General features: G+C 38.1%; 1 protein-coding gene across 3 annotated transcripts; it reads left to right on the top strand.

Moving 5' to 3' along the window:
* Nucleotides 1–11478: 11478 nt before the first annotated feature.
* On the top strand, nt 11479–49586 carry DSC3 (desmocollin 3). 3 transcript variants are annotated; one of them, XM_065890112.1, is made up of 16 exons: nt 11479–11544; nt 17743–17827; nt 19658–19863; nt 21183–21302; nt 25808–25963; nt 27665–27809; nt 30345–30511; nt 33078–33212; nt 33600–33785; nt 36784–37043; nt 37156–37298; nt 38210–38434; nt 40568–40783; nt 43147–43268; nt 47230–47472; nt 49389–49586. In XM_065890112.1, the coding sequence occupies exons 1-16, from the start codon at nt 11479–11481 to the stop codon at nt 49584–49586; spliced, it is 2673 nt and encodes an 890-aa protein (XP_065746184.1). The 3 variants fall into 3 exon arrangements, with proteins under 3 accessions (XP_065746184.1, XP_065746185.1, XP_065746186.1); XM_065890113.1 differs by lacking the exon at nt 49389–49586 and adding an exon at nt 49267–49293; XM_065890114.1 differs by having other exon boundaries at nt 11518–11544; nt 19658–19854.
* Nucleotides 49587–72089: the final 22503 nt, after the last annotated feature.

Here is a 72089-nt window from a genome sequence, read left to right on the forward strand (position 1 = left end):
GATAAGACAAATGGGGAGAGGCAGTGGGCTCCAGTCTTTGCTTGGACCTTTGGAACAGTACGGCAGTTGAGATCAGATAACTCATCATTAGATGGTTGAGAAGCTGTTCCAGATAATATCTGATCACTACTTAACATTGTTTTGTGTTTTTTTCTTTCCTTTTCTTTAAATTATTTTTTATACAGCAGGTTCTTATTAGTCATCAATTTTATACACATCAGTGTATGCATGTCAATCCCAATCACTCAATTCATCACACCACCACCCCACTCTCCCATCGCTTTCCCCCCTTGGTGTCCATACGTTTGTTCTCTACATGTGTGTCTCAATTTCTGCCCTGCAAACCAGTTCATCTGTACCATTTTTCTAGGTTCCACATATGTGTGTTAATATACGATATTTGTTTTTCTCTTTCTGACTTACTTCACTCTGCATGACAGTCTCTAAATCCATCCACGTCTCAACAAATGACCCAATTTCGTTCCTTTTTATGGCTGAGTAATATTCCATTCTATATATGTACCACATCTTCTTTATCCATTCGTCTGTCGATGGGCATTTAGATTGCTTCCAAGACCTGGCTATTGAAAATAGTGCTACAATGAACATTGGGGAGCATGTGTCTTTTGGAGTTATGGTTTTCTCTGAGTATATGCCCAGTAGTGGGATTTCAGGATCATATGGTAATTTTATTTTTAGTTTTTTAAGGAACCTCCATACTGTTCTCCATAGTGGCTATATCAAGTAACATTCCCACCAACAGTGCAAGAGGGTTCCCTTTTCTCCAGACCCTCTCCAGCATTTGTTGCTTGTAGATTTTCTGATGATGCCCATTCTAACTGGTATGAGGTGATACCTCACTGTAGTTTTGATTTGCATTTCTCTAATAATTAGTGATGGTGAGCAGCTTTTCACATGCTTCTTGGCCATCTGTATGTCTTCTTTGGAGAAATGTCTATTTAGGTCTTCTGCCCATTTTTGGATTGGGTTGTTTGTTTTTTTAATATTGAGCTGCATGAGCTGTCTGTATATTTTGGAGAATAATCCTTTGTCCATTGATTCGTTTGCAAATATTTCCTCCCATTCTGAGGGTTGTCTTCTTGTCTTGTTTATGATTTCCTTTGCTGTGCAAAAGCTCTGAAGTTTCATTAGGTCCCATTTGTTTATTTTTGTTTTGATTTCCATTACTCTAGGAGGTGGATCAAAAAAGATCTTGCTGTGATTTATGTCAAAGAGTGTTCTTCCTATGTTTTCCTCTAAGAGTTTTATAGTGTCCAGACTTACATTTAGGTCTTTTACGTGTAGCTGTCCAGTTTTCTCAGCACCATTTATTGAAGAGACTGTCTTTTCTCTATTGTATATCCTTGCCTCCTTTGTCATAGATTAGTTGACCATAGGTACGTGGGTTTATCTTTGGGCTTTCTATCTTGTTCCATTGACCTATGTTTCTCTTTTTGTGCCAGTACCACATTGTCTTGATTACTGTAGCTTTGTAGTATAGTCTGAAGTCAGGGAGTCTGATTCCTCCAGCTCCGTTTTTATCCCACAAGATTGCTTTGGCTATTCGGAGTCTTTTGTGTCTCCATACAAATTTGAAGATGTTTTGTTCTACTTCCATAAAAAATGTCATTGGCAATTTGATAGGGATTGCATTGAATCTGTAGATTGCTTTGGGTAGTATAGTCATTTTCACAATATTGATTCTTCCAAAAAAAATGTCATTGGCAATTTGATAGGGATTGCATTGAATCTGTAGATTGCTTTGGGTAGTATAGTCATTTTCACAATATTGATTCTTCCAATCCAAAAACATGGTATATCTCTCCATCTGTTGGTATCATCTTTAATTTCTTTCATCAGTGTCTTATAGTTTTCTGCATACAGGTCTTTTGTCTCCCTAGGTAAGTTTATTCCTAAGTATTTTATTCTTTTTGTTGCAGTGGTAAATGGGAGTGTTTCCTTAATTTCTCTTTCAGATTTTTCATCATTAGTGTATAGGAATGCCAGAGATTTCTGTGCATTAATTTTGTATCCTGCAGCTTTACCAAATTCATTGATTAGCTGTAGTAGTTTTCTGGTAGCATCTTGAGGATTCTCTATGTATATTATCATGTCATCTGCAAACACTGAGTTTTACTTCTTCTTTTCCAGTTTGGATTCCTTTTATTTCTTTTTCTTCTCTGATTGCTGTGGTTAGGACTTCCAAAACTATGTTGAATAAGAGTGGTGAGAGTGGACATCCTTGTCTCATTCCTGATCCTAGAGGAAATGCTTTCAGTTTTTCACCATTGAGAATGATGTTTGCTGAAGGTTTGTCGTATATGACCTTTATTATGTTGAGGTAGGTTCCCTCTATGCCCACTTTCTGGAGAGTTTTTATCATAAATGGGTGTTGAATTTTGTCAAAAGCTTTTTCTGCATTTATTCAGATGATCATATGGTTTTTATTCTTCAATTTGTTAATATGGTGTATCACATTGATTGATTTGCATATATTGAAGAATCCTTGCAACCCTGGGATAAAGCTCACTTGATCATGGTGTATGATCCTTTTAATGTGTTGTTGGATTCTGTTTGCTAGTATTTTGTTGAGGATTTTTGCATCTATATTCATCAGAGATTTGGTCTGTAATTTTCTTTTTTTGTAGTATCTTGGTCTGGTTTTTGTATCAGGGTGATGGTGGCCTCATAGAATGAGCTTGGGAGTAATCCTTCCTCCGCAATTTTTTGGAAGAGTTTGAGAAGGATAGGTGTTAGCTCTTCTCTAAATGTTTGATAGAATTCACCTGTGAAGCCATCTGGTCCTGGACTTTTGATTGTTGGAAGATTTTTAATCACAGTTTCAATTTCATTACTTGTGATTGTTCTGTTCATATTTTCTGTTTATTCCTGGTTCAGTCTTGGAAGGTTCTACCTTTCTAAGATATGTCCATTCCTTCCAGGTTGTCCATTTCATTGGCATAGAGTTGCTTGTAGTAGTCTCTTAGGATGCTTTGTATTTCTGCGGTGTCTGTTGTAACTTCTCTTTTTTCATTTCTAATTTTAATGATTTGAGTCCTCTCCCTCTTTTTCTTGATGAGTCTGACTAATGGTTTATCAATTTTGTTTATCTTCTCAAAGAACCAGCTTTTAGTTTTATTGATCTTTGCTATTGTTTTGTTTCTATTTCATTTATTTCTGCCCTGATCTTCATTATTTCTTTCCTTCTGCTAACTCTGGGTTTTGTTTGTTCTTCTTTCTCTAGTTCTTTTAGGTGTAAGGTTCGATTGTTTATTTGAGATTTTTCTTGTGTGTTGAGGTAGGGTTGTATAGCTATAAACTGTTTTTATTGTCATTTGTCTCTAGGTATGTTTTGATTTCCTCTTTGATTTCTTCAGTGATTGATCTCTTGGTTATTTAGTAACGTATTGTTTAGCCTCCATGTCTTTGTGTTTTTTACGGTTTTTTCCCCTGTAATTGATTTCTAATCTCATAGCATTGTGGTCAGAAAAGAAGCTTGATGTGATTCCAATTTTCTTAAATTTATTGAGGCTTGATTTGTGACCCACGATGTGATCTATCCCAGGGAATATTCCGTGCGCACTTGAGAAGAAAGTGTAATCTGCTGTTTCTGGATGGAATGTCCTATAAATATCAGTTAAATCTATCTCGTCTATTGTGTCATTTAAAGCTTCTGCATCCTTATTTATTTTCATTTTGGATGATCTGTCCATTGGTGTGAGGTGTTAAAGAAGATTTCCTGTTTTATAGCTGTTAACAGATGCCCTATGTATTGAGGTGCGCCTATATTGGGTGCATATATATTTATAATTGTTATATCTTCTTCTTGGATTGATCCCTCAATCATTATGTAGTGTCCTTCCTTGTCTCTTGTAACATTCTTTATTTTAAAGTCTATTTTATCTGATATCAGTTTTGCTACTCCAGCTTTCTTCTGATTTCCATTTGCATGGAATATCTTTTTTCCATCCCCTCACTTTCAGTCTGTATGTGTCCCTAGGTCTGAAGTTGGTCTCTTGTAGACAGCATATATATGGGTCTTGTTTTTGTATCCACTCAGCAAGCCTGTGTCTTTTGGTTGGAGCATTTAATCCATTTACATTTAAGGTAATTATCAATATGTATGTTCCTATGAACATTTTCTTAATTGTTTTGGGTTTGTTTTTTTAGGTCATTTTCTTCTCTTGTGTTTCCCACTAAGAGAAGTTCCTTTAGCATTTGTTGTAAAGCTGTTTTGGTGGTGCTGAATTCTCTTAGCTTTTGCTTGTCTGTAAAGCTTTTGATTCCTCCATCGAATCTGAATGAGATCCTTGCTGGGTAGAGTACTCTTGGTTGTAGCTTCTTCCCTTTCATCACTTTAAGTATATCATTCCAGTCCCTTCTGTCTTGTAGAGTTTCTGCTGAGAAATCACCTGTTAACCTTATGGGAGCTCCCTTGTATGTTATATGTCATTTGTCCCTTGCTGCTTTCAATAATTTTTCTTTGTCTTTAATTTTTGCCAATTTGATTACTATGTGTCTTGGCATGTTTCTCCTTGGGTTTATCCTGTATGGGACTCTCTGTGCCTCCTGGACTTGGGTGGCTATTTCCTTTCACATGTTAGGGAAGTTTTCATCTATAATCTCGTCAAATATTTTCTCTGGTCCTTTCTCTCTCTCTTCTCCTTCTGGGACCCCTATAATGCGAATGTTGTTGCATTTAATGTTGTCCCAGAGGTCTCTTAGGCTGACTTCATTTCTTTTCATTCTTTTTTCTTTATTCTGTTCCACAGCAGTGAATTCCACCATTCTGTCTTCCAGGTCACTTATCCATTCTTCTGCCTTGGTTATTATGCTATTGATTCCTTCTAGTGTAGTTTTCATTTCAGTTATTGTATTTTCCATCTCTGTTTGTTTGTTCTTTAATTCTTCTAGGTCTTTGTTAAACATTTCTTCCATCTTCTCAACCTTTGCCTTCATTCTTTTTCTGAGGTCCTGGATCATATTCACTCTCAATATTCTGATTTTTTTTTCTGTAAGGTTGCCTATCTCCACTTTATTTAGTTGTTTTTCTGGGATTTTATCTTGTTCCTTCATCTGGTTCATAGCCCTCTGCTTTTTCATCTTGTCTATCTTTCTGTGAATATGGTTTTTGTTCCACAGGATGCAGGACTGTAGTTCTTCTTGCTTCTGCTGTCTGCCCTCTGGTGAATGCGGCGATCAAAGAAGCTTGGGCAAGTTTCCTGATGGGAGGGACTGGTGTTGGGTAGAGCTGACTGTTCCTCTGGTGGGCAGAGCTCAGTAAAACTTTAATCCACTTGAGTGCTGATGGGTGGGGCTGGGTTCCTTCCCTGTTGGTTGTTTGGCCTGAGGCAACCCAACACTGGAGCCTACCTGGGCTCTTTGGTGGGGTTAATGGTGGACTCTGGGAGGGCTCACGCCAAGGACTACTTCCTGGAAGTTCTGCTACCAGTGTTACGCCACCCCCCACCTCTGCGGGAGACCCTCCAACACTAGCAGGTAGATCTGGTTCAGTCTCCCCTGGGGTCACTGTTCCTTCCCCTGGGTCCCGATGCACACTCTACTTTGTGAGTGCCTTCCAAGAGTGGAGTCTATGTTTCCCCCAGTCCTGTTGAAGTCCTGCAATCAAATCCCACTAGCCTTCAAAGTCTGATTCTCTAGGATTCCTCCTCCCGTTGCTGGACCCCCAGCTTGGGAAGCCTGACGTGGGGCTCAGAACCTTCATTCCAGTGGGTGGACTTCTGTGGTATAAGTGTTCTCCAGTCTGTGAGTCACTCAGCCAGCAGTTATGGGATTTGATTTTACTGTGATTGCGCCACTCCTACAGTCTCATTGTGGCTTCTCCTTTGTCTTTGGATGTGGGGTATCTTTTTTGGTGAGTTCCAGTGTTCTCCTGTCGATGATTGTCCAGCAGCTAGCTGTGATTCTGGTGTTCTCACAAGAGGAAGTGAGAGCATATCCTTCTACTCCACCATCTTGGTTCAGGGCTCTACTTAACATTGTTTTGAGTAGGAAATAAAGTTCTTAAGGATGTTTCTGTGAGTTTGGAATAATTTATTTTGAGATGTCTAAAAGTACTATTTATTACTTTGCGGGCCTGAAAGGGTGATTTTGGTCAGAGATTCTCATTTTTAAAGTGAAATATTATAGTTAAGATCAAGTCTTTCTCGGACCACCATCCAAACAGAACTTGGAATCTGGGAGAAGCAGCCAATTTCATTGCACATGTCAAGAACATTGCAACCTTAGGAGAAAGGGACAACAAAATAGGCTTTCTGGGACATGCCCACATGCCTAATAGGAATATTTCTAGCTTCTCTCTCTCTTTTTCTTTTAACATTCAGGTAAGATCCCTGCATTAGGGTTGTTTAGAGGAATAGGGATCTGGTATAACCTTACATAGATGTGTGCAAGTTAAGACTAGAACTTATCAATTAGGGAAAAGTGCAGCTTATCATAATGTTGAAAGGCAAACACAAGTATGATGCTTGAAAGCAGTACAAGGAAAGAACCTTGGTGTTTGGCTTGTTCAGTGAACACTAAGTAGCTAATTGGTAGAAAGCTACTCCTTATCTAGTGACAGAAGGGCTTGGGAAACTGGGCAGGCTGAAAAGAAAAAAAATCAAGTTGAATAAATCTTAAGTAGATAAAATTAATGAGTAGATAATTAAAAATAAAATCAACAATTAAGAACAATAAATAATAACTGCTGAATTAAATAATTTACTGCCCATAGAGAACTGGTGGGAAAATCTGTTTCTCCACTCCTGAGCTAGCTGATAGGCATCTGAGCTGGGGGTCTGCCACTTCCCCAAGCTGATTTTGAGGGATGGTCCTCCTAAACTTCTGGGAAAAAAGAAGGCTGACGGGCCAATGAATCAGATGAATGACACATAGCATCTGGAAGTTGGCCCATTCACACCTGTAGCCTTCATCCGTGAGTAATGCTCTTTGAACAACAGATGCACACAATGCGCTCTCCTGGCGACATGAGAACATATAGGAGAAACTAAAGCCTCACCTGGTGGGAAGAACTTTTCACACTGACATGAAGTGAAGGATTATGGGATGATTCCAAGATAAGAGGGACTAAATTGACCCTGTAGCAGGGCTTTGTTACCCTGGGTTTGTGTAGTTAATGTACGAAGTTATCACTCACACAATGGAGGAGTTGTCTGTGTGGAAATCCGTCTTCCTTCCAGCCTGGTGAGAAGTCACCAGGAGACCATTCCTCTCTCCTTGAAAGGCCTGTTTGCAGAAGAGAGGCTATTTGTCAGGGCGTCTGAAGATTTCCGTGGAGAAAGAGTAAAACTATTGTAATAGTTCTTGAATCATTTATTAATAAGGAGAGACTGAAAGGGAGCCTTTCTGAGCCTGGCACACCCTATCTGGATTGGACTATTATCATGGTGTCACTTAAACTGGATATTTCTGAGTTTGAGAGATGTACAAATGTTCAATTTTTGAATGTTTGTTGCAAGGTTAGAGTGAAAGGTCACACCTCTGTGGCTGGGAGTGTTTTCTCCGGAAAGAAATGGGTAATCCTACTGTCAATCACTCTGGGTAGAAATTAATCCTCAGGAGTAAGGACACAGCACAGAAAAGGAGGAAAGGTAAACTTCTGTTCCCTGGGAGGCCAGGGTTCATTCTGGTCTAGGCTCGAGGTTCTGTTTGTTTCCCGGAGCATTTCCATGGGGGTGGAAATAGAGCTGGGAGGGGTGCTTGCCGTGAGGTTGATGGAGATGGTGGATGGCTCTCGTCCTGAGCATCAATGCAATATTATAGGTTACTCTTGACGTCGTCTCCAGCAGTCTTTTTAAATGACAAAAGAAAAAAAATCACGGCCGTTCTTAGCAGCGCTGTGGGAAATTTGTGGAGGACCTACCGCCACACTTTGGGAAAGGTGCTACAGGAAAAGCAGCATCCTCTCCTGGAGGCTGGAAGGGCAGTAGCAGAATTTAGTACTCTTAGAGGAAAACAGTAGTGGAGATGAGAGAATCCGACCGCCCAGTTGCCAAGCACCAGGGAAGAGCCTTCTCTAAAAGAGCAAGTGGATACACTAAGGGGAGCTAATTTCTAAAAATTAAGTCTGAGAACGCTCCTGGCACTTGAGTACATGTGTGTACAGTATTTCCCACTCTTGCTCCAGCAAGCAATTTGTTTGAGTACTGTTCATTACCTTGACTATTTACCCTAAATAATATTCTACAAATGCTTCGGAGCTAACGTCTCAGGGCAGAACTCATTCTGTGTCACTAGTAGGACTATTCAACATGAAACTTTTACTTGGTTTTAATTTAAGCTTTTCATAAATATCTCTTCCTTTACCAGCAAATTTGTTCCAAACATCATGCAGTTGTACTGGTTGTGTTTTATAGGCGTGTGTGAGGGGACCCACATTTGCGGTGTCACCGCCCATATAAACCACTGAGGTGAGTGGGTGTGTGAGACCAGCACCTGTGGGTGTTGTGCAAGGCAGCCTTCTCAGTGGGCTAGGAGTCGGCTCCCAGCTCCTAGGGTCTTTACCCTTCTGTGGCCAGAGATCCCTCCTAGCTACAGAGAACTCTTCCTGATGACCTTAAGTTTGCTTTCTACTGAAAATTTGACAATTCACCTGGATCCCTGAAGTTTTAGACGTTAGCTTAAGATCATCTTCCATTTTTGATCTTTTATTTATTGCTGCTCTTACCCTCAAACTAAGAAGATAACAAGGAAAAATCATATTTCTTTCCCATTTTTGTACATTATTCTTTTAGTCGTGACTTCCAACTGACTTCCAGTTTGGGGTACAGGGTATTAAAATAAAGACATTTCAGAATAACTCTTTATGCTTTATGATGTCTCATGATGATTTAAAATTAATTTTATTATAGAAGGCATCCAGTTCTAACTATATTCAAACTAAAGCTCAGGTTTTAAATAAATTTTCAACAATTTCACTTAAAATTATAATCTCCACAGCAGAAATAAAAGCAATTTTTAAATTTGTCTTCAAGTCATATTTATAATGATAACTGCCTATGAAGATTCTTTTCTAAATTATAAAAGCACATTGCTTTTTATTAGGACTTTAATATACTCATGGTGGACAAATACATGTCTTAGCAAAACAGGAAATTCCAAGATAGTTATACTCCATAATGTTATTATTCAGTATTCATATTGCACCTAGAATTTTACAATACAAATAGAAAATATCACCAATATGCTTTCTTACACTATTTCTGGAATAGATTCCTATAATTTTTATTTTGTAGAAGCTAAACACAGAAGCTCAGAGTAACTGTCATATATAGTCAGTAGGTTTAACAATCACCTTAATTATACAGCAAATGATAGCTATCTTATGGTTTTAGTCACATGCAAGACAGTAGTAATCAGGTCAGACTCTATTAGACAAAGTTGAAATCACTGAAAACTAGGGCTACTGAGCATAAAGAAAAACATTTCAAATCTTTTATTTCCTAAATATTAAGGAAAAACGATATCATGGCAGAAACAGGTTCATTAATGAAGTTAATGAGCCCATTAACTCACCCAAAGTGATCATCTTTCTTACAGATTGAGTGGATGATTCTCCATCTCCTCTAGGATGAAATTCAACTCCTCAGCCTGGTTTGTTAGAAGACTACCTTTCTAACCTGATTCTCAGCACAGGTCTTGAAGAAACTCCTTCCTATTTCCTTGATGTGGGAAACCCTTACAAGACTCCTGAGAGCTCCGCTAGGGCTATTACTATGGTCTTTGCCCAAAACATGTTCCCACCCTTCTGCTTGGTTCTTATCTCAAACATTATTTAGTTCTGGAGGCTGAGGGTCCAAAATCAAGTGCTAGCCAATTTGCCTTCTGATGAGAGCTATCATCCTGGCTTGTTTCTAAAGTCGGCCTGGGGCCAGAGGACACTTTGAGAGGCTCGGTCTTGAGGTCATGGGTCAAGGTGAGGGTCTGGAGGATGGGAGGTGAAAATGGTTGGAGTGAAGTATGGAGAGCATTCTCTGAGGTTGGAAGAGCTCTTGCATACGAGGCCTCCAGAGGTGAAACAGGATCTCTGATGGGTGCATAGGAGCCTTGCATGCCTCAGAGGTGGGACTGGGAAGCTCAGCTTAGGGTTTGAGACCTGAGAGCTTAGGCCTGTGAGTTTTAGGGAAACACGTGGCTTAGACAAGCAGCCTATTGGGGTGACCAGGGTGGGATGAATGAAGGCCTTAGTGCCTTCTCTGATTAATCTGCAGTGTCTGAGGGTCCTGACCTTGGAACTTGTGCACGGACTTTAAGAAGCAACAGCACATATGTAAGAGGGAGTTCATCCTGAGTCTACTAGGTGGGGCCTTAGAGGACACAAAACTCAGTCTAGAGAGAAACAAAGGAATGTGCCCTAGTGTTGTAAGCTTCCTTTCTATTAAGAGGTTTAGCATACTGGGCTATGATGAATGCCTTTATTCCCTCATAGACTTTGAATTGCTTTGGGCAGGAACTGGGTTTTGTGCATTTTCTTTCCTCCAGCCCCAGTGCCTGTGCAATTCTGGGCAGTGATAAACATTTGTCGAATGATACTGAATCTGTAAGCCTCATTTTAGACTAGAAGCTTTTGTGCGTTAGATTTTTCTTTTACCACAAACCAAAAAATTGCGTTTTAGTGTCATTACCAGGTAATTACTCAAATCGATAATTTCATGTAAGAAGAACAAATTCTTAGAAGACTCAGATGAGGCCACGAGATTGGCAGGAAATGAAAGCTTTGAGTGTAATCCCTCATATTTTGGGTGCGTGAAAATGGTAAGATATCAGAATTCCCTTTATTTGCTTTTAATTTCTGGTATAACAAGTGTCAGCTTATTCATGCCTCTTGGGATAATTTCCCCTCCCGTCCTTTATCTTATCGTGTGAGGCAAATTTGGGTAGAATACATATATTTTGCATTAACCAGGAGACTTTGCCCAGCATTTGATCAGATGTTGAAGGGAGTATCCGCTGGTCCAATGACAAGGGTGTTGCTGGCACCCAGGAGCGCCCGTGTTGGGGCAGGGATCCCTGCAGGCGGTTTTGGCTTCCGCAGTAGGAACGCGCCAAGCATTGTCTGCGAGGAAGACCCCACTGAGCTTTGGGCGAAAGGCGTGGCAGCCGGAGGCGGGGGAGGGGCGTGGGAGAGCTGGCAGAGAGGGGGTGGCCTGGACAGCTTTCCAGCGAGCGAGCACCCGGCGCGGCCTCCGAGAAGCCTAAGGGCAGTCTTGGGCAGCTCCCCAGAGGTTCTCGCGGTGATAAAACTTGAGAAAAAACGAGGAGGGGCGGCTCGGCGTCTCCCGAGTCCAATCCCGTCTCAGGAGTGAAAACGCCCTCCGGCACGCAAACCTGAAAAAGTCCCGGGCGGCGTAACGAGCAGCTGAAAGAAGTGCACCTCCGCGCCGCCGCACCTCAGCGGGCTCTGGTCTCTTACGTCCCGCCCGGTGCCTGCGTCCTCCTCTCCGGCCCCGCACCCCGATGGCTGCCGCCGGGCCCCAGAACTCCCTGCGCGGAGCTCTCTGCAGGCAGCTGCTAACCCTTGTGGTGAGTGGAGCCCGGGCGGGGTGGGGCGCGACCACCTTACCCGGAGCCGGGATGCGGCAGGGGGTCGAATGGGCACTGGTCCTGCAGGGGGAGCGGTGGGGGCGAAGCCGACCGAAAGGTGACATCCGCGGCTTAGCTCCATCTTGGGGGTGGGGGCGGGAGGGGCACAGAGGAGCCAGATTCGGGGTCTGAGGGATGAGGATGGGAAACCAGTCCTCAGTCAGTTCCGGACTGAGGGTTTTGTTTCGGACTTGTTCGATTGTTTGAATTACGGGATGGGCTCCCGCTTCGCTGAGCTCTCTCGTGCGCCGTGGCGAGTGGGCTGGCTTGGGGTTCGCGCTCCTTTCCTGGCTCCTAGGGCTGGTGATGATGGTTGGGGTGGGTTTGGGTAGAGAGCGAAGAAGAGTGTTGGGTTAGGTTTTGGAGGATCCCTGAGTGAGTTACAGGGGCTGACCCCCTACCCCAGGGTCCCCTGGGATGGGGACGCTGGTGAGAGGAGGGGTTGGAGCGGTGCCCCTGAGTCCCGGCGTTGAGTTACCTCTGAAAAATGGCTTCCAGGTTTGCCTCCGTTGAAGCAGCTCACCTGAGCGGTCCACCCGCGCTGGCCACCCGGAGTGTACCTGGGGCGCGAGGGCGTGCGCGGCTCCATTAGGGATGGGGGTTGGGTCGGCGGTGTGATGGGGGAGTTGGGTGGGGCTGAGGGGATAGAATCAGGCTGAGAGGAGTGTTGGGAGAGGCGTGGGACTGGGTGGTTCTTTGTCCGGCTCCAGGCAGGACTGCGCAAGCCCAGAGCCCAGCCTGGGGGTCTTCTGTGACCAGGAAACCTGAAACCCAAGATCAGATCCACCCCGAGAGGAAGGTACGGACAAGTCTCGGAGAACTCGCGATACACAAAACGAAAAATCGGGAACTCTGTGCGATTACGCGGAGCTGCGGCCGAGACCACGGCTGCGCTCAAGACATGCTCTGGAAAGAAGCTGCGAACTCCCGACTGCCCCGCGCTTGGTCCGGTGGCGAGAGGACCAGCCTGGCTCGGGAGCAGGTCGACTCTGCCTACTTGGATTCTTGCTGCTCTCAGCCCCCAAGCAGGGCGTGTGGGTGCCAGCTTTGACTTCTCTTTGAATCATCGAGTTATGAATAATGGTTTAGTAGTTATGATCTAAGATATATTTATGGACAAGAAATTGTACAGATGAGGGCGTCGACCTGTCAGGCAGCTGTTCCAACAAAATGAGCTGATGAAATGACTCTTTACAAGTGGGAACTGCTCTCAAAGTGCGCTCTTTTGTGATATCTTGGAAAGTGTTTCCAGCTAATATGTTTAAAAGCATGAATTTAGTGTTTTGTGTTTTCCCTGCGAAAGGAATCCCGGAATGGGGAGAAGAAAACAGCGGAGGTGCTGTGTTCTCAAGATTTCTCGTGTATTCGCTGGAGGGGAGGGCGTGGAATGCGAGTATCTGTCCGGGTGGCGGGGTGTGGTGGTGGGAGTACTGGGGCGCGGCAAGGCAGGAAGGTGCCTGTACATCTAAACAGGGATAACATCAGCTTTAGTGTATGACTTCCTTTAGGATTATTTTTTAAAAGAATTTCCTAAAGTTTAGATTAAATGGTCTGTCTGGAGACTTGTATACTAGAGAGTGTATATAGAATAATTTCTTTCACCTGCAATCCCCAGTTTACAGACAACTTCAATTTCTGTCCAGACGAGACGGATAAGACTTCTGTTGACCATCCTATATCTGTATTTCCTTTTGACTCCTAGGACTCTTTGGTATAATATTAAGGGCATAACATTTTAGAAACGCAGTTTTCATTTTATGGACCTCTTAATGGATTTCTCAAAGACAATTCCTTGTTTGAAGTGAGCTCTTCAACAGAAAACTGAGACTTTTAAGGTGTTGTTAGCTTTCCCACTGAGCTGCCCCATAGGTTGTGGAATCTTCCCTTCTGCACTTTTCTTCTGAATCTGCATCCCTTTCCCACCTTTCTATCCTCAGTATACTCCAAACTGCTACAATTAACTACAATTCCTAATCATCCTTCCATACACATATACAAAGAAAAGGAAGAAAGGAGAGGGGGAAACTAGAAAAGAAACGTGTCAGATCATCCCATTATTGTTGAAAGCACTGAGTATCTCTTAAAATGTTTCTCCTTTTAAAGTAGCAAAATTGTTAGGAATGGTGAAAACTAATTCACATTAGCTCAGTTGCTCAGATGTCTTCTGCCCTGTTATAAATAATGAGATCCTTTTATATGTGTGTTGAATATTGTTTGCCATATCAAATCCACTTTGGGAATTATATTTACTATTATATATTATAAATGGTATGTACTTGGACATGGTTAATCTATCACTTGCTAAAAGGGCTCTTCAAAAGGAATTAAAATAGTATTTTTCTTTATAACATAACATGCTTTTCCCCTTGGAGTATGTGAAATTCTGCCTGCAACCTATGTTGACAAACGGGCATTCTATCTTTTCAGACTTTATAGCATTTGAGAATAATGTGACTCCTTTAACAGACTTTTTTGTTACTATTGTTCTTGATAACATTTGACATATTCAATTTTTAAAATAAAAGTGAGTATAATACTTTCTATTACCTTTTGCATTAGTGGGGAAAAAAGCTTAGGACAAATAAAATAAGTAAATGCGAACTAGTTTATTTCAAAACCACGATCTTAAGGAAGTCAGAGTTGTAGTATATATTTATATCAGTTCATTATCACCTACCTTCTTTAATGGAGATTATTGGTGCTCATATTGAGATACAGCTAAATGGTGCAGCACTCTCTGAGTCACTAAATACATGTAAGCTGTGCACATTTTTTGGCCCTGTTGTAATCCTTGTGGCAGTTGCCATCCCATATATGGCATTGACCTGCAGCTAATCATACTTTCCATTTAACTAGAATCCCATCATACAGAGTTTGGTTAGAAAGAAATTTAGTAGAATCATCAAAGCACTGAGAATACAGAAAGGTAAATCCTACAATTCAGGGTGGTAAGAACTTGAAAGGTAAGATTTCCGTCTCTAAGATGGCAAGTGTCCACAGGAGAAACGACGAATTGAAAATTCTGTAACCGATATGCTCAGTCAAGATCTCCTTTATGTTTCAGATACTCTATAAATTTCTGTTCTTTGGCTTCTTTTTCCTCTATTGAAAAAGGTGTTATTTTAGAAAGCCTACCTTGCCTATTCACTCTAAAATTGAACAACAGCACAAAAATGAAACACTGACACGTATGCCTGTGTTTTCACTCTCCCTTTGGCATTAGATAGTTCTATCAGGATTTAATGATTTGTATGATAAGCTTTCTATGATACAATTAATACAATTTGGACAGTACTGTAAAGTGAAACAAAGCAAGTCATTTTTCCCAGACTAGAGTAGATAATACTTTATATTATCATTTTTTAAAACTTAATTTGTTACATTTTAATTTAAAGTTGCTCGCAACTCTAAGTTTTATGTCAGATATTTAAAGTTGTCCTGGAGGGTTCTTCATTAAAATAAATTCTTTTATAACTCAAATAGTCAATCCATAATTCATTAATCTTTAAAATTTTTTTTATATGTTGTATTTTTTTGTTGTTGGGCACTCATCTGTACAAAAGCTACTTTTAAAATACCTATAAAAGTCATTAGCTCATCATTGCTAATTAATGGTGGTTTTATTTTATGTTTTTACTTTATTTTCAGTAATATATCCAGTCCCCACAAACATAGTATCAAATTTCTTTATAATTCAGGAAACATCGCATAACTGAAATCTATATATGAATATCATCCTTTCCAATATCGATCCCTTATATTAATGAATTAATTGTACCTGCTTTCCAGTGATGTACTATACAGTGACAAAGATGAATGGGCTGCTGCTATATATTCAGCATGGATCTATTTCACAAACATAATTTGAGGAAAGAAATCAAGTTGCATATAATTGGCATAGGACTACATATATTTAAAGCCTAAAGTTGGCGAAACAAACCAATTTTCTTTAGGGACACATACTCATGGGATAAAATTAAGCAGAAATGGGGAAGTAAATGATTTACAAAAAAAATCATTCATTATTGATATCTGGAGAGGTTGACGTCAAGAAGAAAATGCAGTTAGGGAGAATTATATAGGGACTTTGAAAATAATAGTAATGTTTTATTTCTTAACTTTGAAGGTAAGTGCCCTAGTGTTTCTTTTATTATTTCTTAAAATACACGTGTACTTAGAGTATATCTTATGAAGAACAGTTAAAAAAGGAAAAAGAGGGCTTCCCTGGTGGCGCAGTGGTTGGGAGTCCGCCTGCCGATGGAGGGGACGCGGGTTCGTGCCCCGGTCCGGGGGGATCCCGCATGCCGCGGAGCGGCTGGGCCCGTGAGCCATGGCCGCTGAGCCTGTGCGTCCGGAGCCTGTGCTCCGCGGCGGGAGATGCCACAACAGTGAGAGGCCCTCGTACCGCAAAAAAAAAAAAAAAAAGGAAAAAGAAACAAGCAATATAGAGGATTAGCAAAACCAAATGCTATCATTTGAAAGTATAGACCAAACTGCTATGACTGAAAAAGTGAAAAATAGAGAAGGCACAGATAAGACGATATTAGGAATAAAAAGAGGCACAGTTATGGAGAGGACAGATGTTTTAAAAAGTAGATAATAATATTAATATATTATTCTAGTTCATTTGAAAAGAGACAAAATAGGCAATTTTCTACAAGATACAAATTACCAACGTTGACTCGAGGAGGTATACAAACTGTTAATAGACTTATAAAGACACTGAATTGGAAGCCAAATGTCTCCACATACACACACTGTCATATCCATCAAGCCCAGACCTGAGATAGGTGAATTTTTCCATAATTATATGGAACAGATAATCTCTACCTTATATACATTGTTTCAAAGAACAGAAAAAAGTGGAACTCTCCCTAACTCATTTTATGAGGATGGTATGAAGTTGAAAAGTAGCAGCCTGATCTTACTTGTGGACATATATTTGAAATACTAAAATAAGTGGCAGCAAACAAAACCAATAATGTATTTTTAAATATGTCAGGGCCTATTTATGAAATTTCAGTTCCACTCCATTCATCTATATGTTTGTCCTGACACTAGTACCACTCTGCCTTGATTATTGTATTTTTGTAGTAAGTTTTGAAATTGGGAAATCTTTCAACTTTGTTCTTTTTCAAGTTTATTTGGGTCTTTGGGTCCCTTGCATTTCCTCAAGGATTGATTTTTAATTTCTGCAAAAAAAGTTATTTGGGATTTCAATAGGGAGTGCATTGAATTTGTTAGATGAATTTTGGGAATACGTCTTTTAATCTATGAAGGTGGGATATCTATTGTGAATAGAATTGTTTGCTTAATTTTGTTTTCAGATTTTTTTATTGCTAGTATATAGGGAAACAATCGGTTTTTGTATGTTGATCTTGTATCCTGCAACCTTGCTGAAACCACTTATTATTTTTTTGATAGTTTTTAGTGGATTCCTTAGGATTTTCTATGTACAAGATCATATCATTTGAAAACAGAGACTATTTTATTTCTTCTTTCCCAATCTGGATGCCTTTACTTTTATTTGTGTGTGTGTGTAATTGCCCTGGCTAGAACCTCCAGTACAATGTTGAATAGAGGTGGTGAGAGTAGGCATCATTGTCTTGTTCTTTATGTCAGAGGAAAGCATTCAGTCTTTCTCTGTTAAGTAGGATGTTTTTCATAGATGCCCTTTATCACATTGAGCAAAATCTCTTGAATTCCTAGTTTGTTGAAAGTTTTTAATTGTAAGTCGGTGTTGGATTATGTCAATTGCTTGCATCTATTGAGATCATATGGCTTTGTTCTTTATTCTTTTTAAAAACTATGTTATTGAGGTGAAATGGACACACAAAAAGCTGTGCATATTCAATGTACACCAATTGATGAGCTTGGAGATAAGTATGTACCCGTGAGAACATCATCACCATCTATCCCATAAACATATCCATTACCTCCAAGTTTCCTCTCACCTTCTTTATATATTATTATTATTTTCTTTTGGTAAGAACACTTAACATAAGATTTACTCTCAGCAAAAATTTTAAGTATACAATACAGTATTGCGAGCTGTAGATCTCTAGGACTTATATATCTTGCATATCTAAAACTTAGTTCTTTATTCTATACTGTATTAATGTGACCATTTTTTCCTAGGTCTTCAGTTTTGCATGTGAAGCTTGCAAAAAGGTGATATTTCATATACCTTCCCAACTAGAGGCAGACAAAGTGCTTGGCAGAGGTGAGCAATTTCAAAACAGCGTTTTTTTGTTTTTGTTTTTTTTTTGCGGTACACGGGGCTCTCACTGTTGTGTCCTCTCCCATTGCGGAGCACAGGCTCCGGAGGCGCAGGCTCAGCGGCCATGGCTCACGGGCCCAGCCACTCCGCGGCATGTGGGATCTTCCTGGACCAGGGCACAAACCCGTGTCTCCTGCATCAGCAGGTGGACTCTCAACCACTGCGCCACCAGGGAAGCCCAAAACAGTGTTTTTAAAACAGAAATTTAATTTACTTATGCTGGAAAGAGCATGTTATCCAATCTTTGCCTTTTGGAATTAGCCGGAACCAATAATTAGATACAAGTCAAGTTTAAAATATATGTTCTATTCTTTAGAACTCTATAGAATTCTCTCATCGATTCTAATGAACATGTGCTAATCCACGCTTTTGTAGTCACTTATGTTTTAACAGTAAAAATTACATAAAGAATTACATGTAGAATGTAGCCCTTTCATTACTCTAGGATTCTAAGCACTGGAGAGATATAGGTAAGGACCTGAGAGAATCAGAGCAGTATTTTTATCAATGCCATAGCTGCAGTGAGAACTATAACAAGGTGAACTATTCCATTCAAAACTGCGCTTAATCAGCCATTTGCACACTTGAGAAGTTAGGGAACCTCAACCTTTCCCAACAGCTGGGAAGCTCTGTCCAGGTGGACTTCCCCTGTGGTACAGGGAATACTGGAGGAAAGCATCATGTTTTTTTCAGAGATATAGCTTGTCCCAGAGACGCCACATTAATTTTCAACAGTGTCCCATTTCTGGGAAGGAAGAAAGGAGAGGATGTAAAGAGAAGTCGGGGGTGTTCCTCCAGGGGAATAGACCAGAGGTTATCACTCTGATAAAAATATGAACACGAGAGAAATGTGTCATCACTTCTAAAGATATTCACTTCATTTTGACTTAACGTTTCCATCTGTGACAGATTTGGATTAAAGTGAAAACACTATACATGGGTAACATGAATCTTTTGAGATGATATTACTTAAGTGAGTATTAGGTTATTACTTAAGTGTGTATTAATGTATCAGTTTGGTTTCTGTCAAAGCAGATAGTGGACGAATGGGATGGATTTGATACTTTTGATATAAGTATCTTGTATGATACTTGTATGATACTTGTATGATACTTATATTTTATGACTTTTCACTTGGGAAAATTTCCAGGGGGAGAGGATTCCACATAGCATTTCACTGGGGAGCCCGGGAAAGCAAGGAACAGGAACACAAAGAGAACTCTGGGCCCCTGGGGCGTTGGTGAGGGTCGGGGTGGGGGGTGGGGGAGATGTGACAGAAAAGTGCTAGTGGGAAGAATTTAAAGATTTTTCTTACTTGACTGTTTGCCAGACTCATACACTCTGTCACTCTTTGTGTGAAACTTCTGGCTTAACACAGGTGAATCTTAAAAGATTCAGACTATATTGTTAAGGAAAACGTTTCTGTTTGTTTATCCAGCTGTGTGGGCGGGCATGTAGCTCAGCTTTGTCATGATTGCAACACACAGACGTCTTTAATAGGAAGATCATTTTCATAAGCCTCTTAGAAGCATATAAAGGTTTAAAAAACCTTATTTAATACAAATATACAATCCAGAATTGTCATTTTTTTAACAGAGAAAGTATTATCACTTTAAAAAATTACATGTAAAGAGTCTTAAGATATTTGATAAATGCAGAGTGATTGGTTCATTTCACTTCAGGATTTTGAAGAAGATTGTATAAATTATTTTAACACTGTTTTTCTTTTTGCATGTGTTTCTTACGTTACAACTTGGAAATTCCTACTTGCAGTTAATTTGAAAGAGTGCCTCGGATCTGCAGACCACATCCAATCCAGTGATCCTGATTTCAGAGTTCTAGAAGATGGATCAGTATACACAGCCCATGCTGTTGTGTTGTCTGATGAGAAAAGATATTTCACCATATGGCTTTCTGACTCAGAGAAACAGACACAGAAAGAGATTCCTGTGCTCCTGGAACATCAGAAGGTATTCAAAGTACATTGATATTTTCAGGCATGTTTTTCTTCTCATTTAAATACTCTCATTAAAGGTTGCAAAGAAGACAAAAGAAAAAATAGGATTTATTTTCCTCATCTTTTCTCTTCCTTCTCTTTGCTTTCCCTTCCTTCCTCCTCCCTTCCCTCCTTCTCCTTCCCTTTTCAACACTGATTAGACATTGGATCTTACTTTGTTAAATCTAAATGACACCTCCTCTGTGAAGGTTTCTTCCACCTCTAAATTAGTCTACTTGCTTTTGTGTGCCAGTGTCAGTTTGGTTATCCCTCTGTTGTAGCATTGGGCATTTTTTATTAGCACAAACAATTTACCTGTCGTTGTTTAAGGGCATGAATCAATCCCTTTTGTGTTTATAGCCTCATTTACACCAGACCCATAGTCAATAGGTACATGTTAAATTAATATTAAGTGCAGTAGTTCCCAGTGAATAAGAGGTTGATTTCAAGTGCCACAGTGATCCTGATGTTAAAATAGGATGGAAATCCTGGAGTATGTATGCGTCTGAATGGTATTAGCCATCACTCAGTGATTGTTGACTGTAGTTCTAAATTCCATGTCGTGAGGAATGCCGTTGTGAAAGTACTCACTGGATTACAACTAATCGATGTGAAGTGTATTAATGAAAAAGTCATCTAAATGCTTAAATGACTGCTTAGATGGAAATCACTAAAAACTCCAGTAGTACTTTCTACAGTGATGGAAATGTTCTGTAATCTGCACTGTGTGATATGGTCACCCAATATTAATGGCTACTGCTACTTAGCATGTGGCTGGTACAACTGAAGGGTGGATTTATATTTTATTTCATTCTAATTAGTTTAAATAGTCACACGTGGCTTGTGGCTACCATATCGGACAGTGCAGGTAGAGTGCTCAGGCAATGAAGAACATGCATTACCTCACTATAGTTCACCTGAGAGCATGAGGTTTTAGCAGAAAGAACAAGTAAGTGCTGTCTATAGATTGTCTGAAAGCGGATGTGTTCTCCATCTCATTTTGGGATGGAACAGGAAGAACTGAGAGTACAATGATAATTTTCCTAACCTGAAAGTATGGTCAGTGTTGGAAAGGTATGTGAAATTAAATTCTTTGGTTCATGAAACCTTTAAAGTCTGGATACATTCTTTCTTATCCTTCTAACACAAAGAAGACCTTATTATCTGGTCTTTAGTTTCAGCATGGAAATTCCTGACACTGAGCCTCCAGAGAGGTGTTAGATTTATGGTCCATCCACTGTTTTACAATGAAGTAGGCTGTGATGCTTTTGTTTATTGTTAATTTTCTTTCTCTAAATTCAGGTACTGAGGAAGAGACACACTAAAGAGACTGTTCTTAGGCGTTCCAAGAGGAGATGGGCGCCTATCCCCTGCTCAATGCAAGAGAATTCCTTGGGCCCTTTCCCTTTGTTCCTTCAACAGGTAGGTTTTCCATTCCTTCTGATTGGGATTGCTAAATTAGTTCCAAGAGTCTGTTCTGTCCAGGTTTTAATAACTCTTTAAACATTTAAAAATCAACAGATTTGATTGAAGATATGCATGGAGAGTCATAAAAGTACATAAAATGGGAAAATCACTAAAAAGCTAATAATGAGAAAAACTAGAAAATCACTAAAAAACTAATAATAATAATATGAGAAAGACTCTACAGCCACTAAATGATCTTTATTAGTTTATGCATTCACTTAGCAGCCGGCTATAGAGCACCTACCCTGTCCTGTGGAAGGCACTGCTCTAAGTACTGAAGCTAGAAATACATTTAGTCATGGCCTTTGCTCTCATGTATTTTATGAGTCTAGTGAGGAAGACAGAAGTTGGCAAATGATTGCAATACTGCATGATGAGTGCTGAGATGGAGCTGGGTCGGGGTGATTTGAGAATTCATGGGCTGAAATGCTGTAAAAAACAGAAAAAAGACTTAGAGGGGGAGGCATCTGAGCTAAAGCCTGAAGGGTGGGAGAGTGTCATGCAGGTAAATCACTGTGGAAGAAGAGAGGGGGACAGAGGTGCAAGCAAGCATGGCTCCTCACGGGAGCTCACAGAGCTTAGTCTTCCTGTGTGTGATGGGCGTGGAGCAGGGAGATGGGGCAGAAGAGGCAGGTAGGGTCCACCCAGAACTGGCCAGGTGTGCTCTGCTAGATAGTTTAACTTTTTCCTAAAAACAAGACGTTTTTAAGCAGGGTCAGCTTTACTTTGCATAAAGATCCAAATGGAATATACACAATGGAAATAACGACTGAGTTGAGGCTATGGCATAATGCTTGCCTTTTCCCCTTACATTTCTATTACTGTGGTTGATGTTTAATACCAGTGGTGCCACCTGTGTCCTACTTGTTTATGTTTTTAACTATGCTTCCAGTGTCTTTCACACTTGTAGAAAATTCTATCCAGTTCTGGACCCTGGTTTCTTCTCTTAGATTATTGTACTTTAAGCACTGGTGAAAGTGTATTAAGAAATGACTTCTGTTTACCAAACTTATACTGGTCAGAGGTAATTTTGGTCTTTGCACTGTTAAACCAGTCACCACTTCTAGTCCTCATTTCCTTGTCGTGTGTCCATTTGATTTAGCCGACCTGTCCCTCCTCCTTCACATCGCTTCTAGGACAACAGTCACCTAGTTTTCCACTTTTCTCACTGGCCGCTCCTTCTTAGTATGTTTCGCTGGTTCTTCTTCATTCCCACATCCTCCCAACCCTCACCACCCTGACCCCTCAGTCTCTAAATTTGGAGAGCTCCAGGGCTCAGACTATGAACCTTGTGTAATGTTTATTTATATTCACTCTCTCGGTGATCTCATCCAGCCTCATAGCTTTAAGTACTTTTTTTTTTTTTTTTTTTTGTGGTACGCCGGCCTCTCACTGTTGTGGCCTCTCCCATTGCGGAGCACAGGCTCCGGACGCGCAGGCTCAGCGGCCACGGCCCACGGGCCCAGCTGCTCCGCGGAATGTGGGATCTTCCCGGACCGGGGCACGAACCCATGTCCCCTGCATCGGCAGGCGGACTCTCAACCACTGCGCCATCAGGGAAGCCCCTAAGTACTTTTTATACATTGGAAACTTAAGACTTCATATCTCCAGCCCAAGTTGCCTAATTAATATTCCCACTTGGAATTTCAGTAGACATTTCAAACTTAACGTATAAAAATCAAATGTTTGCATTTTCTTATAAAAAATATCCTCCCCTCTCAGTTAATGGCAGCTGCATCCTTTCAGTTCTTGGGGCAGTAGAGTCCATTCGGTAAGGTTTTAGTTGCGGAGAGCACAATTCTCTTTGAGGAATTAACAGAGGGATTTATGATAGTGTATTAAACAGTTTACAGAATTGTTGGGAAGGCTCAAGAAACAAACTTTAGGTTGAATTTTCAGGAACGAATCTCCTAGCTACCCCACAGAATCTATAACCAAGGGACATACTGCTTTCTTCATGATGGGGAAGCCAGTCATTTTAGAGCCAAAGTGCCACTGCCATGGTCAGGAAACTGCACTGGGCAAGGAACCGCCACAGGCAGGAAGCTGCTCCTCCAATTGCAGCTCCAAAACAATCTTAACTGCTTCCATCAGTGTTCACAAAAAGATTGATCTATATCCTGTCTCTCAACATCCACGAAGTCTGTGAAAAACCATTAGAACTTCTGCTGCTGCAGGAAAAAAGAAAAAAAAATTGCACCACAAAGAGCCAGCAAAAACAGTAGAAGCAGCAAAAAGGAGGCATCTATCTCCCTTATGGCTTCCAAATTTCATGCAAGCACACCTGACTGTCTGTATTTTAATTCAGAACCCTTGTTTCAAGAGACCCTGGAAAAGGGAGAGTTTTTGGTTTGTTTTTTTTTTTTTTTTTTTTTTTTTTGCGGAGCACAGGCTCTGGACGCGCAGGCTCAGCGGCCATGGCTCACGGGCCCAGCCGCTCCGCAGCATGTGGGATCTTCCCGGACCGGGGCACGAACCCGTGTCCCCTGCATCGGCAGGCGGACTCTCAATCACTGCACCACCAGGGAAGCCCTTTTGGTTTGTTTTTATCTGAATCTTTCTAATATCTACACTATGAGAGGACACAGTAGAAGGAGGTGAAATCGATGTTGAGCCCCAATTTACCATATCCATCCATTCTTTATAGTTAAAATTTTAATTCCTGTATTATAATAGGATAAGGATATAGCCACATTTTACCAAGATCTCAAATCATAGTGGCTAAAGCATGACAGAGATTTAGTCCTTTCATGTCAACCTGTGATCTGGTAAAGAGGTTCTAATTTGAGAAATCACCAGGGGCCCAGGATTCTTTCCGTTTTAAGCTTGGCCATCCTTCCAGGTTGAAGATGGCTCATCACTGTGTCCCATTGAGGGAACACACTCCTCCACTTTCTAGAGTACAGTCTGGATCCTGCATGTATTATTATTATTATTATTATTATTATTATTATTTTGCGGTACGCGGGCTTCTCACTGTTGTGGCCTCTCCCGTTGCGGAGCACAGGCTCCGGACGCGCAGGCTCAGCGGCCATGGCTCACGGGCCTAGCCGCTCCGTGGCATGTGGGATCTTCCCGCACCAGGGCACGAACCCGTGTCCCCTGCATCGGCACGCGGACTCTCAACCACTGCGCCACCAGGGAAGCCCCTGCAGGTATTATTTTTGCACACACCCTATTTTTTTTTTTTTTCCGGTACGCGGGCCTCTCAGTGCTGTGGCCTCTCCCGTTGTGGAGCACAGGCTCCGGACGCGCAGGCTCAGTGGCCATGGTTCACGGGCCCAGCCGCTCCGCGGCATGTGGGACCTTCCCGGACCAGGGCACGAACCCCCATCCCCTGCATCGGCCGGCGGACTCTCAACCACTGTGCCACCAGGGAAGCCCCACACACCCTATTGACCTGACCTTTTTGTGTGGTCATACCTAATTGCAAGGGAGACTGAGAAAAGTCTTTCTTCCAGGCAACCTTGTGCTCAACTGTAAATTCTAATACTAAGGAAGATAGGCAGAATAGACATCAGGGGATACTTGCACCCACTGACATAGTGTCATCCCTGACTTCTGTCTTCACACCATGCAGCCAACCAACTGGCACATTCTGTTGGCTGTATCTTCAAATTATATCCAGAATCTAACCACTTCTCACAACCCCTATTGCTACCACGCTGGTCTAACAAACAGTTCTCTCTCCCCTGAATTCTTGCAGTAACTTTCTAAATGGCCTTCCTGCTTCTTCCTTTACCTGCCCACCCAAGTCTAATCTTAACAGAACACCAAGAATTCTCCTTCTAAAATATAAATCAGATACTACTCTTGTCTAAATTCTCCATTGGCTCCCCATCTGACTCCAAGCAGAAGTCAGCATCCTTGGAATCTCTTAACATGCCGTGGCCCTATTTCTGCATTCGTCCTCCTCTCCGACTTCCTTTTCCCATAGTTCTGTCTATTCCAACCACAGTGGCCTCCTTGCTCCTTGAACACTCCAGGAACGACCCTGGTCTGGTTGTTTTGCACTTCCTGTTTCCTCTGCCAGGAAGAGTCTTCCCTATTTATTCTCATTCTTCTAATTTTTGTTAATTCCCCTCCCTAAGGAACATTACAACTGGCATTCCTTTCAACAGTATATGAGAATCCCTGTTTACCTCACCCCTGTCCACAGTGGGTGTTATTGCTTTTTTCTACCTTTGCCAAATCACTAGATGGGAAACTGTGCCTTAATATGAGGTTGTCTTTGGCTACTATTTATGTTGAACATTGTTTTCATTAAATTTGAGCAGTTTAAAAAAATCTTTTGCCAAATTACCATTGTTCATTACCATTTTGCATGTTGATGAAGTGACAAAGGTGATTATTATATTATTAAAGTCATCTCTTTAAAATAAAAAAATATATAAACATATAAGTTGTATTTAAAAATAGCATTTTCATGAAAAATTTTTTACATATGCTTTTCCTCTTAGGTTCAGTCTGACGCGGCACAGAACTATACCGTCTTCTACTCAATAAGTGGGCGTGGAGTTGACCAAGAACCTTTAAATCTGTTTTTCATAGAAAGAGACACTGGAAATCTGTATTGTACCCGGCCTGTGGATCGTGAAGAATATGATGTTTTTGATGTAGGACTTTTATTGATACACATAACTTTAAATGATTAAACTATAATCATAGTTTAAACTAAACTTCTGATAGCGCATCTACTCTTTCCTGTCTTCTGAACTTCTTCTTAGAGGGCATCTGAAAGACAAAGGAAATAGATTGTGTAATATTATGGAATACTTGGTCTGCTCTTTATCTCAACTTGTATTAGGTAAGCCTCAAATGAAGCCAAGAAATTTAATTGTATTTGGATGTAAAATTCCAGCAAATTTGCAGGAGTTGGTTTTGCTTATGAGATTCTCTTTCTCTCTCTGGTCGTGGTACTTTCTCCTCTCTCCGAGACAGGGCCACAGTTGACTGGAAGGGTCCTCTTCCAGTGTCCCTCTTCTGCTCTGTGTTTTTTGTTTTTCCTTTTTTGGTCTTTGTTCCACCTGTCTAATTATCTGATGATATCCGAGAAGTATATAAGGAAGCAAAACTGGGAGACCAAGTCCAAACAAGGCATAATAAGCCAGCATTCTGATGTGGATGAACTTACATCAATGGGGAATCATTCAGACAATTTTCAGTGTAATATGGTCAATGCTCTGGGGTCATGTGGTACAGGGGGACCGATTCCCCATAGGAAAGAGGGATTCTCTTCCTAAAAGAAGAGGGAAGAGATGCTGGGTAAGTAAACTTGACTGATGTTCACCACATGACATTTCTTTGCTCTTGGCTGGAAAAATTTCAACTCAGTGTTGTAATCACATGCTGAATAGAAATACGTTCTATTTGTCCACCGATAGGGGTCTAGTTAAATAAATTACAGTATGTCTATGTGGTAGATTATTAGACTGCCAATAAATCCCATTTTCAAAGCATGTTTAAGGGCTTTGGGAAATGGTTACAGCATAAAGTCGTTTGTTTGCTTTTTGGAAAAAAAGGATATAAGCTTACAGTAGTATGATCTCAATTTTTGTGTACAAATATATACACAGAAGGGACTGAAGGAATACATCAAATGTGAACAGTACTTATCTCTGGGTAGTAGGTCATGGATTTTTCTTTTCTTCTTTTGTACTTTACAGAATTTTAAAATTTATCATGATAAGGATGTTTCTTTTATAATTGAAATAGTGCACCTTTATGGAAAAATTGTTTATATTAAAAAATCATTTAAAAATGAAAAAAAGAAATAAGTTCTATTTGACATTACATTGCTTTTGATTAATTAGTAATGTGGAAACTGTTAAATGTATTTTGTTAGAAAACCTCTTACAAATATGTGGTCTATGAGGTTAAACAATAAAGGGGCTCAGTAGTGACAAAGTTGGGACTCATTTAGATGATATAGTCAGGATTTTCCCCATTGCAGGGAGGTTAACTGTTCTTCCCAATACAATTTTATGATTATGGGGAGAATAAGGACTGTAATCCACGTCTCCATATTCACATTTAATTCCTTAGTCTCATGACCTGAGTAGTCTCTGATTCTCTGTACTCTGACCTAGGTTTTATTTGAAGTGTAGGCACTTCTACCAAACATTGGATACTTTTAACTGTAGTTAAAGTCTTTCTATGTTTGATGTTTTGATAACTAAAGAAGCATTGAATAGGAATTTTTGAAGTGATTTATTATTGAAAAGATTTGCAGAGGAGGTAGTAGATAAAGCATAGTATTCTTGCATGCTGGAATCTTTTATAATGGACCGTTGAACTTGCTTTTCACTGTTTTACAGCTGATTGCCCATGCGTCAACTGCAGATGGGTATACAGCAGACTTACCTCTTCCACTGCCCATCAGAGTGGAGGATGAAAACGACAACTACCCTGTTTTCACAGAAGCAATTTATAATTTTGAAGTTCCAGAAAGCAGTAGAATTGGTAAGACAACTTTTAGGAGTAAAATGTGCTATGTTAAATGTTTATATACTTTGTTTGAGAGGTTGAGTTTTTACTCAAAGCCAGATCATCCTGAGATGACACTGGACCAACAGCTACTTACCAGAATACATTTAATCCTATCAAATCGAATCAATGTGTAATTTACAAGGTATTATAGGAGTTTGTAGTGTTGTTGGTATGATACCAATGAATTATAAAGGCAGATAACAGTTATTCAAGCTTTGTACCATATTTGGCTTATATACTTTATTTCATCTTATTATTATGTGGGTTTATCATTATTCCTAGCTCCAAGGGAGGACATGCAGGGTAGAATGTACGATAAAACTAAAATCAATGTAGATAGTTTTATTAGGTTTTATTTAGGAAGGTGTTGAATGATATCCACTGAGGATACAATTTTTTAAGCTCTTATCCATATTGTCTCTTCTCTTTAAACTACTACTTTACTACTTCCAATTTAGAGTGAATACAGGAATAACTTTAGAGAAACTTGCATTGTGTGTTCTCCATCCTAAACACTTGCTCTCACATGTGGAAAACCAAAGTGTTTCACTTCAATAGGCCCTTAAATGTGGCATTCTTAATGTCTTCTGAGACTTGCAATATGGAGAATAACCACTCACAATAAAGTTGAAAGGAAGTGAACTCAACCATAGAGGATTAGCTAACTTGCTTATTAAAGTTTCTAGGAGTTACTTAGATCTTCAGTGGATTGTTGTAACTGCTCTTTCCTTTTATATTTTAGTTTGATAATTTGATGTCACAGATGTTAACCTCTTTATTACTCACATGGTGCAATTAAAAAAATTATTGTTGCTTTGGAGTTTAGGAAACCTAGTTTTTGATTCAGGGTCTGTTATTATTTCACTGTGCGAACTAATGGAAGTTCCTTTGAGTTCTCTGATCTATAAAATGAGTTAATTATGTTTGATGACTTATAATGTTTTTAACCTCACAAGTCTATGACTCTTACATTTTTCTATTTTCAAAGAGGGATGATTGGTTTTAGACTCTTCGTTGAACATTCTGTTCTCTTTGGTAGTAACAGAGAAGGATCTAGGGCAAACACTTTGATGCCCAGATGCACCCAGAATACTTTAAGCATATCACACCAGTAGGTTCAGCCCTGTTAAGGCTGTGCTACTCTGAAGGTGTTCTCTGAGTTTGCCTTAACTCACACACAGAGGGTTTGGGCAAAGGGTGCTCAATGAATAGTGAAATATAGCACTCATGGAAAAGAATTTTCAAGTCAAGATCTTAGGAAGGTTTTATGTAATAAGTAAAGGAGTTCTGTATCCAGAGAATTAAAATAGTGTTTATGTCTTCCTGACTGTCAATGAAATTGCAGGAAGAAAATGTATGTCTTATAAAGATTATATAAACAGTTTTCTATGAAAAGATAATTTATTTTCTTATAATAATAAGATTATTACTTCATGTCTTCATATTGATCCACTGCAGAAATCTTTTTGTTACTTTTAAGTATGTATTTGGACATTCTCTACAAATTTATATCTATATCTATGTATACATATATATATATACTTAAGCACACATATACACACAAATATAAAGTTTAAGGATATAATGACAAAATTATTTAAAACTAATACTTCCTTGCATTAATAGTTTTACTTGGCTTTTATTTCCCTCAAATATAAAACTTCAATGAATATATATATATATACATATATATATGTATATGATTGTATGTGTCTATGTATTGTTCCTCAGGCCAACCTCACATACAGGGCTATAGGCAAAGTGGTTCTATGTATTATAATTTCATGGGCATTGGAACACTATCCTTAGACTATAAAAATACCACCTGTATGTACTCTTTGATACCTGAAGTCCTTTATCAGAGCAATATTCTTACTTTGCATACTGATGAAAAATACTAATAGCTCTAACTGCAGAAACAGTTAACTTAAATTCTCCCTGAATGGTAAATAGTATGAAATAAGATTAAGTGGGGCTGGGGGCAGTGAGGTTTGGATACAAATCTGGTGAAAGAGAAGGAGGCAAATCAAGAACTAGCAAAAAATAGAATAGAAAAGAGACTGAGATGTGAAAGGTCAACTTCATCATCTATCCAGTTAAAACCCAAGTCAGCCTTGATTTAGTTATTAATCAAAACTTTGATTTAAAAAAATCTGATTGCTTAGGAGACATGGTTTCTCTCTCCAGCTAGGTTAGTTATTGCAGTATGTGGGAATATGTGTTGAAATTATTCTTGGATGCCATTTAAATAAGTTTTTAATAAATTTACTATCAAACAGTTTAAGCTGTGGGCAAAGTAAGAGTATGCCTTGATTCTCAGCATCAGAGTGTTTCATATTATAAATTTGAAGTCATCTTCATCAGTACTATGTAAAGATGGAATATCTCTGGTAAGAAATACATCGTAAATGAGGTTTCCACCATCACTGTTAGAATTTGAGAAGTGTAGATATGCCTAAACATATTTTGCAATTCTGGAAAGTAAAGACTCTTTTTTTAAACATGTAGGTACTACAGTGGGAGTGATTTATGCCACAGACAGAGATGAACCAGACACGATGCATACGCGCCTGATGTATAGCATTTTGGAGCAGACGCCAGGAAAACCTGGGATCTTTTCTGTGCATCCCAGCACAGGTGTTATCACAACAGTCTCTTATTATTTGGACAGAGAGGTAGCTTTCACAATCCGTAGATTATCATTTCACTTGGGGTTGAACCCACCACCCCCAATTTACTATAATTTGCTATCCTGTGGATTAGGAGTTTCTCATTTTATTTTATTTAGGCATAAGACAATAAGAATTCCTGGCTATGTTACCTGTTTTTATATTATTTCTATTTCCTTATGTAAGAGAAACCATGAGGAATAGAAATAAAGATCAACTGGTGTTCAGAAGGGGTGAGAAAAAAAGATATTGCTATGAATGTTGATATTATTGAATAATACTTTATTTCTTGTGTATGGCTAGTTGGTTCCAGCTCAATTCTCATGTAGGACAATTAGTGTTGCTTGTTCCATGGGTATAGATTATACCCTGATCCCTATCCAGTTATTATAGATATGTACTTTTAATCAGGAAAGGATTAGTTGAGATAAAGTTGATAGATTATTAAAAATCTGTAACACTATTTGGATGATAGTAATAGCATATTTTTACATGTATAGCACTTGATGTTCAAATTCTTTATGCATAATTTGATCTCATCTTTATAATTTCCTTGTTTGATTAGATAGAGGTTATATCCAATCTATAGGGGAGAAAGGTGACAGAAGGATTGATTGACTTGCCCAGGTCAGATTACTGCACTGAATCTTCTGATCTTGCTCTTGTCCATTTCATCAGCCCATATTTAACTCAGAGTCTTGCATTATTGACTGAGGCAGATCAATCAATTTCATATGTACAAAGTAGCTTTATTAGAACACTTCAGTGGTTCCCACTAAAACTAGAGTAACATAAATGGAAGGATCGATACGACTGGGAGAGATATTATAAAGAAGAAATCAGCAGGATTTGATGTCAGAGCAAAAGGGAGAGGTGGTGAGAACCTATAAAAAAGAATAAAAAAGAGTACAAAGGTTTTATTTATTATTATTTTTATTTTTGTGGGGTCAGGACATGCTATGTGATAAAATATATAATGGCCATAATAAATGGGAAAGTTTGAAGGGAACAATATGAATGTGTTTTGAATCTGTGGAATATTTAGAGATGATATGGTAATCAAGTGAAAACAAGGATTTTTCCTAATTTTTCAATATTGACAAATGAGGCTTAGAGAAATTAAATAAGTTAAGGTTACACAGCTTGTAAGATACAGATTTGGGGTCAAATCCAGATATGCTTGCTTGATCAAAAAAAATTTAATGGGATTTTGTGGGGAACAACCATGAGGTATGTTGTAGGGGACAATACAGGAAGTAAAGAAATGAACAAGGGAGCTAGAGAAACTGCATTTAGAAGAAGAAAAAGCAGGGTCTCAGAGAGTGCGTTTCGGGGTGGGAATGTTGGTTTCCACCGTGAAAGAAGGATGAGTAAAATAAAGACCAAGGAAGGGAGAGAGGGAAATAGAAAATGAAGAAGAACAAAAGGAGTGGAGTGGCTAAAGAAGAGTAAAATAGAAGGAAAGGCAACAGAGGTGATTGTGTCACAGACCAGGGACTCCATTTCATCATCAACACACCATTTGCAAACTCCATTCGCAGAAGTCAACAGTGACCACCTAATTGCCTAATCCAAAGGTTAATCAGTAAAACTCTCTCTAGTGCTGGCAATTATTAAAACCCTCTCTTCTCTTGGATTTCTGGTTCTCCTCCTGCTTCTCTGATCTTTTGTTTTGAGTGTCTGTCCTTTGCTTTGTCTTCTTACTTCCCTCCTGCTTGAAATGCTCTTGTTCCTTATATCCTCAGCTCTTCTCATCCTTTAACCTCTCCCAGGAAATCAGATTCTTGCCATAATCTCAACCACTATCTACATACTGCTGACTCCCAGATTGGTGTTTCTGGCCTTGAACTCCCCTGAAGTATAGGGCCATCTATCCAGCTGTCTTCTAGACCTTTCTCCTTAGATTTCCCATAGGAACGTAAAATTCAGTATCCACCAGACGAAACTCAGTTTTTTCGCCTCTCCTTGCCAACCTTGCCAGTGTTCACTTCCTCAGAGAACCGCTGTCTTCCTGTATTGGTTGGTGATACTTCTGTGTGCCTGTTATCCAGGTAGTACACCTGAGCAGCATCCTCCACCCCCTCTTTCTCTCGTAGCTTGTGCATACCATCTGTTCTTAAGTCCAACTCCATTCTGACTTACAGATAACTTTCCTAACTTTCTTTCCTTTTGTCCTCATTGCTAATGCCCCAGCTTTGTACTATTTCAGGAGCCTTTAACTGGTTTCTTTGAATCTCAGCTCAGCTTACTCCAAATTGTGCTCGACCTTCTTTTAAATATATTCTTTCTCAGACTCAACTGTTTCTATTTTGTGCTCCCACTATGACTCCCATAAAACCTTTCCCATTACCTGCTGCTTAAGCAGAAGTCTACGTTCTTACTCTGGATCTTGTAATTGAATTTCTGCTTACCTTTTCAGCTTTATTCCTGTCTACCATGTCTTTGGGTATATACAAATAGGGAAATCAAATAAAAGCATGGATATACACCAATCAAGTGTGAACAACTGAGGTTTCCTTTATAAATCTAAACAAGGTTTTCAAAGCTAATTAAATATTTGCTTTGTTTTCAGGTTGTAGACAAGTACTCATTGATAATGAAAGTGCAAGACATGAATGGTCAATTTTTTGGATTGATGAATACAGCAACTTGCATCATAACAGTAAAAGATTCAAATGACAATCTACCCAGTTTCAGACAAAATGCTGTAAGTAGATAATATCAAAATTGATCTCTATTGTTATCTTTATTTAATCTGAATTAATAAAATATTTATCATACTTTGAAGTATGCATGTTTATTTTATCAATAAAATGAAATACCTGACATATAAATATCTTTTATTTATTCATAATAGTATTTATATTCTCTCCCTTTTGTTAAAGACCATAGCATTAGTCTTTTATTTGTAACAAAGTTCTTCATTCATTTAAAAGATAACCCTTAGTAAAACAGTGCTTTTGTGATTCATGTATTAAAATAATCTAGGCAAAAGCTGTAAGAACAAGTACTTTTGGAGTGGAAGAAACATTTTACTTTCTTTGTAAAAGTTTCCTTTATAAAGTAAGTCTTTAATGAGCTTTCTCTGTTTCAGTATGAAGCATCAGTAGAGGAAAATACGTTCGATGTGGAAATCTTACGAATGCCTGTAGAAGATATGGATTTAATTAACACTGCCAATTGGAGAGCCAATTTTACTATTTTAAAGGGCAATGAAAATGGACATTTCAAAATCAGTACAGACAAAGAAACTAATGAAGGTGTTCTCTGTGTTGTAAAGGTAAAGTAATAATGAGTAATAGACAATTTGGCAAGTTAAGTTTTAATCAACTAATGGTTTAATCAACTAAGTAGTTTTAGATCATAGACTTTACAAGTTGGAAGAGAACTTAATCTATTTAGTTCACTTGTTCTGCTTTAATGCTGCCTTTCTTCTATAATTTGTTACCAGCTATTAGGCATCTAGCTTATGCTTGAACAGTCTCGATCGTAAGAATCTCTGTGTATCCATTGGCAGCTTATTCCATATCTGGAGAACTCTAATTCTCAGAAGGCCTTACTTTTACTGTGCCTAAATTATTCTCCTTGTAACCCGTGTCTTTGGACCAGGTTTTATCTCTAATGTTATACAAAACAGGTATAATCCTTTGAAAAGGCTGTGATGTCTATTTGAGATTTACCTTCTCTAGGATAAATATTCCCAATTCCTCTAACTATTCTTTACATGATATAATTTAGAGGCTCATATTCTTCTCTCTGTGTCTCTCTCTCTCTTGAATATATGACTGGTTGTATCTGAACTTCTTAAAGGTAATATTGAGGATGAAATATAGTATTACATCAAACAGCACTGAATGAACGTATTCTTTGTTCTATATGTTGTATTTTTGGTAGTACTGTTACGTTCTAGGGTCCAGGTTATAAGGGCAGAAAAGGCTCTTTTGGGAAGGACTCTTGGTTTTATATTCCTTACCCAGAAAAAGAAAGAAAATTGTCCTGTAGTGTAAAGCAGCACTTACTGTGTGCGCTAATGTTAAATGTCATTCTTATAACAATTGTACAGAAGAGAAAACTTAGTCTCAGAGACATTAAGAAACCTACCCAAAGTGACACAGCTCAGATGTAGTAGAGAGAGGATTTGAGTCTATGTTTCTTTGATTCCAGGTTATCTGCTCTTAAGCCCTGTGTTAAATTGCTTTGCATAGCTCTGTGATCTTGGAAAATTAGCCTCTGTAAAATATAAATAATATTTCTCTCTGCCTTCCTAGTAGCTGTTCAAATATGATAATGAAAATGAGAGCACTTGGTAAACTATAGGATATTAGTATTACATTTTTAGAAGTCACATCATGTTCTTGGGAATAGTGTTATAATTTTCCATAATAGATAACTTTTTTGAAACTGTAGAGTATGAGCTAATTCAGTCTTTAGCTGGGTGTCCTGGGTAATCTTTCCATCTTAGTATTTTCTCTGCATTTCAGCAACAGCAGCAGTGCATCAGAGCTTGAGTGAGGAAGACAGTTCTTGGTCATTCTCAACGTGGAAAGCCCTCACATCCATCTTCACAACAATACATTTTCTAGGGAATTGTTAGCATCTTAGTGCAGATATGGGATATTTTTGGACAATTTTTTTTCAGTTGATGAAACAAGGTATCCTATGGTTGAAGAGAATTCATATTTTTTCATTAATCATTGATTTCATCCCACCAGATTTCTAAATCTTGCCGAGTTTTAAGCTACTACAGCAATATCCAGTTTAAGCCTTAAAAGATTGCATTAAAAATCTCTAGGGCTTTTAGCAAGTAACTCTAGATTGAATAACTGCACCTCTTCTAGGGCAGCAGCTGTTTTCTAAATTTCCATCCATTTCTCAATGCTAGCAGACTCTCAGCCTGATCATAGCAATACGAGCAATTTGTGAGGTAGTGTTCATTAGCGGCAAATAAACAGACATTAATCCTTTTCTCTCTTGGCGCTCCAGTTTCTGGGATATTAATAAAAGAATCAAAAAGAATTTCACATACGTTTTGTAGATTCTAAGACTCAGAACTTTTCTTGACTTCTTATTGGACTTGTGGTATCAGTATCTCAGCTCGATAATGCCTAGATGTGGAGATGTGGAGAAAGGCTTAAACCCAAAATTTTACTCATCAGTTTTGATTTTGTTCAGTGTTCAGCCAGTGATTATTTTGAGAAGCAGAAAGAGAATGAAAGAAAAAGTGCGTTAGCTTTTCAGTACAGTGTAAAATACTGTTTTATGGATTTGGCTTGTTTGCTATATAAAAATCAATTGTAACCAAAGAATTGATTTAGAAGATTTTAGAGGCTGGTGAGTCAATTAAGCAGAAGGATTATGGTGTGGTGGTTAGGAAAATGGACTCATACCAGACTACCTGGCTTGAAACTCCAGCTCGAATGGGTTTCTTTTGGCTTTGAGAAACCCAGTTTATTTCCTCTTCTTCACTTTCCTGCTCTCTAAAATGGGGATGACGATAATAATAGTGCCAATAGCACATTATATTTTTCTTACCCCTCTGCATTCTTCACTGTGACAGTTTCATTGGATAAACTACAAACAATGCCAAAGTATAATTCTCAAATTGTCAAAAATAAAATTTTCATAAAAATAGTTAGCATGGGTAAAAAGTTTACTTATCAGTGAGGGACTCAGCAAAAAGCCAAAGCAGCTTCCTAGAAGAAATGAGAAGCTGTATGGATTTTGATAAAAGGAAAAGCTGAAATAAAGATTGCTTAGTTATATGCCTTAGAGGACAATTAAAACATGCATTTGAAATACCATTTCTATCAGAGAGAAAATAAAATCACTGCACCATTTCAGCTTTAAGTCAACATCTAGTTTTATAAGAGCTGTAAAATGTCTGGGCCCTCATCAGTGGTAAATAGTAAGTTGAACCTTCTCCGAGAGTCAGATGACCCTTAGGCTGGTCTTCTAAATAAGGCCAGAAGAACACGGTCATGTTTTTGCATTATCTTCAGGTTCAGAATAATTTTCCTTAGTAAGAATGAGCTATAAAAATATTTTAGGAATTGCTTTCCCACAACTCCATAAAACCACCTGCAGAAACTTTCTGACCACTCTTGCTAAAGGCTTAGTGAAGAATCACCTCTCTCTTTAGCAAAGGATAAAAGTCAATATTGGCTAAGTGAGAGCACAGAATTTATGTAGCACTGTTCATATCGACAAAAGATCACTTGCTATTTGAAATACCAAATGTATTTTACACTGATGTTCATATACTTGTCCTTTTTTTAAAGCCACTGAATTATGAAGAAAACCGTCAAATGATCCTGGAAATTGAAGTAGGCAATGAAGCTCCATTTACTGGAGATGTGACACTCAGAATGGCAAACATGAACAGAGCCGTGGTCACAGTTGATGTGAAGGATCAGGACGAAGGGCCTGAATGCAGACCTGCAGTCCAATATGTACAGATTAAAGAAAACTCCCCAGTGGGTTCAAAGATCAATGGATATGAGGCATATGACCCTGAAACTAGAAGTAGCAGTGGTTTAAGGTACAAAGAAATGTATAACCACATACTAATTATGTATTTGTAATAATTGAGACAGTAATATATTTTAATACATTTTATAGTGCTAAAAACTATTTTTACTTTTTATTAACAGGTACAAATTATTGCATGACCCGAAAGGGTGGATCACCATTAATGAAATTTCGGGCTCATTCAAAACTTCCAAAATCTTAGACAGGGAGGCTGTAACTCCCATAAGTGCCTTGTATAATGTTACAGTCCTGGCAATAGATAAAGGTAAGACACCAGCTTTCATCTGGTATGTTATAAAAGAATTAGAGAATAAACTTCATTTATTCTTGTGCAGAATTATCCTTGTGCTAAGTATATAGAATTCTTAGAAATTACTTTAAAGATTGTTTCTATTTATCTTAATCATCAAACAAGGTGAAACTGCTTGGTGACATGAAACCATGCCTTATTTATCTTTATATCCCTAGCATGGCAGCATCTTAAATGCCTATAGATCTCTATGTCAGAGGACAGAGATGAAACTTAAGTCTAGGACTAGATGAAATGGTCTCACCAGACTCTTCTAGATCTCTTTACATCATTTTAAATTGAGCTGTTAAATAGCTCAGCTGACTATTAAGTCAAAATAATTCTTTCCTTGAATTCTGTTCCTTAAAGTAACCCAGAGTTTCTCAACCCTGGCTACGTATTAAAATAATTTGGGACATTTAAAAAAATATCAAGGTGTAGACACTACCTCAGACCAACTGAATCAGAATCCCTGGTTGGGGAGCCGGGGCATCGTATATTTTTTAAAATCTCCCTAGGTGGTTTAAATGTGTACCAGGATTAGAGTAACTTTTCTGTAGTCACTTTACTGTTCCTTAACATCTGGACCAAAAGAAACCCAAGGAAATAGAGAGTTTGAAATTCAGACATTTAGTTTTACTTTCTGGTAATAATTCTGGTAAAAGTTTTATGGCCAGTTATATCTGATACTTTCAACAGCATACTCATTTTAGGCGATCTACAGGTTTCATTTATCCATCTACCTTCTTATTTACCATTTTCTCTAATGATCAGAGTTTATTTAAAAAAAAAAACCCATACATCATATGTAGAATCTAGTTGATTATTTTTCTTAAGAAACTATAAAAGTCTATGAACTACACTAAACTTTTTTCCTTTCTTCCTAGATGGTAGATCATGTACTGGAACCATTGCAGTTAAAATTGAAGATAAGAATGATAATCCACCAGAAATACTTCAAAATTATCTAGTAATTTGCAAACCAAAGATGGAGTATGTTGACATTTCAGCTGTTGATCCTGACGAGCCCATCCACGGCCCTCCATTTCACTTCAGCTTGGCAAAAACTTCTCCAGATATCAACAGACTATGGACCCTTGCCAAAGTTAATGGTATTTCATCAAAAATAATGATTTATATGCTCTGAAATAAGTGAGAATGGATTTAGTGCTTTACTCACCTGAAGCATAATGTAAAATGGATTCTCATGAACATATTTTAGAAGGCTAACTAACTTTTGCACACATTGTGTGGGACCTGTGTTTTATATTGTACATAAAATGAAAAAAAATCATAATTTTTATGAAGGCAGAATTTACATTTACAACAAAGACAAAAAATCCTTGTTAAAATATTGAGCAACTTATCATTAAAACAAACTGTTCTTGCTGTGTTTTTGAAGTAACTACTGTGCGATGAGGAAAGAACAGAAGGTGGGAGGCTTAAATTTTAGTGTAAGCACGCTCTGGAAATGAGAGATCTGGGTATGTGGGATAAACACTCTATAACATTCTGGAAGGAAACATGGTGGGCTGTGGACAGAGGCCTGGCATTGAAGCCTGCAGTGCAGACTGCTACAGTAGTGGTTTCTGAGGTGTACAGTTTTCTATGTTATAGCCATAGTTCACTGCTGTTTTGTTGCTATGTTGTGCTCTTTCATGCAATTCAACTTTTGCATATGCTGTTCCTTCTGCCTAGACTACCTCCTTCCCACTTCTTAGCTTGATATTAATTCATAATATTTATGGAGCACCTACTATCTACCTGTTGTATCTACATGTAATCTACATGTTGTATTCTTATTTGTTTACCTTTCTGCTCTAATACATGACTTTCTCAGAACATTTGTAACCCATCTGTGTATTTCCAGCACCTAGCCCAGTGCTTGGTAGACGCTAACTGCTTAATAAATGTTTGTTTAATCAATAATTGATAAACAAATATGCATGAAATCAGGAAAATACTAGGGCAATAAGTAAATCAGGGTTGTGAGAGTTTAGAAGGTTTTAGTAGGAATGCCGAGAGATTTGGTGGGAGTGGTGACGAAGGGCCTTATGTACTAGCTGAGGAGGCTGACCTTTGTATGGTTGGTGACAGCAGGTACGCATTGAGAGTGTACAAGTAAGGCAATGCTGTACCAGGTTTATGTCTTAAAAACAGTGACACTGATAACAGTTAGGAGGGCAGTTTGAAGAGTGCAGAGTTGAGTAGCAGGGAAAGTCAGCGGCTGCTGCACTAGTACGAGTGAATGGACATGAATATGGCTCTTGGTCTTGAGGTAATGAATAAGCCTGTGGTCTTGAGGGACGAGAGAGATTTGAAGGATTTTACTTTAACCACAATATAATCCTGAAAAGTTCCAAATAAACCTTAGTGGTAATTCACATTCCTCTGGGGAGCTTTGTGTCTGAGGTGTAGCCAGAAATCTTTGAAGTTCTCAACAGCTCTAACAGCGCATTTAAGAAAGGCTTAGAAATTACAGATCACTTCCAGGAGGTGCATTATGGTATTTTGTCATTTCACTTATTGAAAAACCCAAACGATTGCAATTGCCATTGAAAGTGTGTGGAGCTTTTGGTCAGTTGATAATAAGGTCATTGAAATAAGGTAGCAAGTTCATTGGGGAAATATCACTGTTCGTAAAAACTTGTATTGTTAGGCTATAGATATGTCTGTGTTTTTGTAAGCCTTATACCTAGCCTGGGTGATGTTAATTAGTTTTCTGGTATTGAGATTACTTCCACAGGGAAGTGTTAAATACCAAGGGTCAGTTGCCCTTTGAGAAATTACCTTATACATAAAGATGGTGGACAGGTACCAGAAGATAAATGGATAAGAAAATATGAACTTAAGACATCTCTTGTGTGTAACTATTGGTGTTAATTTTTTATGAGTACCATAAACTGGTACTTTAGAGAAATGCTTGGAGTGTATGTCAAGAGCCAATCTAGCATCATTAGCTTGTAGATAAGGGAGGAAATAAGGGAATACTAAATATTGCTGAAAGGCTGCTGGATCACTCCAATGCCAAATTATTTCTTTAAGCCTCTCTTCTAAAACGTTACAGTGGGCAACATACATCTGGTGATATTAGTGCCTGAAAAGGTTGAAGATCGTCATCTTTTTTTATCCATTTTCACATGGAAGGTGGTTCCTTGAGAATAGTGTCTTTAAAAATAGGTGTGGTGGAACAGATGTTAGAGGAGGAATCAATGTTCATTAAAAATATCATTCTTTTCTTTCAGATACAGCTGCCCGTCTTTCATATCGGAAAGATGCCAAATTTCAAGAATATGATATTTCCATTACCGTAAAAGATGGAGAAGGTCAATCTGCAACAAAAACCTTGAGAGTGAACCTCTGTGATTGTACTCACCCAGATCAATGTCGCGTGACTGCAGGAGCGATACTTGGCAAATGGGCGATCCTCGCGATACTTCTGGGTATAGCATTGCTTTTCTGTAAGTCCTTTTACTTACCTGACTTTGAAATATAAAATAAATATCTGAGTGCAGGAAAAGGTCTTTAAAAAGAAATCTTGTCCAGCTATCTGTCAGGTGTGAGTCCCCTTTACAAATTCTTTTTGTATTATTTTCTGAGTTCTGAGTGAATATTTTCTGTGAAAAGCAGCAAAATCCTTTTTGAGATCAAAGATTTCATACTTGGACAGAACTGTTGAAAATGCCTTAGATTTTGCCAAACCTGTCAATGTATAACTTTTATTTCTTGGTCCTCATACTACCCCTTTTAAGGCTAAATCAAACAATCTAAAACTTCTGCCATATGCAAGTCCACTAAAAGCCACTTTCATGTCATGTCATTTTCATTTCAGCTACAGACTTATGGGAGGTGTTCAAATCACAGCAATATCTCTTCTTGGGTGTATCCTACCAGGTTAATTAAATTCTATTAACCTCCTCCTAACCAGTTATGTAGTTCCCAATGGTGCCGTATTTTTTCTTCTCTTTTCATTTCCATTCAATCCTTCAGCTTATTTTAGCTGTTGTTCCTTTATTCTGTGATAGGACTAGTGGTTAAGAGTAAGACTCTGGAACCAGACTGTCTGGGTTTGGACCCTAGCTCTATTATTTGTAAGACATGTGACCTGGGGCAAGTTACTTCACTGTGCTTCAGTTTCCTCATCTGTAAAAAGGGATAATTGTAGTAGGTTATTTTATGGGGTAGCACCGGAGATTCATTGAGTTAACGCATGTGAAGAGCTTAAAACAGTGCATGGTACATTTCTAATAAGTGTTTATTATCTTTTATCAACTCAAAAAAATAAATATATATTGAACACCTACTATATACCAGAACTGTCTAGGTGCTTGGGATTCATCAATGAACAAAGCAGACAAAAGCAAACAAGCCAAAACAAAGTCTGCCTTGTGACAGTAAAGTAATAAATAAATTAAATGCTGTGGAGGAAAAAAATAGAGCCAGATAATTAGGGTCTCTGGTGCTGTAAAGTGTGTGTGGGTGAGTGCGGGCGATGGGTGCTAGTGATAGTAATTTTCAGTAGATGGTTGGGCCAGCCTAACTGAGAAGGTTATCATTGATGGTTTTTGGAAAAGGTGAAAGAGGCAGCCAAGAATACTTAAGGAAGAGCTTTCAGTCAGAGGAGAAAGTCAGTTCAAAGGCCCTAAAGTGAGGGAATGCTTGAGAAATCAAGGAAGGCAGGGAGACCAGTGTGGCCTGAGAGTAGAGAGAGGATGAGGGAAGAGGAGTGTAGGAAGTGGAACCAGAAAGGTAACAAGGGGCCACACAGAGTTGGTGAGGGTTGGTACACTTCTTCTGTGAACGGCAAGATAGTATATATTTTAAACTTTGCAGGCCATATGGTTTCATTTGTAACCAATCAAATCTGCCCTTGTAGCGAGAGAGCAGCCATAGAAAACATTTAAACCACAGGCATGGCTGTGTTCCATTAGAACTTTATTTATGGACACTAAAATTTGAATTTCATATAATTTTCCCGTGTAATAAACTATTTTGATTTTTTCCAGTCATTTAAACATATAAAAACCACAGCTCATGAGTCATACAAAACATGGTGGGCTGGATTTGGGGCCGTAGGTTGGCAATCCTTGGTATAGGGGCTTGTAGAACATTGTAAAGAGTTGTTGTTGCTGTTAGCTTTATTATCATGTATTTCAACCTCCCACAATTACGAGGCAGAATGAAAATTCTGAATAGGCAAAATACAAAGTAAGTTTAATTAAGATACTTGGAGATAAATCTATTCTGGGAAGAAAAGTCTGCTTTGTTATCTTTTCATATTGGCAAACCATTCTTTTGGGAATCAGTAAATCTCTTTAAAGTCTTTGTCTTAAAAAATGTCATGGGGGCTTCCCTGGTGGCGCAGTGCTTGAGAGTCCGCCTGCCGATGCAGGGGACACGGGTTCGTGCCCCAGTCCACGGGAATCCCACGTGCCGCGGAGCGGCTGGGCCCGTGAGCCATGGCCCACGGAGCCTGTGCTCCGCAACGGGAGAGGCTGCAGTGGTGAGAGGCCCGCTTACCGCAAAAAAAAAAAAAAAAAAAAAAAAAGTCATTGATTTTTTAAAAATTCATGATTCAAAATACTTAAATGATGGGTGGAATCCAAACTCTTGAAGATATGTGTATCAAAATATACATATAATCACTTTAAATGTTAAAATCTAAGCTAAATCATGGCCTGTTCATTTAGAAGGGCCAGGGTAATTTGTGGGACACCATGCTCAGTGACTTGTTTTCGTCCTGTGCACCTTAGGTAATAAGAAATAAAAGATGAGTATTTTATTGTGTGCATGTTAAACATTTCTGTTTTTGTTTTTAACTCAGCTATATTGCTAACTGTAGTATGTGGACTTGTTAGTGCCAGAAATGAAAAAAGTTTTCCTGAAGATTTGGCACAGCAAAACTTAATCATCTCAAACACAGAAGCACCTGGAGATGATAAAGTGGTAAGTAATTTTTTTTTTGAATTTTTGAATTTTATCTTATTAATTTTTTTATACGGCTATTTATCTCTGAGTAGTTCCCACAATTTCTTTAACTCATCCTCATGAAGTTATTTCAGAATTTAGGAGTTAATTTCTATTTTTCATTTGATCAGATTCTGTAGACATAAATATGTGATCTGTCAATATTCAAATATTTTTATAGGGCATTTATTAAACCAGATGTATTGTTTTAGTTATCTTTTTTCTACTCTCTAGTGTTATGGTTTAAAACATTTGATGTTGTGAATTTATTATAAGAAGAATCTTTTTGACTGCTCTCTACAATGTATATTTTCAGATATTGTTTGTTTAACTCTTTGACCATTTATAATAGGAAGGACTTGCTGAAAGTTCTCAAGATAAACTAAAAATATCAAAAAGATATATGTTTACAAAAAAGTGTGTGTTTGGGGGGGCAGATTGGAACAATACTGCCACTTTCTTTTCTTACATATTTCTTGGGACCTCTGAGGTGCTTGGCACTATGCTTCTTGTTCTGCGGGAAGTATGTAAAAAACTATTACAAGGCATGTTCTTCCCTCGAAAAGATTTCATTCATTCTTGAGAAATTGAAAAATAAATAGGAATGTGACAGTAAACTATTAGCCCCAATATGATAGGACACTGGTGGAGTTCAAAGATACTGATGATACATAAGTATATTCATGATGTCTGGATATCAACCAGAAAGGCCTGGTGGAAGAGGTACAGATTACTCTGTACCATAAAGAACACGAAGGGTTTGAAAGTGAAGAGATGGAGAAAAACAGCCTGATGAATAAAAAAGGAGATGACAAAGTTTAGGGATTATTCACCAAATAGTAAATAAATTGATTTGAAATGGAAGAAATGATGTTTTGGACTAGAGGCTTGACACTTAGGTTCTGGAGGGAGAAGATATAGTAAGAGAGGGATGGGGGAATGAAACTTTTTTGTGGCACACTAAGGATTTTGGATTTATTCTCTTGGTAAGGGAGAGCCAGTCAAGGCTTTCTGCACGAAAGTGGCATAACGTGAGCAGTGTGATGCTGAATCAGTAGGGTGACCAACAAGAACAGGAAGACGTTAGGAATGGGGAGGATAAAGGATTAGGATCTTTTGATAATTTAAGCATGAGATAACTCTACTAGGATAATGGTTATTGGAAAATTAAAATAGGGATGGATAAGAAATACTTTAAATGTATAAATAAAATTGTTTTCTTTTAAGTAATAAAATAAAAAGTGGAGTCAATGTGACAGAAGCTATAGCCCGGGACAGTGACTTTATATCAGGCCTTTTCTGTATCTCAAGGTGACGATGCCTTTCTTATCGACTATTTCTTTCACTTCCTTCCCACCATCAGGCAAAATCATGACTCCTCTATGCTTGACATGCCTATGTGTGGAACCCTGTAATTATCTCTCCATTCAGGAAATAGATTTAGCCCCATGATCGTCCTTGACTCATAGTAAGCTCTTATTTTATATCTGAGAATGGAATGATTGAGCTGTACTTAATTTTTTTTCTTTGCCATTTGATGCTGGAGTCGGTGGCATTTATTGGCCACTTCACCATAACATATACCTATTTACCTGTTCTCTATTAGGAACACTTCTCAAAAGGACTTGAAATTGTTAATTTATACCAGCATATAATTTTAGGCATATTTTTACAAAATGCAACAAAATTTCACGGTGAATGTGTAAACTCATTTTAATACAATGAGTAAAGGTGGTAACTTTAGTTTTGAATCTGAGTTTAAGTCAAAGGCATTCACATGGGGTTAGGAGTTGTGTGAAAAATCAGGACCGGAAAAGTAAATTTGAAAATCACTGACATGGAGAAGGAGTTGTTGATGCCCTATGAGAATAAACTTGGAGGAAGGAACAGAAATTAGAGAATGTGAAACAGTACTGTGGATTCAGCTTTGATTTTAGTTTATTTTCAATTCTCCCTTTATTAGCTTAGAAATATGATCTCAGTATGTATTTATAATGACAAAATTATACCCATCAAGGAGATTTGACAAACAGGATTTGTGTGTGTGTGTGATAGAATTTTACTGTAGCAGCAACCTAAGCAAAAAATGTAGGGTAGCAGTGCCACCAAATGGCTACTTTTCAGTTCTCTTTTCTGGTATTTTTTTCAAAGGCAGTAAAATAATATGTTTGACTTTTATAGATATATTTCAGATTCAGTAAATTATCTGAACTTGAAAATCTTTGTTTTGATAGAGACTCTGCATTTTAGATAGAAAAAATAAATTGGTAAGAAGATGACACAATCACACCTGATTATAGTGGAGGTCTTGTCATGAAAGTGATGGTTTAGAATTCAAACTGACATGCAGAGGTTATTGCTATAACTGAACATCTCACCTGTGGCCTGGAGGGTTGGTGTTCAGTTCCAGCATTAAGTTAATGTTTAATCAAGTCTTTTCCATTTTAAAATACTCCCTTGACTCTTTTGTCCTCCCTTAGATCCCTCCATATTTCTTTTTCTTTGAAACCGAATTTTTTGAGAGAAATATTTTTTACTCGATTTCTCTATGACATTACTTCCTGTTCATTCCGCACTCCGTGGAAATTCTTTTGACACAGATCACCACTGGCCACTTTTTTACTTGACTCTCATGGGTGCCTACTTCATTTGAACCAGTTCTTACCCTACTTGGATTTTTTTCTACACCATTGATCTCCTTACCGTAATCCTCTCTTGGCTAGAGAGTCATGGCTTTTTGGTTCCGTATTATCTCAGTGGCTATTCCACATCAATTCTGTCACAGCTCTAATTCCTTTATCCACCCTTTAAAACATGATGTTTCTTGTTCTATTCTTAGCCTCTTTTTCTTTTGGTCTGCAGTTTTCTCTGGGTGATATAACTTATTCCCATGGCTTCAACTCCCCACTACATGGAAGTGACTCCCAGAATTATACTCCAGCTCAGATCTGTCACCTGAGCTCCAGACCACATATTCATATACTCATTTTGGAAATCCACAGGTTTCTCGTTTACCACGTCCAAAATTGAATTGCTCACCCTCCTCTCACCCGCAAGTGCATCCTTCCTCCCTGTTTCAGTGAATCGTACCATCTATCTAGTTGCACAAGCAGGACACATAGGAATAATTCCTGACCCTTCCCTTGTGCTGCCTCATCCATCTAACCACCAGTAAGCACTCTATGGAGTCCATCCTCTTCTTTTAATCATCGCTGCTTTGACTTCGGCTTAGATCCTTATCGTTTTTCACCTATAATGTTTCACTGACTGATATCCATGACTCTAAACTTGTCTCCTTCTTATTTGTCTTTCACATTATTGCCTAAAATGATTTTTTTAAAATATGTCCCTTGCCTGTTATTAAAACCGTTCTTTTAGTCCCCATAATCTTCAAGATAGTCTAAAAATTTTAGCATGGCATATAGATCTTTATGTCCTCTGGCCTTTTATAACCTCTCTAGCTTCCTCTCTCTCTTCGAACTTTCTGTGGTAGGCATTCTCGACAGGCTGAAGTTGGGAACCCCCAAGGAACCCCATTTGGCTTTGCCTCTAGACCCTCTTACAGATAATGCATTCTTCCTCCTATTTCTCAGTAGGAATCCCTCAGCTCAGAGTTTTCCCAGTTTGCGCCACTTACTCTCTCCGAGTTTGAATTTTCATGCTCTTCCTCTGTGTCCCTATAGCATTCTGTGTTCACCTGTACATCAGCATAATCACATTCTTAAAGTAATTGTCTATTTTTCTGCCTCATTGGAGTAAGAGCTTCTTGGAGCCACTGAGGGACCTTGTCTCTATCTTTGCACCTAATTGGAAAATGATAAATGTCTGTTGAGTGAATGAATGAATAAAAGGTTGAGTAAACGAGCTGTCTCCTTTGCCTTCTTGTGACTTTACTTGGAACCCATTTACTCCCTATATGAACTGTCTTATCTTATTTCAGTGTTCTGCCAATGGCTTTACGACCGATACAGTCAACAACTCTAGCCAAGGCTTTTGTGGTACTATGGGATCAGAAGTCAAAAATGGCAGGCAGGAAACCATTGAAATGGTAAAAGGAGGAAACCAGACCTTGGAATTGTGCCAGGGGGCCGGGCATCATCGCACCCTGGATTCCTGCAGAGGAGGCACTGTGGAGATGGACCACTCGGAGTGGTACAATTTCACTCAGCCCCGCCTTGGTGAAGTGAGTTTTCTTGAGTGTTTTGACCCTGCAATTTAAATGGACATTAGGAAATTGAGATTAATATATATTTTCAGAAACTTCTTTTTCAGATTCTCCAATGTGTCCTTTCTCTCTCCCTCTCTGATTATTTTTGCCCCTGCTCTTTGATTTCGTTACAGTATTTGATATAAAAGTTTTTATTTCATGTGTCACATTTCTCTTAATTTCTAAAATCTCATGAAAATTGGAGGATTCTACTATCCCTCACTGAAGTTGCATTTCATTTTTAGGTGTGTGTTTATCTCATGAACTCTTTTAGTATAGAAGAATAGGGGGAAAAAAATCTCATTCTCCACAATCACAAAAATCCCCAAATCAAATCTGCATCTCTCTGTGAAAACAAAGCATCTGTACAGAATTCTGGAGTGAATATTAAATAATATGGTTCATATGAACTATTTTTTCATTTAAAAGGCGTCATGCATATATAAACTGTTTCTAATTCAGAGGAAAGCAAGGATGTGAAAGATAGGGGGGTTCAATAAGGGATTTTCATTCCTGGCAGCACATCAAAATTCCCTGGGAAGCTTTTAAAAAATACTAATGCCTGTGCTTCACCTTGAAAGATTCCGATTCTAATTGGTTTAGCTTTTTTTTCTTTTTCTTTTTTAAGCTCCTCAGGTGATTCAAACGTGCAGCCGGAGTAGAGGACCACTGAATTAAGTATTCTTTCTGGTACTAAGTTTTCACTTCTTTTATCAGAGAGTACCAGTGCTGTTGTAATACAAACACTGGTCCAGAAACCCTAAAGCCTTTGATGGACTGTAGATGGGCAACATTCTGTGACATGGCTGTAGGTTATCATAGGTCCACAGCATATTTATTTTTTTCATCAAATTCAAATGTTAATCCCTTTTCTGTTTCTAGACAGTCAGTAGCCATGTAAGATCAGGCTGAGGAGGAGGGAAGCTTAAGAAACACTCTTAGGCGTGTTCTCCAATGTGCATGTCAGGTAATGGGACATGAGGCTAAAATGGTCATGAAGAGAGACACTTGCTAACGTAAGCCAAGGTAATAAGCGCTGGGTTTGAGAGGGGATGTGTACACAGGTGAGAAAGGGGAGAGGTGCACGAGTTTGACAAGTTGGCACACAGGCCAGTGACAAAGAGCGAGGGTAAATGTGGCTGAATGCTTGGCCTCTATTCTGGCCAGGTTTTTGCAGTGTGAGTTATCTTGATTATTTTAAATTTCACTGAAACTTTTTGGTGCATCTTTTTATTTTGTCATGGTTTGGCTCTCTCGGAAGCTTGATTCTGAAGACAATGTGGTAATCTTACTGACATTATATCTGCAGATAATAGCGATTTTCGTTTATTGAACATGTACTATGTGCTGGACATAATAAGGGTATTTTTCATGCATTATTATTTCATCATTTAATAATGATCCTGTGAGATAGCATTGTCTGTATTCCTATTTTAGAAATGAGGAAACTGAGAGTTAAAGATGTTCAGTATTATAACTTGCTCAAAGTCATGTAGCTAGTTGGTAAAGCCAAGCTATGACTCCAAATCAGGACTGCTTGACTATCCAAGCTCAAATTCCTAACCGCTATGCATATTGCCACCATTTTGTGGACTAGCCTGACCTCTAGATATAAAATTTAGGGGTAAGAATTTAATAATAATTTAAATGTACTTAAATATAATGTGTATACATAATTTTGGATTTGTATGGATTACTAGAAATGTAAAATATACTGACTTTGTAGTATGACTGTGATATAGACCAACCATGTGCATTTTTTGTATGTAGGAATCCATTAGAGGACATACTGGTTAAAAATTAAACATAAAAGGTAAATAAAAAATAAATTTTATGTTTATCTTTCAGTGTGTTTAAAACAATAATACAATCCCTTTTTTTAAACTTTACAGAAACTGCATCTATGTAATCAGGATGAAGACCACATGCCATCTCAAGATTATGTTCTTACGTATAACTATGAAGGAAGAGGGTCTCCAGCTGGTTCTGTAGGTTGCTGCAGTGAAGAACAGGAAGAGGATGGCCTTGACTTTTTAAATAATTTGGAGACCAAATTTACTGCCTTAGCAGAAACATGCACAAAGAAATAACGTTACAGTACTACAATTAGACATATCTTTGTCAGACATTCTGGAGGTTTCTGAAAGGGATATTGTAAAATTTAATTCATATCTAGATATCTAGATATCTATGAATATGAATATATATGAATTTTTCTAAAATTTTTGAATTATGCTACATACCAATTTCTACTTTAAAACAGTTTGTTACTTATCTTTTCAGGAAGTTTAAAATGTTAAAACAGATTTTGCCTCTTTTACTGCTGAGTAAACAGACAACCAGCAAATCTCATGCTATAGCACTGGAATTAAGGTCTATAAAGGACCTCCTCTTCTTTGCATATGTTTTTCCAATAAATACATTGGCTAAATATCAGTCCAACAATAGAAGCTGTATTTGACTGACTATAGTAGAACAGCTCTCTGGGCTAGAAATTCCATCCTTATTCCAGATTTAGATAAAAGTAGAATATTAATCGTTATGGTAAATTATGTCAGATTTTTTAGCTCTAAAAAATCAATAGCACCTGGTCATTTGCTCTGAAGGCTATTAGAATTTTGTTTTTCTTCTGGGTAGCAATTAGATTATGAAGAGCAGTTCTAGATACTAGATTGCCCTAATAAGGTCTCAAAAACACAGAGCCACAATGTGAAAACTAGACCAGGAAAGTGTAGACCAAAAAAAAAAAAAAAAGTGTTGCTTTTATACTTTTGAAAGTGTGTTTTATGGTTTACAAAAGTCCTGTTATGAGGAATATATCTAAGTTTCCTTAATCTCGAGAAAGAAAACTATATTCACCATACAGAGTTATTGCCAGTATTTCAATGTAAAGATCTTCTGTTGAGATTGTAATCACAAGTCTTTTTCCTGAGATTCAGAACTACCTTTGATAACTTGCCAGTAATGAGAATTATGCTGAGAAAAAGTTGCTTTTCTTCTCTTGAGAATTATACTTTCATATTTTCATTTGCAAGTTTAGCACATATGGCTCTTTATTTTCTCTCAACAGTAGTCGTTTGCAATTAGAATATCTTATCCTTAGATGGACTGTAGTTACGCCATCGAATCAGTCTGAAGAAACAGACTCCCATCGTAGTTACAGTAGCAATGAGCATTAACATTCATTTCTGTTCACTACCATTTTCAAATGAAATACATTATTCCTTATTAAAGCAGGTAAATATTACACAATGCTATAATGAATCAAATGAACATAGGGAAACTTAAACCTTAGGTGCAATTTAATATCTTCCAAGGTGTTGCTTAAATTTTGTGCTTCTCAAATTTGTTCACATGCTACAGCCTCTGGAAGGCCTTGCAAAATTCCCCAAAGCAATGACGTTTAAACTTAAAATAATTAACATCTAATCTTATGATAAACCTAATAGCACATTATTATGTACTCACTTCAAATGATAGTTTAAAAAATAGACAACAAATAATAGGTACCACTAGGTGAAGAAAAGTTTGAAAGAAAAATAATTAAGACTAAATTAATTTTAAGATTTTGCAGCTATGAAGAATTGGGACCTGCTCCCCATACCCGACCCTGCAAAAAAAAATTCTTTATTTTACTTTGGAGGCAGAATTTGTTGAGCTAGCCCACGAAGTAGCAATGTTCGATAGGAATACAGTTTGAACTGGATATATGTATATATATACACATGCATACATATTAATGTTTATTGATTAATGGTCAAATATATAACCATTAATCATTAATGGTTAAATATATAACCACTAGTCATTAATGGTTAAATCATTAATCAATGCAACATTTAAAACAAAGTGAAAAACAACATTTTAAACAAAGTGAAAAACATTTAATTTTAAATGAGGCAGGGGTGTGGTGTGTTCTATAATAAATATCCGGGATTTAAAAAATAGAGAACTTATGTTTGGTTCTTAGGTGCTGCATGATAACTAAGCATGTCAGGAAATAGTTCGTGTACATTTATGTAATTTGTTTAAAATTGTATACAGTTAATTAAACTTTTCTGGTTTCAGTGGAAAGGAAAGAAGGGATCACGCGGAACTGTAGATTTGCTTTGCAGTCTCCTTCTGCATCTACAGACTGGGAGCAAACTGGTGACTGGCTATCACAGCTAGGGCTCCTTGACTTGCAGTGACAGGTTTCCAGAGATGAAATGTTTTTCTTGGAGATAACACTAAAAACTTCTTTTAACCTAATTCTGGTAAAAATAAATCTTCTACAACCATTTTCATTGTCTCTCCTACCAATCGACATTTAAAAAAATTTAGAGCCAAACAACCATGTTCTCTGGGTCAGATTTTAAAGGCTAAAGGGGGCTGGGGTGGGGTAAATCTTACGAAAGTGGGGCGTGACTGTCCTAAGTCCTCAAATCTGTCACCTTTACACTGTGTTCTAATCCAAGCCTGGAAACTATAAAATGTCATTTCCCTAATCACTGCCCTGTTTTAAAGAGACATAGATGTGATTCAAGGAAATCAGCCCTCCCATCAGGCCCCCTTTCTTTTAATCTCTCTCCCAACCTTGTCAATAACACTTAGCTGGCAAATACTCCGGGCTGTCAATCACCCTTCAGTATAAATTACTTTTTCCGGGTTTGCTTTCTTACGAGGATTTTTTAAATAATAGAGGAACTCAGAAGTTTGAATTCATGAAAGAAAAAGATCACGTGGTCAGGTGGGGACACAGAGAACTCCAGGAGAGGGCAAGCCCAAGTGGGGTATTTGCACAGTCAGAGAGGAACACGAAAGCCCAGGCCTTCAAGGGCAAAAAGAGAGGCCACAAAAGGGACATGAGTGGTACACACTGAAGCAACATTGTTTGCTTCTTAATTTGTCCTAGGCCAGGCCTTTCCTTTTCCTTTTTTCGCAGGCCAGTGGCAGCTGCCATTTGCGTTTGGTGAAGTGTCACCAACCCTTTCTCTGCCTCAGCTTATTTGGAGTGTGGAATCAAGAAGAGAGCTGACTCCTTGCTGAGTCTGAAAGCGTTTTCAGGACGGGCCTGAACTGGTTGTGCAGGACAAACACGGCATTCATGGGGAATACTGGATTCCTAATGAGGCCCTCTGGTCGCTGAGATAGATGTCTTCAATTAAACAGGTGTCTGAATTTTCTATGTGATGCTCCATTTTCTGTTTTCTAATTTGCTCCTGAAATCTAGCTTTTTAGACTTAGACATTTTATAGAGTAATTTTCCTTTTAAGGGCTTCTTATTTTTAATGTAAACATTTATAACATATAGTATTCTTCTTTCCTTACATGTGTAAGGTGAAAATTATGCTATTTTAGTGTGAAAGAAAATATCTTTTTGAAGCTTTAATTTTTCTTCCAGTGAATGTTCTTGAATTTTTATGTAAATGTACAAATTATTTTTTTCTTATTTTTGTAAGGAAGCAGCTAACTATCTGTCTAAAATGCAGTGAGATTTTGCAGCGTTTTTAACAGAGCTTTTATTTTGCTGTTCAGAGAAGTTACTTTGCTTTTAGAGAAACATGGCAGGTTAAAATAAGCAAAAATTTAATGTGTAACGCAATATTGACAGATCTGGGATATAATAAAACAATGTTAACTTGATTTCTTGTCTTTGCTATTTTTAGAGATTAAATTATTCCAAGGTGGTCATGCTGCAAAATTGTGCTTAATACTGGAATGGAAACAGATCCTTAGTAATAGTTTCATTGTATTTATAGGGAAATACTTTAGAGAAGGGGTCATTACCAAATTGTCAACATCATTATACTATTTGGGAGGAGGTCACCATTTGGGGCACAGCTTTACAAATATTAACTGTCTGCTAACTGTCCGTCTATATATCTGTCTAACTATCAGCTGATTTTGACTGGTGAAGAAGTATTGTAAGGTTGTAATTGCAGAATGTTCCAGAATTAATACAGTGATACAGGATTCTTACTTGGAGGAGCAATGTAGTCAAGGAAAAACATTATGAGTTAAAAAAAAAATCAAGCAATATTCCATTGTTGGTTCCACATGTCCAGCAGAATTCGTTTGGTTAGATTTTGGGTCATAGTGGCTGAGAAGCATGGAGTCTAGAGTCAGATTGTTTGGATCTGAATCCTGGCTCTGCCACTTATTAAGTGTGTAACTTAAGAAAGGCTACTTATCTTCTAAGTCTTAGTTTTCTTATCTTTAAAATCAAAAAAGCAATACCAACTTTACGGAGTTGTGGGGATGATTAAATGAATTCATATATTTAAAGCATGTAGAACATTGCCTGTACATAGTAAAAGATTTATGAATGTTATGTATATAGGAAGTAAAATTATGTAGTTGAATATAATACAAAATAATACCTGATCTCTTTTTGGAGAAAAGGAGGAGAAAAGGAGGAGGAGGGAAGAGACACTTATTCCCCCCTAAAATTTGTGCTCATAATACACAAAACAATTCTTTAGCATGTTTTTCTTTCTGATAGGTTGTTTTTATTCCCCAACCCACATCCCATTTAAGCAACTAAGTCCTTCTGTTTTTATTAGATTCTGTGTACGTGTGCCAGAGAATTAACACCTAGAGATTTAAGGTCTAAGCCAGCCAGGTAACCCTGATCAGACTAAGAGCTGCCTTAATGACCACTTGTGTGACCAACCACCAGACTGTCTCCCTACTCAGTGCCACTTGGCACTTGGTACCACTCAGACATCTGCTGTGTTTGAGCACAGTGTGAAGACACCTGGGGATGCACAAACATGTGGGCAGTGCCAGAGAAGCACGTTGTTGTCACGTGTAACTTCAAAAGCAGAAGTATCTTCAGAAGGCAATTTGAAACAAGCTAAAACATTGGCAGAAACACCTGCAACCTATGTCTTCTGTCATTGTTCTATCTCCTGTGGACAGCACAACAATAGTGGGGAAAATACACACTTAAAAAGCAAAGCAGAGAGGAAAAAGTGATGTGGATTTTATTAGAATCACATGCTTTAGTCACATGTTGTTCTGTGATTCTAATTTGGCGATACTCTATGTACCTGGTCCACTCTGGGAATGGTCCTCAGAATTAAATATGAATACTTTCCTCAGTCCAATTCTCAAAACACTGTATTTTTCAAAAAGAAGCCTTCTTCACCTCACCCTCTTGATTTGGAAAGATGTATGATTTAGAAGGAATTCTATGTTGTATGTGTGTAAACCTAGAACACAGATAATATCCATGATCACAATTCCAGATGTAGAAAATATGTCAATATTTTTTCATAACTTAATTTGTCTTTATCTTGACAGTCCCCTCACACCCTATTTAGCTGGTTGGCCATAATAAAATAAAAATGGACATTTTATCAGAATAAAAGTAGGGCTCTTTTTCACTCATCTATTCATGGATTGTGTCTGAGTTTCAGAGAGTTTATGCTGCTTCAAGCAATTGGGGATCAGAGGGAAGGATTTCTCTTCCTGAGATCTTCAGATCTAGGATACCCCCTAATTTTTTAAAACTATTTTACTAATCCTTGAAAAAGTTGTAAGCTCCTATTTTCTGACCAGATTTTTAGGTAATTTAATTGAGCAAATTATTATCTCAAGCAGCAAATTAGACTAATGTCCCATCTCCAGTCTACACACCAACACTCATACCGAATGTGTAATGATAGAATAAGATTATTATCTTGATAGATGAGGATAATACATTAGAACAATGATCCAAAGAGAAGCACAAGAAAATAAAACAAAAACACATATGTATACACAAAGAGAACATCAGCTTTCAATTTGAATGCAATTTATGTTCTAAATATCTACAAAGGTTGTTTGGCTCATTACAGTAAAATTATTTAACTTGCCAAGTAACCTGGACAAACTATTTAATTTCACTTTGCTTCTGTTTATTGTCTAAAGCAAGTCCCTTCCCTCCCCCCACCTCCCTCCCTCCCTCCCTCCCTCCCTCCCTCCCTTCCTTCCTTCCTTCCTTGTCAGTCAGTAAATCACTGACAATTATTTCTTGGTCAACTACCACATGCCAAGCACAGTTCTAGATGCTAAAGATGCAGCAGTGAATAAAACAGCCAGTCTGTTCTCATGACAAATCCCAAGAAGGGAGGGGAGACAGATAATGAACAAACGTACAAATACATGCCACGGAGCAATGAATGATGTAAAGAAAAAAATAAAGCAGAAAAAGGGCACACAGAAATATGGGAGATTTTTATTTTCTTAAACAGTGGTTATAATTATAACAGCCTTTATAATTAGGTGACTTTTGAGCAAAAACCTGAAGGAAGTGAATGAGGAAGCCCTGTTGCAGGGCTGGGGCGGGCAGAGAGCGTTCTGGGGAAAGGTAATAGCTAACCCAAATGCTCTGAGGTAAGATTTTGCTTGGTGTGTTCCACGAAGCTGGTGTCGCTGAACTTGAGTGGAAGACAGAGGAACAGTGGGAGGGCCGGGGAGGGGGCGTCACCGTGGGAAAATCCTGTAGGGCTCTGTGGCTACCGTAATGGTTTGGGGTCTTACTTTGGATAGGGTAAGCATCCACTGTCAGGTCTTCGGCAAAGGAGACACATGAATTATAACAGCAGTTCCTACTACCCAGGTGAGATGAGTTAGTACATAGGGTTTTCTTCTTCCTCTTTCTCTCTTCCTTCTTCGCTGCCTTCTCTCTTTTAAAATTTTCTTCTCTTCTCTGCTTCTTCCTCCTCCGCATTTCTTCTTCTCCTTCCCATCCCCGCCCCCCCCCCACTTCCTCCTCTTTCTTCCTGTTGTCTTCTATTTACTGCCTCCCCGACTTAGACTTGAGTTGCCTCCTAACTTTTCTACTTACCAGATCCCTTCCTTCACATGTCACGATGGAGGCGCCCATGTAAGTGACTTTGGAATGTCACAAGGAATACATAAATAGGCGTGAACCGGCAAGTGTTCTGGGGGGAACCAAGCTGCCAATGTCAATGCTTGGCATCTTGTTTCTCCTCCAACAATGGGAATCCAACTTGTCTTCGAACATGTCGCTACAGCCATGAGCCAGGTCTGATTTTAGATCTGATGTTTGCCTTCCAGCCAGCTTATGTCACCTTTGAATGGTCTGTCTCCACCCCAAGTCAATCCATTTTTCCTACAAGGCTTGAAAAACATCCCTCTTAAACAGAGCCTGTGCGTCTTTACTAATCTGATGTCACGTATTCCACAGTTTAGGTTTTCTATTTATCTCTACACCAACAGTCCTATAATTTTTCATTCTGGTAAGAAAGGGAAAGGACATAAAGATGTATGTTTCAAGGAGCCTATCAAATATTTACAGCTCGATTTTTTTCTTTTCTTTCTTTTTTTTTTTTTTGCGGTACGCGGGCCTCTCACTGTTGTGGCCTCTCCCGTTGCGGACCACAGGCTCCGGACACGCAGGCTCAGCGGCCATGGCTCACGGTCCCAGCCTCTCCGCGGCATGTGGGATCTTCCCAGACCAGGGCAAGAACCCGTGTCCCCTGCATCGGCAGGCGGACTCTCAACCACTGCGCCACCAGGGAAGCCCCTCGATTTGCTTCTTTTAGAAAGTTTATTCAATTTCCACTCTGTTTTTTTGTTCCTAAGTGGTTACAATGCTGAAAATTATATAGAAAATTTCTCAAATCAATGCAATAAACATTTCATTACTTGAAATTGTCAAAAAAATGGGGTATTCTACTTCCCTGCTTTTCAAAATTTAAAAGAATATGTTTTTTGAAGTTGCTGCCGGTTAAGTTTTATATATGTCATTTAGGTCAATTTGGCTGATCAATTTGCTCAAATATTGTATTTTTTACCACATATTTGGTCTGCTCATTCTATCACACATCTATACTGAGAGGGGTGTGTTAAAACCTCCTATTATGATTATGGATTTGCCTGTCTTAAATTTTTTGACAATTTTATATAAAATTTCATATCTTTCTGTTGAATTGATTTATCACTATGAAGTGTTTCTTTTTATCATTTGTAACATTTTTAGCCTTAAATTCTAAGTTGTTTGATAGTTATACAGCTATACCAGCTTTCTTTTGCTAAATATTTTGCTAAGAGTATATTTCTTTCCCTTTCCTTTATTTTCCTCACATCTGTGTCTTTATTTAAAGTGTGTTTCTTGCATACAGCATGTAATTTGATCTTGTCTTATAATAAAGGAAAAACCTTTTAACTGGGTTAATTCATTTATGTAAATATTGATATAGTTGGATTTCAGTCTACCATCTTGCTATTAGTTTTCTTTTAGAACCATCTGTTTTTTGTTACTTCATTCCTCTTTCCTTACTATATTTGCATCAATCCAGTTAAAAAAATTCATTATATCTCTACTACCAGTTTTCTACATTTACTTATTTATTGATTTGCCAATTAACCAATCAGTTTATTTATTTTAACAGCTTTATTGAGATGCAATTCACATACCATACAATTAATCTAATGTGTAATTAACTGAATATCTTCATTATAGACGAAGTTGTGCAACCACGACCACAATTAATTTAAAGACATTTTCATCACCCCCAAAAGAAATCCTATAGTCATTAGTTATAATCCCCTTGTACCCCCAGCTATATGCAGCCACTAGTTTACTGCGTTTCCAAAGATTTGTCTATTCTGGACATTCTATTTCAATAGAACCATATAGTATGTGGTCTTTTGTGACTGGCTTCTTTCACTTAATTAACATAGTATTTTCAAGGTTTATCAATATTGTAACATGTATATTATTTCATTCATTTTATGGCTGAAAAATAGTCCATTGTATGGCTATACACATTTTGTTTATTCATCTTTGATGAACATTTTGGTTGTTTACACCTTTTAGCTATTATGAATAATGCTTCTATGAACACTCGTGCACATTTTTGTGTGGACATACGTTTTCATTTCTTTTCTATGTAGCTAAGAGTGAAATTGCTGGATCACATGGTAATTTTATGTTTAAATTCTTGAGGAACGGTTAAAATGTTTTTCAAAGCAGCTGTACCGTTTTACATGACCACAAATGTGTATGAAGGTTCTGATTTCGCCACATCTTTGCCAATGCTTATTATCGTATGCTTTTTGATTGTAGCTGTTTTAGCAGATGTAAAATCATATCTCACTGACAAACAAAAATACACCAAAAAAAAGTGAAAAGAAAGAACAACTATCTCTTCCAGTTTTTGCAGACTGGCTTTTTGTTGAGACAGTCCTTCATGGATCAGTGCAAGGTGAAAGCTTAAGGTCTTCTGGTGACTCTTCTGAACCTGCATCTTGCCTAGGCATGCGTGTGATATTCTAAAATCCCCCATATAAGCAGCTGCTTTTGAATGTCCTGATTTCTCAAAGAGTTTCACTCCAGATTCTCCTCCAGATCTTAGATGGTCTATTGCATGTCTCTACCTATAATCTCTTACTCATGGTGTCTGTGAGCTTGTAGCCCCCTTGTAGCTTTTTTGAAGAGTGTTTGCCACTTTACTCTGCCTGCATTCCAAGTTATGCATTCAAACTGAGGGTTTAGGTTATTTATATCATACTAGAATCTACTAAAATTTAAAAGGGTTTTACTTAGGCCCAATGGGAAAGAAATGTTCAAGAGAAGCAAAAAAAAAAAAAAAGTAAGAGAAGGAGAGAAAAATTCCCAGCTATGATTAAAATATAGGGTGGACCAGCCAGAACCATGGTTCCAGTGGAAATGGTTTCAGTTTTTCACCATTGAGGATGATGTTGGCTGTGGGTTTGTTGTATATGGCCTTTATTATGTTGAGGTAAGTTCCCTCTATGCATACTTTCTGGAGGCTTTTTATCATAAATGGGTGTTGAATTTTGTCGAAAGCTTTCTCTGCATCTATTGACATCTCAATAGATGACATCTCATATGGTTTTTCTCCTTCAATTTGTTAATATGGTCTATCACGTTGATTGATTTGTGTAAATTGAAGAATCCTTGCATTCCTGGAATAAACCCCACTTGATCATGGTGTATGATCCTTTTAATGTGCTGTTGGATTCAGTTTGCCAGTATTTTGTTGAGGATTTTTGCACCTATGTTCATCAGTGATATTGGCCTGTAGTTTTCTTTCTTTGTGACAGCTTTGTTGGTTTTGGTATCAGGGTGATGGTGCCCTCGTAGAATGAGTTTGGGAGTGTTCCTCCCTCTGCTATATTTTGTAAGAGTTTGGGAAGGATAGGTGTTAGCTCTTCTCTAAATGTTCAATAGAATTCGCCTGTGAAGCCATCTGGTCCTAGGGTTTTGTGTGTTGGAAGACTTGTAATCACAGTTTCAATTTCAGTGCTTGTAATTGGTCTGTTCATATTTTCTACTTCTTCCTGGTTCAGTCTCAGCAGGTTGTGCATTTCTAAGAATTTGTCCATTTCTTTCAGATTGTCCATTTTATTGGCATAGAGTTACTTGTAGTAATCTCTCATGATCGTTTGTATTTCTGCAGTGTCAGTTGTTACTTCTCCTTTTTCATTTCTAATTCTATTGATTTGAGTCTTCTCCCTTTTTTTCTTGATGAGTCTGGCGAATGGTTTATCAATTTTGTTTATCTTCTCAAAGAACCAGCTTTTAGTTTTATTGATCTTTGCTATTGTTTCCTTCATTTCTTTTTCATTTATTTCTGGTCTGATCTTTATGATTTCTTTCCTTCTGCTAAGTCTGGGGTTTTTTTGTTCTTCTTTCTCTAATTGATTTAGGTGCAAGGTTAGGTTGTTTATTCGAGATGTTTCCTGTTTCTTAAGGTAGGATTGTATTGCTATAAACTTCCCTCTTAGAACTGCTTTTGCTGCATCCCATAGTTTTGGGGTTGTCGTGTTTTCATTGTCATTTGTTTTTAGGTATTTTTTAAATTTCCTCTTTGATTCTTCAGTGATCTCTTGGTTATTAAGTAGTGTATTGTTTAGCCTCCATATGCTTGTACTTTTTACAGATCTTTTCCTGTAATTGATATCTAGTCTCATAGCATTGTGGTTGGTAAAGGTACTTGATAAGATTTCAATTTTCTTAAATTTACCAAGGCTTGATTTGTGACCCAATATATGATCTATCCTGGAGAATGTTCCATGAGCACTTGAGAAAAATGTGTATTCTGTTGTTTTTGGATGGAATGTTCTATAAATATCAATTAAGTCCATCTTTTTAATGTATCATTTACAGCTTGTGTTTCCTTATTCATTTTCATTTTGGATGATCTGTCCATTGGTGAAAGTGGGGTGTTAATGTCCCCTACTATGATTTTGTTACTGTTGATTTCCCCTTTTATAGCTGTTAGTATTTGCCTTATGTATTGAGGTGCTCCTATGTTGGGTGCATAAATATTTACAATTGTTATATCTTCTTTTTGGATCGATCCCTTGATCATTATGTAGTGTCTTTCTTTGTCTCTTTTAATAGTCTTTATTTTAAAGTCTATTTTGTCTGATATGAGAATTGCTACTCCAGCTTTCTTTTGATTTCCATTTGCATGGAATATCTTTTTCCATCCCCTCACTTTCAGTCTATATGTGTCCCTAGGTCTGAAGTGGGTCTCTTGTAGACAGCATATATATGGGTCTTGTTTTTGCATCCATTCAGCCAGTCTATGTCTTTTGGTTAGAGCATTTAATCCATTTACATTTAAGGTAATTATCGATATGTATGTTCCTATTCCCATCTTGTTAATTGTTTTGGGTTTTTTATTGTAGGTCTTTTCCTTCTCTTGTGCTTCTTGCCTAGAGAAGTTCCTTTAGCATTTGTTGTAAAGCTGGTTTGGCGGTGCTGAACTCTCTTAGCTTTTGCTTGTCTGTAAAGGTTTTAATTTCTCCATCAAATCTGAATGAGATCCTTGCTGGGTAGAGTAATCTTGGTTGTAGGTTTTTCTCCTTCATCACTTTAAATATGTCCTGCCAGTCCCTTCTGGCTTGCAGAGTTTCTGCTGAAAGATCAGCTGTTAACCTTATGGGGATTCCCTTGTGTGTTATTTTTCCTTTGCTGCTTTTAATGTGTTTTCTTTGTATTTAATTTTTGATAGTTTGATTAATATGTGTCTTGGTGTGTTTCTTCTTGGATTTATCCTGTATGGGACGCTCTGTGCTTCCTGGACTTGATTAACTATTTCCTTTCCCATATTAGGGAAGTTTTTAACTATAATCTCTTCAAATATTTTCTCAGTCCCTTTCTTTTTCTCTTCTTCTTCTGGGACCCCTATAATTTGAATGTTCATGCATTTAATGTTGTCCCAGAGGTCTCTGAGACTGTCCTCAATTCTTTTCATTCTTTTTTCTTTATTCTGCTCTGCAGTAGTTATTTCCACTCTTTTATCTTCCAGGTCACTTATCCGTTCTTCTGCCTCAGTTATTCTGCTATTGATCTCTTCTAGAGTATTTTTAATTTCATTTATTGTGTTGTTCATCATTGGTTGTTTCATCTTGAGTTCTTCTAGGTCCTTGTTAAATGTTTCTTGCATTTTCTCTATTCTATTTCTAAGATTTTGGATCATCTTTACTATCATTATTCTGAATTCTTTTTCAGGTAGACTGCCTATTTCCTCTTCATTTGTTAGGTCTGGTGGGTTTTTATCTTGCTCCTTCATCTGCTGTGTGTTTTTCTGTCTTCTCATTTTGTTTATCTTACTGTGTTTGGGGTCTCCTTTTTGCAGGCTGCAGGTTCGTAGTTCCCTTTGTTTTTGGTGTCTGTCCCCAGTGGCTAAGGTTGGTTCAGTGGATTGTGTAGGCTTCCTGGTGGAGGGGACTAGTGCCTGTGTTCTGGTGGATGAGGCTGGATCTTGTCTTTCTGGTGGGCAGGTCCATGTCTGGTGGTGTGTTTTGGGGTGTCTGTGGCCATATTATGATTTTAGGCAGCCTCTCTGCTAATGGATGGGGCTGTGTTCCTGTCTTGCTAGTTGTCTGGCATTGGGTGTCCAGCACTGTAGCTTCCTGGTCATTGAGTGAAGCTGGGTCTTGGTGTTGAGATGGAGATCTCTGGGAGATTTTCGCCATTTGTTATTATGTGGAGCTGGGAGGTCTCTTGTGGACCAGTGTCCTGAAGTTGGCTCTCCCACCTTAGAGGCACAGCTCTGAGTCCTGGCTGGAGCACCAAGAGCATTTCATCTGCACAGCTCAGAATAAAAGGCAGAAAAAATAGAGAGAAAGAAAGAAAGAAAGAAAGCGTATAAAAAATAAAATAAAGTAGGATAAAATAAAATAAAGTTAATAACATAAAAATAATTATTATGAAAAATATTTTTTAAACTTTAAAAAAAAGAACGGACGGACAGAATCCTGGGAGAAATGGTGAAAGCAAAGCTATACAGACAAGATCTCTCACAGAAGCATACACATACACACTCACAAAAAGAGGAAAATGGGAAAAAATAATTTATCTTGCTCCCAAAGTCCACCTCCTCAATTTGGGATGATTCGTTGTCTGTTCAGGTATTCCACAGATGCAGGGTACATCAAGTTGATTGTGGAGATTTAATCTGCTGCTCCTGAGGCTGCTGGGAGAGATTTCCCTTTCTCTTCTTTGTTCTCACAGCTCCCGGGGTTCAGCTTTGGATTTGGAGCCCCCTGTGCGTGTAGGTGGCCTGAGTGCGTCTGTTTCTGCCCAGACAGGACAGGGTTAAAGAAGCAGCTGATTCGGGGGCTCTGGCTCACTCAGGCCGTGGGGAGGGAGGGCTGCACAGGCTCCCGGGAGTGGCGGTGTGGAGAGTGACCCGTGCTCACACACAGGTTTCTTGGTGGCGGCAGCAGCAGCCTTAGCATCTCATGCCCGTCTCTGGGGTCCGTGCTTTTAGCCGCGGCTCGCGCCTGTCTCTGGAGCTCCTTTAAGCAGCGCTCTTAATCCCTTCTCGTCGCTCACCAGGAAACAAAGAGGGAAGAAAAAGTCTCTTGCCTCTTCGGCAGCTACAAGCTTTTTCCCGGACTCCCTCCCGGCTAACCGTTGCGCACTAACCCCCTGCAGGCTGTGTTCATGCAGCCAACCCCAGTCCTCTCCCTGGGATCCGACCTCTGAAGCCCAAGCCTCAGCTCCCAGCCCCCACCCGCCCCAGCGGGTGAGCAGAAGAGCCTCTCGGGCTGGTGAGTGCCGGTCGGCACCGACCCTCTGTGCGGGAATCTCTCCGCCTTGCCCTCCGCACCCCTGTTGCTGCGCTCTCCTCCGCGGCTCCGAAGCTTCCCCCTCCGCCACCTGCAGTCTCCGCCCGCGAAGGGGCTTCCTAGTGTGTGGAAACCTTTCCTCCTTCACAGCTCCCTCCTACTGGTGCAGGTCCCGTCCCTATCCTTTTGTCTCTGTTTATTCTTTTTTCTTTTGCCCTACCCAGGTACGTGGGGAGTTCCTTGCCTTTTGGGAGGTCTGAGGTCTTCTGCCAGCATTCAGTAGGTGTTCTGTAGGAGTTGTTCCGCGTGTAGATGTATTTCTGGTGTATCTGTCGGGAGGAAGGTGATCTCCCCGTCTTACTCTTCCGCCATCTTCTCCTGGTCCCTATATATATATTTTTGGTTGCACCGGGTCTTAGCTGCAGCAGGCTGGCTCCTTAGCTGTGGCATGCGAAGTCTTAGTTGCAGCAGGCACGTGGGTTCTAGTTCCCTGACCAGGGATCGAACCCAGGCCCCCTGCATTGGGAGCGTGGAGTCTTATCCACTGCACCACCAGGGAAGTCCTTTAAATATGTTCCTTTAAGTCATAAGCCTTAGGATAATTTGTTATTCAGCAATAGATACTTTTTACTTACTTTTATTTAGTTGTACTGAATTTTTAGTATGTTCATTAAAAAAGCATATGACTTTTCTGTTGGCAAGCTGGGAGTTTGATAGCTTCCAGTCTTCGTTTAAAATTCCAAAGATTCATAGCGAAGGAAAATATCAACAGAGTGAAAAGACAACGTACGGAACGGGAGAAAGTGTTTGCATACTACATATCTGATAAGGGGTTAATCTCCAAAATGCTTGAAGAACTCCTACAACTCAATAACCAAAACTAATAACCTGATTAAAAAATAGGCTAAGGAGTTAAGTAGATATATCTCCAAAGAAGACATACATACAAATGGCCAATAGGTACATGAAGAAATGTTCAACATCATTAATCATCAGGGAAATGCAAGTCAAAACCACCATGAAATATCACCTCACACTAGTCAGGATGGCTATTATCAAGAAAACAAAGGACAACAAGCTAGGGTGTGGAGAAATTGGGACCCTTTACACTGTTAGTAAGAATAGGAAATGGTGCAGCTGCTATAGAAAATAGTATATTTTTTCCTCCAAAAATTGAAAATAGAACTATGATATGATCTAACAATCCCACTTCTGGGTATTTATCCAAAAGAATTGAAGTCAGGATCTTATAGAGATCTTAACACTCTCACATTCATTGTATTGCTATTCGCTATAGTCAAGATGTGGAAACAACCCAAGTTTCCACTGACAGATGGATAAGGAAAATGTAGTATACACATTCAATGGAATGTTATTCAGCCTTATAAAAGGAGGGAATTATTCAATATGCAACGACATGGATGAACCTCGAGGACATTAAATGACATAAACCAGTCACAGAAAGACAAGTATTGCATAATTTCACTTATATGAAGAATCTAAAATAGTCAAATTCATAGAAGCAAAGAGTAAGAAAGGTAGTTGCGAGGGGCTGGGAGAAGGGAAAATGGGGAAATGCTGTTCAATGGTTATAGAGTTTCAGTTATGCAAAATGAGAAAGTTCTGGAGATCTGCTGTGCGACACTGTAAGAACAACACTGCATTATACATTTAAAAATTTGTTAAGAGGGTAGATCTCATGTTAAATGTTCTTACCACAATAAAATACAATTTAAAAAATTGCAAAGATTAAAAATATCTGAAATGAAATGGAGACAGTTCTATCATTTTAGCCAAGCTTTGAAAAGTTGAAACTCTATTGGTTAGGTATTGATTAAGAATATTCACTTTGAAAAAAATCAGCCTCTTTCTCACTCTTTCATTCTGTCTCTAATTTCTCTGCTTTCTTAGGCCAGTCATCTCAAACTTTAGTCAGGTTGTGTTAACATTGTATCCTGTCCTAATTTTATTACACATCTAACTTCTTTCCCCTCTCATGCGGTATTTGATGCTTATATTTCCCCGGTAATTCTGAACTTCTTTCCAAGTGAGCAAGCTGTGAAAACTCTACTTTCTCTTTCTCTCTCTCTCCACTGCCTCCTGATTTTGGGCAGGTCAAAATCACCCTGACGTCCAATGCCCTAAAATAGTAAACTACTGTTTACACTTAGAGGTACTCAGTAAATTTAGAAAAGCGGATAAGTGAAATGAAAATCAAATAGAAGATTTCATGAAGAAAATACTCATCACAAGTTAAATTTATAGAATTATAAATTAATCTGAGTTTAGTGATAATCTACTCTATTTCTGAAAGTAATTACTGTATGACACCTTCCAACCAAAGGGCCACTCCTTTCTGAGAGTTCAAACTGTGATTTAAGAAGTGGCCACTAGATGGCAACATATATCGATAAATTAGACAGTTTTCACAGGTCAGCTCAGAGTTACACGGTGCACAATTTTCACACAAAAGATTTATTTTAAATTAACTGAATGATTTACATCTTTTAAGATAGATGAGAAATTTTTAAAAAATAGTCTAAAACTGTTGTCTAGGGAATTTTGGAATTTGATGGTATTTTCAATGTTAACAAATATTCTGGGTTGATAACAAAGTGAATTGTAATTGCAGTATTTGTGGTGTCAAAAATGCCAGTTTTGTATGTAAGAGATATTATGGATCTTGAACTGTAATCTTAGTTCTTTGAGTTATATGTTCTAAATCTGCATTTCTTAATGCAAGTTAATAGCAGAGTTTAAAAACCTGGATTTATAAAAGGTAAAATAGTTCTTTTTTGTGAGACTTTTCAGACTTCATATGTTAATGTGTATTCTTTCTTTTCAAAAGGAATCTTATGTATAATTCCTCCAATGGACGTTCTTTTGTGAAACATTTCCTTAGGAAGTAGTACTCCACAATATCCCAATGAAAATGCCATTCTGAGGATTTCTAAGCATGACAAATAATATCATGTGAAGCAATTGTAGGTATGTGAGAAAATAGGAAATACATGTAAAGTAAGGAAATATAGAATATGGGCGTCCTAAATCTAAACTAATGTTTTAAAATATTGCAATTTTTAAACTTTTAAGAAGTACCTAAAAGTACCTTAAAAGTTCTCATCACAAGAAAAAAAATTCGTAATTCTGTGTGGTGATGGATGTTAACTAGACTTACTGTGGTGTAAAATGTTAAATGTGGTGATCATTTCATGATAGGTACAAATTTTGAACCATTCTGTTGTACATCTAAAGCTATTATAATGTGATATGTCAGTTATATTTCAATTCATAAGAAATTAAGGTGTAAACTCTCAAAGAGCAACTTGGTAGCAAGAGAAAATATGGCCAGGCAAGAAAGTCTCAAGTGGTCCAAATGGGTAGGTGGTACTCAAAGCTGACCAGAGCTTCTTTGATAAACAAAGGCATCCAGATGGAGAGTAGAAGAAAGGAGATGAGCAAAGATAATGGCTCCCAAAAGAAAGAGAAGCAGAATTAGTGTAGGAGTGAGGAACACGCCCTCTGAGGCATCCCAAGGCACAGGGGGGGGAAAAAAAGTACCTAAAATTCATCGGCTGATCATCCAGCCTGAAGATAAATTACATCCTGTTCTGCAGAAGATATTGGGAATATTAAAAATCTTGTGTTAATGAGCCCAAATCACTTGATATAATCAGAATGGATTTTTGCACATTTTACTTACTTCTTTATGAGAGAGGGAAATGGGGCCGGAGACAGGAAACCTGGGACTGATTTTTAAAAAGGAAACTCTCAGGCTGTCACGGACAGATCTTTTACATTTTCTTGTAAAAACTCTACTATTTCTCACTACAAATTCATGTTCACATTGGTAACACCCTACAAGATACTGCAGCGTGAAAGACAGATTCTGTTATGGTTTCTACCAGGCCAAATTGAGAAATTACTTGGTAAGGTGTCACTGCAACCACACACGGTGGGACTAAATATCACACACATTTTCTCCATGAATAAATCTGTTACCAGTTCCATGTGTTAGGCATGAAAGGATTCACGTTGATTAATAACCTCTGGTGGATGATTTTGAATTAAGGAATCAATTTTGATTTATCGTCCTAGGCTGCCATCCAGTGGTTACTTGAGAAATGAATAAAGTGGAGAAATCTAATGTTTAAATAAATGACTTGAGCTCTCCGCTTTTGTGAAATAAGAGAAATAAGGGACTCAAGCACGCACGCGCCTCCTGTCTGCAGAAATAACGATATTGGGTGGCATTCCTTCATTTATTTTCTCTATCTTTCACCCCTCGGAGATAGGCTGAGTTTAAAATAGTCGCTGCATAATGTGTGAAGGAGACAAATCCTGAGAGGACTTAACCGTTCTGAGAAATAATTGTCTCTTATTCTTAAATATTTCCATGGGGGGAGGAAAGAAGGACATCAATTTTCACCTTAATTTTCGTTTCATCAGGAGAACTCATTTCTTTCTGAACAGTTTGTCTAAACTAGGTTTTGAAAAGTATCCATCATATCCATATAGTAATGAAAAAGCTAAAACCCACCAGCAGAGAGCTGGGCTGATTTATTTTAGAATGTGAATACTTCAGGTTTTATCTTTTTTTATCTTAATGAAGCATGGTGCTATTATGCAGGTGATCTGGACATTAAGGGCAAATAATCTACCCTGTAATGGAATGAAAGTCTCTTTGAGGCAATTCAATGTAGAAACACTTTCATTTATTCACTGCAGATAATGAATTATCTTCTAGAAGAAGGGTAGCTCTTGATCACTTGTCTATAATTTAAAACAAATTACTTGTTCTTTCAGAGTTGTAGCTTATGAAAAGATAATTTAATGAACATTATATTAAGGATTAATCTTAATAATAATCATCATCATCTCACCACTGTATTGTCAAACCAGTTAGTCGGTATACTCTAATCAAGAATTTTTCTGCTAACGTTTCTATTTTACATAAATAGATGTGATGAAGTTTAGTATGTACATCAAAGTCATAGAAGAACACAGAAGTTGAAAGAAAATGAGAATTCTAAACTATTGATTCAGCTTTATGTTTAATTACTCATTCATATAGCCCTTGATACTGCATTCTAGAAAACATTAATAATTGGAATTTTCTTATGAAATACCTATATATGACACCTCTGTTAAAATAGTAACAAATCATGACTTTGCCTAGTCAAAAGGAAAGCCTTGATGCTAACTTGCTGAAGTTTATTTTATCCCATTTCTGCTTTCTAGTTACCTACTAAATAAGGATATTATCTGTCAGATATTGTGTTGAAAATCTAGTTGTATATGATATTACCACTAAATAATCCTTTTATCTTTGTACTGCATGTCGAATTTAGTAAACATCATATTAAAATATAGCCACCTTATCAATTGTAAGTACATAGTTGTAATCATTTCAAATTATACTTAATTTCCTTCTGTAGGAGAAAAAAACTATATGCATAACAAATCAATATAAAATGAAAAAAGTAAACAACAGCTTGCTAAATAAGTAACAAAAAGCAATTCTCCATCAAAGCCTCAGTAATTACTGTATGGAACAGGCTGCCCTTAATACAACAATTCATTAATTTTTCCAAATGAATTATGCAAGCCAATATTTTCTCTTCATTAATGTTTTGTTGAAGTCATTAAGTTTCATTAATGAATAACAAAGGAGCAATTGGGTCTTTATTCTAACTGATATATATTAATGTGCTTAACTTGAACTAAAATGTGTTTCCAGTCTGTAATCAAATTTGAATCAATCAAGTCAACTTACCAGTCAAACGTCCTTTTGGAGCTCCAGCTGCTTCATGTGGGTGGCTCTGCACAAAGAACAAACAGAAAGTGACCCAGAAGGCTCCATGGCTTTGCCAAATATCACAATTCCTAATTACAATCTGTTTGATTTCCTAAAGGAGGATGCTGGTGCCCCACATAGAACTCCATTATCTGATTCTAATTATGATGAATGTGAATAAAAGCTTAAAATTAATCAGTGTAAGATAAATGACTGTTAGCTAAAATGCCAGTTCCTTCCCCAAAGAAGTAAGAGAACAGATACATTTCTGCCAATGTTAGCTCTGTAAGAATATGAACACAAGCAGGTATTATCATTCCATTTTCATGTGAGATGTGGCTTATAAATATTAAAAGTGTCTAAAGAGCAACAAAGCTCATCTTGTTTACATTTCATGGCTGTCTGTATGAAAACAAAGAATACTGGTTATTGGACTCCCTAATATAATGACATCATGACCTATGGTCTTACTGCTGGGATTAAGCCTGGTCACACCCTTGGGGAATGCCTGAACAGAAACACTAAGACAATGAAACACTAAAATATTAAGATGCTTGTATTGTCCACCAGTTCCTCAGTCCACAGAGGGGACTCCAACACCAAAGGTGCTTCTCTATTTTCTAGATTCTTCAGAAAGAAAGAAACTTTAAGATTTCTCATCAATACAACTTTCTATTTTCTACTTTTATATCTTTGCAATGAGACCATTTTCATTTACTTATAGAGCATCACACAAAAGATGGTAGTGTATCAAAGTCATCATTACACTTCTGAAAGAGTAATGAGTGCTTTGAGGTCCTTTTAGAAAAGCTTCAGTAGTTCAAGTTTTGCTGGATTTATGTTATGACATCTATAATGACAAGCCATCTGGATGAAAAGTAAAAGTTCTGTGAATTAACCAGATGTGTCCAAGTATCTAAATTTTCAGCATCAAAAGACTGAGTGAATTTTTAATCTTATGATAATTAGCTTTCTTGCTTGACTGAAAGATTGGAAGATTATTAACACCACTAATGGACAGCATCAGTCAGATGCCTTTTGGCCAGCATCCCTTGATTGTAAAGAATTAGTAGAGGGCAGTGCTTAAGAGTGGGGCCTTGGGAGCTAGACGGTACCGGGTTCAAATCCCACCTTTCCCTCTTGTTAGCAGGCTACCCTGTGAGCAGGTCATAAAACCTTGCTATTCTCATTTACAGTACAAAGATTTTAATCATGTCTACCTTCTAGAGTTGATATGAGGGTTATAGACACTGTCTAACATAACACGTTTGTGTGTGTGTGTGTATTCACTTAGTCATTTATTGCTCATTTTGAAGTTTTTCTGTAAGTACTTAAGAGATTTAAAACTATATCTCTTTTTTATTGAAGTACAGTTGATGTCCAGTATTATATTATTGAAGTATAGTTGATGCACAGTATTATATGTTACAGGTATACAATATAGTGATTTCACAATTTTAAAGGTTATACTTATAGTTATTATAAAATATTGGCTATATGTCTTGTGTTGTACAATATATCCTTATAGCTTATTTTATACCTAATAGTGTGTATCTTAATCCCTTACTCCTTTTTTTTTTTTTTCGGTACGCGGGCCTCTCACTGTTGTGGCCTCTCCCATTGCGGAGCACAGGCTCCGGACACACAGGCTCAGCGGCCATGGCTCACGGGCCCAGCCGCTCCGCGGCATGCGGGATCCTCCCGGACCGGGGCACGAACCCATGTCCCCTGCATCGGCAGGCGGACTCTCAACCACTGCGCCACCAGGGAAGCCCTCCCTTACTCCTATATTGCTCCTCCCTTCTTCCTTCTCCCAACTGGTAACCACACACAAGTTTTAAGTAAATATTAGGTATCATTGTTGCATGCATATTTTATTTTTTTCACATATTAATGTCTTTAATGTCAGGAACTGGCTTAAAATCCTGTATGCCTAGCATACAGGAAGTACTCATTAATTATTTAATAAACATATTATAACAAAATTTTCTTATGTTATATAATGCCTCCTTTTAGTGTAGATTAGGTTTTTAAAGCCTCCAAGCTCTACCTCTGATACTGTCCATCAACCGATTAGCGGTGTCTCATTTGGGTAAGGAGTTCCCAGCAGATACATTTCTTAGAAAAAAGTTAGTTGAGAAAGGTAGAAATTTCTTACTACCAAAATTTAAAACCATGTCAGAATAGATCATTTTGCTCTCTATTATTATGATAAAAGCCCTTCTACTACAGATAAGCACAGTGAGATTTAGAAATTGCTGAAACTTGCCCAGCTATTGTCAGGGTAGGGGGAGAAGTGGGATTTGAATCAGGTGTTGTCTAACGTCCAAGGCCCCACTCTAACCACTGCCCTCTACTAATTTCACAATCAAGGGATGCTGGTTAAATGTCAGCTGAGTGATGCAGACCATCGGCGGTGTAATAATCTTCTAATCCTACAGTCAAGCAGGAGGCTACCTTAAGATAAAAATTCAGTCAGTCCTTTGATCCTGGAAATTTTGATATTTAGGTATTGCCATATTATTGTGACAAAGGCACATACTGTACATTATGAAATATATCCTTTTAAAATGTTTAAGAATTATACAGAAGTATGAATTTTATTTTATTCCTTTGTAGATGTATTTTATATGCACTTATTGAGTCCCTATTACATAGGAAGCTCTGAAGATGCAAAAGTGAATTAGGTATGGCTCTTGCCCAACTTGCAGGCCAAAAGAAGGAGGCAGGAATAAATACAATTTCAATA

Source organism: Phocoena phocoena, chromosome 13 (assembly GCF_963924675.1).
Source record: "Phocoena phocoena chromosome 13, mPhoPho1.1, whole genome shotgun sequence".
NCBI lineage: Eukaryota > Metazoa > Chordata > Mammalia > Artiodactyla > Phocoenidae > Phocoena > Phocoena phocoena.

Bases quoted from the DNA above. Each gene is read 5' to 3' on its own strand.
- DSC3 (XM_065890112.1), top strand. From the start codon at position 11,479: ATGGCTGCCGCCGGGCCCCAGAACTCCCTGCGCGGAGCTCTCTGCAGG. The intron at 37,044-37,155 runs GTACAAAGAAAT...TTTTATTAACAG, and splicing joins AGAAGTAGCAGTGGTTTAAG to GTACAAATTATTGCATGACC. The intron at 40,784-43,146 runs GTAAGTCCTTTT...TTTTTAACTCAG, and splicing joins GGGTATAGCATTGCTTTTCT to CTATATTGCTAACTGTAGTA.